Raw genomic sequence first — 72089 nt, forward strand, 5'->3', positions numbered from 1 at the left:
CATCATTTTTTCTTTATTTTTTAATATACGTATATATAGGTATTAGTATCCAGACTTGTCAACTATTGAATGGGTTAATTTTACTATACAAGTGGACTGACCAACTTCTCAACTATAGTTGACAAGTCATGGGTTAATTTTACTTATAGACACTGGACCTGCGTATAAGACAACCAACTGCAGGCCGAGGGGAACGGAAACGGTAAGGAAAATTTGAGTAACGCCAATTTATCCCGCTGGGTGATCTTGGCAGCGGGATAAATTGGCGTTACTCAGGTTTTTTTGCCAAGATGGCTGCCAGTTGGTTGTCTTATACGCAGGTCTAGTGTCTATAATTTTACTATACAATAAGTCAACTATGAGTTTTCAGAAACTTCCACTAGAGGTCGCATGGCTTAGAAATCAAGGCGCGAGGACGAACGCAGGGTCTACAGTTGATTTGTAGTGAGTAGAATGTGATGTGCTGGTGGAGATGTATGCAAATACATACATCGATCCTGAGTGTACATGACAACAAATTTGACTTGAAATTTTTCAGTATTTTATTGGCCCCAGGGGCGTAGGAAGCGGGGGGTTGGGGGGTATGGTACCCCCCCGGCAGGTTTGAAAAATTAAAATGTCGGCATTTTTGAGTTTACGAGGATGAAAATTCAAAAATGATAACTTTTCAATTAATCACCAGTTGAAAAGTTGGCGTTTTTAACTCGGAGTTCGATATTACAATTATGTTAATTTACCAACTGTTGAGGCATTCTTGATTTGCCAACTAAGAACTTCAGAACTCGTAATTGTCAACTTTATTTTCTACTTATTATCTAGTTGAAAAGTTGACAATTTGCAATTGTTAAAATTAAATTAAATTTGCCAACTACGCACAATTAATTTCAAATGTAATGTACCTATGTATATTGTAGGTACATTTTTGATTTGCCAACTGAGTACTTGAGAATTGGAAACTCAAAATTGCCAACTTTTCAAGGAAGTTATCCATTTTGTTCGAAAATCGACAATTCTCATTTATTTTGTTTACTTAAAAAGTTGGAATTTTTTAATTGAGTATAGAAGAGAACTAAAACCAACAGAATCAACGCCATAAATTTAAATTTAATTCGGCTATTCTTATTCTAAATTTGCCAACTGATGCGAGCATGATACAATATACCTGAGGATTCATGTTGGCAAATTGACCAATAATGTTGCACCTACTTAGTTGACAAATTTATACTTGACTCATTTTTTCAATTTGCTTATTCATTTTTCCAAATAATACAATTGTGATAGCTTTTTATGCTATTTTAGTTTTTAAAATGTACATTTCCAAAAGCTTTGGCCCAGCGAAGCGAGGGCCATTTGCATTTCACTTTCCCAATTCTAAATTTCTACAAAAATATTAGGTAGGTAGGTAAGTCTCGAATTTGAAAAATATCAAGATTGGAAAATACATATCATTTTTGACTTTGAAAAATGACGTTTTTTTGACTCCCAAGTTATAAAATTTTGCAAGCTTTTGCCCTCGCTTTGCTTAAGTCAATTCCACTTCGTTTGTTGTTTAAGCTCTTATAATGAAATTACTCCCCAATTATACATAAAAGTTTGAATAAAATTGTGTTGGGTAATTTTCAACTATTTTAAATTTCCAGTAATGTTAAATAAAAACATTGGGTCAAATACAAAAATTGGGAGTATTACCTCAAGTCACAATTAATAGCCCGAGCGAAAAAAGTACAAGCAAAGCTGTTTTATTTGAGCAAATTTTTAATCGATTTTGCAGTTGGCATTTTTAACATTTCATATTTGGAATTTTTTAGAATTTACCCCCCCCTTGTAAAATCACTTTGCTACGCCCCTGATTGGCCCATCTAAAAATTAGAAACATCAAAATTTTTTATGCTGTTTAAGCTTTCTTGTGGTGTCTCAACTTTCTCAAAATTCAAATTACTTTGACTCCATTTTAAACATTTTTCTTCAAAATTTAGCCTAAAAATCTGATTACTTTTTTCAACACATAGATTTTTTTAATATTAGATTGAATCTGCAAATAAAATTTTAATAAGTGATTTAGAACAGAAATTATAGCAATTTTAAAATTTTGTTCACTTTTCAGCATATATGCCAAGCAAAGTTGACATGTCTGGTCATAAGCAAATATACCTATATATTGTATAATATGTACTATCACATTTCAACAACATGAAGATTATTTTTTCCAAGTTCGTTTCTCAAGATATTATTCAAATAAGTAAATCTCGAAATGCAGGTAAAAAATACCTAAACGATGGAATATATATGTAGTTTAAAGATGGGTAAATTGACCCTTACTTCCAGCGTCGTTCGTTTAATTTGTACTCATGATAGGTTCTGGCTGAGATAGTGGTTCGGATTATAACAATGTCGTTAGGTTTATGTGTTGGAGACTGCCCAAGTTATTGTAGCGCGTGAATTTATAGTCGTAGGTAAGTTGTAATTTAAATATTTGTGATTATTTGTTCGCGTCCCAGTCCACCCATTTTGAAGAGCGACAGTAAGGAAGGTAAGGCATTGTCAATTGGTAAATCGGTTCAAATTGTTGAAAAAAAGGAAGAACATAAGTATATGTAGGTATAGGTAGGTAAGGTACCCATGTTGAGTAACTCTGTATAACACATTATACTAAACTTGACATTTTTCATTTAAAATTTCAAGCACATAAATTCCACATAAGCTCCATTATTTTTATAAATTCTGTACCTACTCTTTCTTTAAAATAAAATAAAATACGTAAAATATAAAACTCATGTAACTCATCATTTTATTACTTGAAACGTTTTTTTGATTCATAGTAGACCGTATCATGATTTCCCATGATGGATATCTGTACTTACTAGTGTACTCTTTCTTTAAAAATTATTATTAGATTTGTGAAGTTGTGAAGTACCTCACATGATGGCTAAGAAACGCATCAAAACATCCACAGAATGAACTACCTTTTTGAAATATCTTCTGAAATTCCCTGACTTTTCCAGGTTTTCCAGAAGTGCGGACACCCTGTATCGGCTTTAATTGAGTAGGTAACCGAATTCGATCTCGAAAAATTACAAAATTCATCCCTCGAGATACAAAAGGTCTTAAGTTACGGATATCAAATCGGAAGCCGTCGCATTCCATCTCGAATTTAATGATAACATCGCTCCGAATTTCAGGCATGAACAAATTTATAATTTTGACCAAAGCGGTATACATTACAAAAGTCATGAGGGAGAACTCTTTCATTTAGGGGGCAAAAAGATGCTCAAGCAATTGCAAATATAGTGAACACCGCAACTCATTCATAGACGGCTTCAAAATATCACACCTGTTCTTACGATGACTGGTAAATTTTTTTCGCCGCTTCTGGTACATTTGGTTCCGTCGTTTCGGCCAGGCTAGCCAGACCTAGTAATTCATTTGTAACTTGTTCATCTTCTGGAGAAATATCTAAAATACTCATGGCCAATTCCGTTACAAATTGTTTAGACAAAATGATCGAAGAAAAGACAATTGTATTACTCGTATCAAAGATGCGTGGAGTTGGCCAAAAAGATGAAAATATTCTTAGAATTGTGAATTGAGGGAAAAGAAATCGAACTATATGTTGTAAAAGAGAAGTTGCCCAGTGTTATTTATTATTTAGATACTTTAAAATGTGTAAATAAGATCTGAACTTTGTTTTAGTCACGCTTAAACCAGTTTTCAAAATAACTCAATGTTACCTGATTTTTCTTTAAAATGTTATATTTATGTATGTAGGTACCTATATAAGTATTTCACATTTGAACAATATGAAGATTATTTTTTTCAAGTTCGTTTTTCAAGATATTCGAATTAATCTTGAGATAAGCTTTTATACGAATAAAAATGGTAGGTACCTACTTGATTTTTTGACGATAAATCAGTTATAAGATTTCAAAAATATTTAATCAAAATCGTTCGTCAACTTGATTGATTATATGTAGTGAGGTAGATGCGGATTTTGACCCCACTGAAACGACATCGTATATACCTATCATTTTAGGAAAAGACAGAAAAAAGATTCCAATTTTATTAGATTGTGGCGCTGCTGTTTCTCTGATCAATCAGTCTTTCCTGAATTCTCTCAATTATGAAAACAATAAAAACATCACAATGCATAAATCAAAACCCAGTAAGTACCTATTTTATAATAGATATTAATAACGAACTAAGTGGTGGAGAAGAGAACGTCTTTGTTAATGTGTCTTTACGTAATTCAATGTACGAATTGGTAACATGAGTTTGAAATTTCTCGAAAATTCTGTTATTGTGACGTGTTATTTGAATAATCCGGAATCAACAATAATTTCTCTCGAAAAGTTTACTTTACACTTTGACTGTCAAGAAAATTCAGTATTTTTCGCGAAGAAGCTGAAGAAAACTTGGAGTCGATTATTAGGTATTACATTTTTTTCATAAAAATTGAAGACCCATCGTGCAAAAATCCACCGATTTGGCTTGGAATGGCCCTTAAATACTTTTGTGTATTAACATGTTATATTTTTCATTTCAGAAAACTGCAAAGAAAGGAAGCGAAGGAACTTTGGCTATCGAGGGCGTGGTTGAAAAATTATTCCAAAATGCAACAAGCAAGACGAAATCTGCCACTCTATGTTGCAGAGAGGTCCTTACGAACAGTAAGAATTATTCCCATTCCTAATCTTCCGGTACGTTAGGTAAGATCAAATCAATTTCAATTATAATACGAGGTACGACAATTTGAAAACGAGACTTTTGCCATTGTGCGAGTTGTAGTTACATTAGAACAACGGACGAGGTCTCATTTGAAAAAGGAGTGGATTTTCTATTACTGTACAAAATTTCAAGTTTGATTGGATGATTTTTGCGTGTTTTACAGCCTCTCAAAGTTGGCAACTTTTTTACCCTCGTCGTGAAAATGAGTGTTGCAAATTTTTTCTTAAGGAATTTTTGCCTCCTCAAGACATCTCAGTGCCTCCTCAGCATTTCTACTCCCCAAATTCAATTCCTAGTAACCTTTACTTCGTTCTCAGAAAGTTTTTACCTGAAAATCAAAATTCATTTCATTATTGAGTATGACTGAAGAGCCTCCACTCAAATTTTGAGGAAGTTGCCTCTGAATAAGGCCCTAAAGATTTTTGAAGGGCGTTTTGGAGAATTGTGGGGCATTCTGTTGAAGGATGACTACGCTGAAGATATTTGAGGTCAATCTCCTCCAAAAATTATTTTACACTCACCTCAGAGGGCGTTTCCTCACAACCATTAGGAAACGCTTTCCCCATGACCTACTTTTTGTGAGGTTTTGATTGAGTGAGCTTCCTTCAACAGTTCCCTATCTCTTTTAAACATCATTTTTGACTTTTTTGGACTTCCACCACTCCTCTAATTCACAGTCGCCTCTCCCTGAATATAAGGACCCTCCTCAAGACTTCCTCAAAGTTTCACGACCGACTCTAAGGAGGATGTTCACTTCAAGCAGCTGTAAAACACGCAAAAATCATCCAATGAACTTGAAATTATTTTAACAACCATTCATGACTACTCATCTAGTTCTTGGCGGAAGACCATTAACTGTAGGTAAGTTTTCTTATTTAAAAATATCGAACTTTAATCAATGTAAAAAGTCCAAAAAAAAAAAAAACAAAATTTGAGAACCAATTCCTAGATACCCAATGGAATTTTCGCAAAAGGCTGACTCTGAGAAAGGTCATTCCTAATCAATTCGACCAACGTTTTTGAGTCATGTCTTTCGATTCCGCTCAATTTTTTTTTACAATACTTACCCACCCAGGGGTCCAACCAAAAATTTGACGTCATATTCGTGTTCAGCGTCACCAACAACATACTTTTAGATGTTTCGCACGAAAAACCCATATTTTGAACTTTTACCCCATTTGGGGAGGTGCTAGGGGCCGTGGATGGGGTCGAATCAAAAATCTAACGTCATATTCGTGTTCAGCGTTACCAAAAACATACAATTCGATATATCACATGCCCCACATTTTTTTATCGAAAGTTTTGCCCCGAATTGGGGGTGGGGTGCTCCCCCTCCATTAAAAGATCCCACCTCGAAACTTGAATATTTCGAAAAAGCATCAAAAGGTTCATCTATGAAAATTTTTTCAGAATTTTAAATGGTAGCTCCCACTTAAGGCGCCATTTTGAAATTTAAAGTTTCAATTTGAAAGTTCAACTTTCAAATTTTGAAAATTTCAAAATACTTAAAAAGTTCAAAATTCAATACCCTTTCGAACTGTGAAATCGGTTTTGATCAAAGTATCATAGTTTAGGAGGAATGGGCTGCTGAAGTTGAGTACCTCGAGTCAATGTGAAAATAATGGAAGCCCCCCCCACACGCCCCTGAGCGAGCTGGGACCAAACTGATTGCGGGTTTTCTTATCCACTGGGTGGGTAGATATTGTAAAAAAATTTGAGCGAAATCGAAGGACATGACTTTCAAAATCGTATTTTTTTGATCGAATAGACATGGAATGACCCAGGATTCATTGACGATTTACAATTTTTTCTTCGCAATTTTCCGGAAAGTAAGGTACTTTCTTCTATATCTTAATCGTGTGCAAAATCTGATATAGTTTTTCAAAAAATCTACTAATGGCTACGATTGCCCAGCTTGTCGTGAAATGTCAATTTCTCCATTGTAAAAATGTTTGCACCTTTACTGAGGGGGAGGGGAGGGGGTTCAATTTTAGTTCCCCCCGCAAAAACGTCAAAAGAATGAGTTCTTCGCGATGAAAAAAATTTATTCGTCGAATATGTTCGAAAATAAGACTTCGAAAAAAAATTTCAAACTCCTACATTGGTACGTATCGCAGATCAAATTTGAGCAAATTGAATATTTTTGAAAAAAAGGTCCTCTCTCAAAGGGTTAAAATTGGGATTTAGAGCTGGAAAAAAATTCAAATCTGTTATAGTGAAGGTAAGAACTATCCGGAGAGATGGTGGATATAAGCATGATTATCCTGTGATGTTCGCTAAGAAATATTCCCTAGGCAGTGAATATTTTCTTCTTGTCCCTGACTAGCTCCGATATGAGACTACGACAATATCTTACTCACTATAATCACATTTTCAGTTCTTCATTAAATAAAAACATCGATATGATTTTATTAATGATATACCGAAAGAGATACACACAAAAATAATAAAGAATAACTAAAACTATTATTTTGTAATACAATAGGTACAAGCTCTCGCTCGGATCGCGTAAAGTTTAATACACAAGTAATCACTTGAGTTTCACCACAAATAATTACAAGCTGCGTTCGCTACTCTAATCTAATTAAAACATGGTGAAATTATGTCTTTCGTCTGAGATAAAATAAGTATCTCCTATACAGCCATACAAGGTGTATTATTACTCATTTTATCCACCTCAATTAATCATGATTTATTTATAATTAACTATCTTAAACTTACTTGGACACAACGCATATTTCCTACCTCTTTCTGATGCACACACTAATACCAGGTGCTTCGATAGGAATAGATGAGAAATACATTCGATGTCCGGAAAATCAAAGTGTATTCAAAAGAACCGAATTTAATAAACATAATTATCGAAACGTTCAGAGAAGCACTAATTACCACGCTAAAAGTGGACTAAACACGAAAAGAAGGACAAAAGGGGAGAACCACATTTGCACTTATACATTACTTGTGTCGAAATTAATAGCTAACACATCATCGTTTTGACGAGGAACAAGTTACCGCGGAGTTACAAGACCAAGTGAAGCTCGTGTCTCGCCAAAGCAACCTTGTGCTTAGAAAATATTCATCAAAAAATAGATCATTCGGCGGGAACGAATGATCTTATCGTATTATCATATGATGTCGGGGGGGGGGGGGGTCCTTCCAGTTATTTTGGGATCCTATGAGCGCACGTATAAGTTTAGAAAGAGTTTATCACGTTACCCTACTTTCAGTATTTATGGAGAAAAGCGCAGACTCTATTATAGAAACATATACACACGGAAAAAAAATAAGGTGTCTTGAATGCACCAGCAATTGTTCGGTAAAAAACGGATGTAATTTAGATTAAATCCATTAAAATAAATTAAAATCAAATCACTAATCAGTTACAAATGCTCGATTAATTTCATTTTGCTTTGAATGTTTTTTCAACTCTGGTCAACATTTTTTCAGCAATAAACGGCAAATCATGATAAATCTATGAAATTTGGTGTGATGAACAAGGACACCAAAAGGAAATTTTTGAGCCCGGGAGCCAATCGCCAAGTCCCATAGGAAGGGAAGGATGGTGATTTAGGGGGGGGGGGGTTCAACCACCACGTGAATTAGTTGAACTTTTATTTATTTTCTTGCTCGTTGACGTTTATTTCGTCGAGGAGCGATTGTAAAGAATAGATCGGATCAAATTATTGAAAAAAGAGAAATATATGGAGGTATATAATGGAAATATTACTAAAAAGCTACTAATTAATAATTGTGTATTAACATGTTATATTTTTTATCTCATAAAACTGCAAAGAAAGGAAGCATAGCTTCTTGGATTCAGCGCACATTTTTCCATCTAGGATTTATCTGGTAAATGTTGCCGAGATGTGAAAGTTAAAGGATGCGAATAAACAACGTCTTTCCTGTCAGAAAGTGGTAATCTTCAGAACATCATCAGATATATGTAATATCAATACTTATCCACGTTTTGTAGGAAAATAGTAAGTAATCCACTAGAATTCAACATGATGGCTGAGAAATACATCAAAACATCCACAAAATGAACTGCCTTTTTGAAATATTATTTCAAAGAACCACCACTGACTCATTCGAAAAACAAATTACATATTACAGAGCAACGTCCTAAGTGAAAGTGTTGTAAGAAATTTTATATATGTATAAAGAAAATTACGAACGAATTATTTAATTGGCTCAGATCATTCAATAAGAAAAAACTGTATCATTAATATCATCATGACACCTAATCCCCCTTTTTTCCCAATTAACCAAGTTTAAAATATATATATTTTGTAATGTTATTAATGATAGCTTCGGTGTGTATTTTTCATACCCTCGTCTGATCGTCATCGTTGTATTTCGACGAAAACGAAACCGAAATTATGAAATGAGTATAAATTTCATAACCATCTGGTAAGAAAAATTTCATTTTCCACTGTGTTTTACCATTTCTCTTTAGGCGACTGAGAGAAACAGGTTAATATTAATTGTGAGCAGACATACGACGAGTTAAATCCGACAATATATTCTGCTTCTTCAAATTCAACAATTCAGAACCATATTAGGTATATTTTCAGTTAAAATCTAGAGCATAATTATTAATTATGCAATATGCATGTACTAATAAATTATATCATGTATGATTATTCAGGTGATCAGCCTTGGATGGTGGCGTCAAGATGGAATTAAAATTGAAAAAATCGCAAAGAAAATTTGGCATATTGAGTTATGAGGAAATTTGTCGGAATAAAACATCCATAATTCGAGGCAGGAGTAAGAGCAGTGGCTCGGCAGAAAGATAAAGTTTCAGTTGAAATCTATCCAATAAGGACTGTTCAAATAGAATGTTGAAACCATAGATTTAGCAAATTCATTACGTCAAAAAATGCATGGCCCAGGCTCCAGGACCTCCACTGGGATGTTCAACACAAACCACGCTCGTGAGAGGTCCTGGACAAAAAAATCGAATTTTCAAGATATTCATAGCTTCCTGACATTCAACAATTCAAAACAATTGGTGAGTAGGAGTGCCTACTCTAGACGCTTGAATTCGTGTTGTATACAGCGAATGAAAACATGAATCTATCATATACACTCAAAATAAGGTTAATTTGGTTCATCTCGCAGTGATCAGCTTGGTGATCATGGAAGCACTGCAGATCACACGGTTAGTTATGAATAAAATGTGAAATATAGTCATGGGAGGAAATATTCTACACTAGGTACAATCATGAATCAGCTGATAATATTTGAACCATATCTTTTAGAATTTTCGCACCACACGAGGTAATCTATCAGGATATTGCCTCAATCAAAGAAACTATACACAATTCTTTATAAGCAATTGGGAAGAGTTCCACTCACATCAGAAATTGTCAGTTTTTTACAAAAATCTCGCTGTGGAGAAAGAAATTGATAAATCACCAAAAGTTTGTAGTAGTGATTCAGCTAATAAATAATAATCGATGAAATCTTGATTGCAGAACTTTCAAACAGTCGCCTCAAGGGCAAAAATTTCTTCAACTCTCAAACTCATTAACACAATCATAAATTCTTAAATGACCACTTTCACCATTTTAACTAGGTAAGTACAATTTCACTAATTCAGCATTTCAGCTAAAAAAAAATGACGAAATTTAATCAGTGTAAAACCAATCTACTTAGTATTGCAACTTGATTAATGTACATAATTGGTAAACGTTAATTGTACTATATGGAATGAAGGTATCAAGTTACAGCAGCACATGGATTGGGAATTCAAAATACAAACTCTAAACCAGTGATGAGCCTTGACACGTCAAATGGAATAGTTGGCATGTCAATTATGTCAACAATGTCAACTATGTCAAATAAACTGACCAATCAAAATTCATTTTTAAAAAATTGGATTTCCTCCAGCCACTCATCTCATGTTGATAACCATTTATATTTTAATTTTTCATTTCTGTTTTTGATTTCTTGTTTCATTTTCATGGTCATGTAGAAATTTCCATTCAGCATATCTGATGCATCTAGACCACGTAACCTAGAAAAGAATTTTTCAACTGATCATTTATTTAATATCTATTAATTGAAGGCAATCTGCTAATTTGGTTCCCAACTTTAAGGTCAAACTGCTCAATGAATTGCACTCCAAGGTCAATCTGCTATTAATTATCTGATGATCTAGAAGGGAATTTTTCAACTCATAATTTATTTAATATTAAGTAATTGAGTGCAATCTGCTCATTAGATAGAGCCATGGTGCTGCTACACGCCAAGAAGGTTGCTGCCCTCAAGAAACATACCAGAAAAATGAATATCTTGCAAGCTGTGATTTCTTTATATTTTTGTTATTGAAAGCTGCACATCGGTGAATTGTTTCAACATTTTAGAAGACGAATCGAGGATTCGCATCAGAATTTGTGAGCTTATAAATAAATAAATAAATAAGAATAAAGCAATAAATCACCAAAAGTTTGTTGTAGTGTTTCACTTTCAGTAGACTTACTCACAACTTCAGTCCATTTGCCAGAAACTCAACTCTAAAGTCAGTTCATGATTATGAAAGTACACTGAGTGAAGATGAGTAAAAGACATTTACAAAAACTCAGAGAACAGCAAGAATTCAAATTAGATGACCACAATGAATATTTTTATTCTGCAAGTAAGTAAATTAAATTCTGATGCAAATCACGAAAAGGCAACATTCAGCGTTCATATTCGAAGTGTGAATTCATCATTAGAAATTAGAACTTGTCAATTGTCATTCTCATTTTTGATTTTTTGTCAATTCGAATGTTTGCTTTCATTCGTCATTTTCAAATTTTTTGTTTTATACGGAACTCTTATAAACGACCTGATGTGGGGCAACGCCTCGCGATCTAATAAATGAACATGCGATGTCCAAACCAAAGCATGGAACGAATATCTAAATCCGAGTGGAAACCAGCCAAGAACCCTAATGTTCATTAGTTCTGATTTTTACTCCCCAAATTTTCCAGCTTCTGTTTTCAATAATGATGAAAATCAGTTCACTCTCTTCAGGAAACCTCCGAAGAAGAAGAATTATCCGCTGAGTGAAACATAAATTGTGAGCAGTATGATGGCGAACCATGGGGCTAATTCAGAGTCTATAGAGTGGTGGATTTCCTGTAACATCTGCAGTCAGTGATCCCATATCTTGGGTAGTTGGCATCCGACTACAACAACATTGTATTTTATGTTTGCGATGGTTGCCGACAGTTTTTTTTTTTGGGGGGGGGGGAGAGGCACCCAACAAAAATTAATCAACGATAATATGCTAAAAAATTTTGTAATTGCATGTTTTAATTTTTTAGACATTCAATGTCAAAATATATACAAATATGTAGAATGTTGAAACGATAGATTCAGCGTAGGTATTTTCTACGTAAAAAAATGCATGTCTAGAACCTCTTACTGTTATGTCCAACACAAATCTCACTCGTGGGAAGTTCTGGACGAAAAATGGAATTGTTAATTATTCATATAGCTTCGTGACTTTGTGAATATGAATGCAAAATTCATTTTGAATCCATCAAAACGTAGGGAAAAGTCAGCTCTACCAAATCCCAGTAATTTTTAAGCCTCTGAAAATGTAATGTGTTTCATAAATGAGAAAAAAGTGAAATTTGTGTGTACTGTAAACACACTTTATTGATGGCTGACGAGGTGTCTAACTGTCCAATAGTCACGAGAGTCGCGTAAAGGGTATCATTTTCATAATAAATCTCTAAAATTGTTATCGAGTCACGCAACGGTTTTATCATTCTCATTCAAAAACTGTGAATACTTGTCAATTTTTTCGAGTGGTTATATACAAGAAGAGCAAGTGCATTAGGTAAGGCATTGTCAATTGGTAGATCGGTTCAAATTGTTTGAAAAACGGGAAAACATATTAATAGGGATAGGTACCCATGTCGAGTAACTCTGTAATACACATTATTTTTCATTTAAAATTCAAGCACGTAAATTCCACATGTGCTCCATTACTGTTATAAATTATGTACCTAATCTTTCTTTAAAAGTATATAAATGAAACTAACATAACTCATTATTTTATCGTGTATTTAAGACTTTCATTAATTCACAGTATGGACCGTGGTTTCCTATCCTGATATAATTTATGTACTTTATGCAGAGTAAGGTTTTCAGCCACATGATCGAGACAGTGTTTTTATTCGACAATTCGAAACAATTGGTGAGTACTCTAGATGCTTGAATTCGTGTTGTATACAGCGAATGAAAACATGAATCTATCATACTCAAAATATGGCTAATTTGCTTCATCTCGCAGTGATCAGCTTGGTTATCATGGAAGTACTGCAGATCACACGGTTAGTCATTAAAAAAATACGAAATTAGGTCATGGGAGAAAATGTTTGACACTAGGACAAGATCAGCAGGTACATATACAATCAGCTGATCATCATTCGAACCATATATTTTAGAATTTTCGCACCACACTAGGTAATCAATCAGGATATCGCCTCAATCTAAGAAACAGTACACATCTTTATAAACGATTGGGAAGAGTTCCACTCTCATCAGAACTTGTCATTTCCTAACAAAAATCTCGCTGTGGAGAAGAAAGTGATAAATCACGAAAAGTTTGTAGTAGTGATTCCTATAATAATCCATGAAATATTGATAGCAAAACTTTCAAATAGTCGCCTCAACAAGGGCAAAGATTTCAACTTTGAGAAAAAAGTGCAAACTTTTCTAAAACCCAGCGGAAACTACGACGTTTTTCCGAAAAACCAATTCGATTACAATTACATATCAATAACGATAACTTTTACCATTTCAACTAGGTAAGTAGTAAGTACAATTTCACTAATTCAGCATTTCAGCTAAAAAAAAAAAAATGATGAAATTTAATTTGGGTAAAACCAATCTATACTCGCTATTGCAACTTGATTCATGTACATATGTGATAGTAATATTATTATTTTTATCGATATAGCGCGATCTATGTTGTCGTAGGCGCAACTTATTATTTTTATTTCATCATCTTTTTAGTTTGGTACCTTTATACTTACGTGTGTTTTATTATTATAAAGTTTAATACGTTTTGTAATGGTTTCTTCTTTTATTTCTCGTGTTAAGACATTACAACTGGCGACGAGGATGTTTTTAAATATGTTCGTATGTGCGAATTGTTATGGTCGACGATGTAAGTGATAGTATTTACGATTCCGATAGTTCCTCCGAGTCCGGTGCGTCGTTTTCGTCGTGCGAGATGGCGGCTAATATTCCTCCTCCGTTTGGTCGCTTCGCTGCTACAAAAGAAGATTTCGAATCATGGTTGGAGCAATTCACCAGTCATCTCAATTGCTACAAAGTTCTCGATGCCGACAAAGTTAATTTTCTAATTGCGTCGGTTGGACCTGAAACTTATGCTATTATGAAGAAAATTTCACTACCGAAAAAGCCGAAGGATGTGAATTTTAAAACGTTGACTGAAGCCTTAATCGAACATTACAACCCAACACCGCTCTCAGCAGTTTGCCGATACAAATTTCGCAACCATGTTCAACAAGAAAATGAAGATTTCAATTCGTTTCATGCTGCTTTAAAAGAACTTACAATCGGATGCGAATTTGATACCGATGCACGTTTAGACGAGGAGATTCGAGATCGCATTATTGCGGGAGTACGTGATACGAGTTTGCAAAGTTATTACTTCTCTACCCCGAATCTTGCGTTGAAAGATGTTATTGCGCGTGCGAAAGCTGCTGAACAAGCAGGTAAAGGTGTTACTCAGTTACAATCTGCTCCGACTGGCAAAACTGCTACCAATTCGTCAAGGTCGAATAGTGATAACTCGATGAACAAAATCAACGAGTCAGTGCGTAAGAAGAAAAAACCCCAATCTGCCGCTGCATCGAATACGTCTTCTTCGAAGAGTGAAAAATCCAAATCTAATGCCTCATCGAATTCGTCATCTCAAGTCATCGTATGCTACCGTTGCGGACGAAAAGATCATAAGGCAACAGAGTGCAGGAATTGCAGTAAAAATACGAAATGCAAAAAGTGTAGTAAAACGGGTCATCTTCCTAGCGTTTGCGGTATGTCTAGATCTGAAATGATACGTGCGTTAAACGAATCTCAGTCAGCTAGATCCGTTAAAGTGGTTGATATCGCTAGTATTTCCGCCTTAAGCAGTGCTCCAACTCCGAAGATAAAACTTACTTTATCAGTAAATGGTCGTGATGTACGTTTCGAAGCGGATAGCGGTTCTGCTTACACTTTATTATCGAAGAGTGAAGCACGTCAGCTTGGTTTGTTATCAAATATGCGAGCTGAAAATATCCCACTTACTTCCTACACTGGTGGTGAACTTACTATCATCGGTATTGTACCTGTTACGGTTTCCTACAAACAAAAATCTCTCGATCTCAAACTGCAAATCGTCGATGGTGATTATTCAAGTGTTGTTGGTCTCGATTGGTTGCTACCTTTAAATATCAATATTCGAGATCATTGCTACAAACCTGCTGATTCCGAGAACGTTATCAATCAGACTGTTTCTGAACATGTCGAGTTGAAAAACGGTATTTTACGTTTAACCGAAGAGTTCGCGGATATTTTTGCCAGCGGTATTGGACGAATTCCAGATGTCGAGGCTGAAATTTATTTGAAACCTGAGACTGTTCCGATATACTGTCATGCTAGACCAGTTCCCTATGCGCTTCAAGCTGCTGTTAATGCTGAAATTGATCGTTTGGTTGCTGAAGGAGTTTATACGCCTGTCACTTCTTCAGAATGGGCTACTCCGGTTGTGCCAGTGATTAAATCAGACGGTCGTGTACGTTTAGTAGGCGATTATAGCGTAACTGTTAATCGACATATCGTCCCTGAAGATTACCCAATTCCCAATGTGGAAGAAACGTTTCATGGATCTGGTAATTGTCGTTATTTTTCGAAGTTCGATATCAGCGAAGCATATATGCATATGTGTACAACGTTAAACGCTTCGAAAATATTAACGGTGAATACTCCAAAGGGTTTACACAATGTGAATCGTATGAATTACGGTGTTCAATGTGCTGCAGCGAAGTGGCAAAGATTTATGGAATCTATGCTGAAAGATCTTCCAGGATCATGCGTTTTCTACGATGACGTTAAAATCGCTTCTGCTACTGCTAAAGAACATTTAATGCGAGTTCGTAAATTTTTCGAATTATGCCGTAAGTTCAACATTCGTTTAAATAAGAAAAAGTGCGATTTTCTTACTGATCGTTTAACCTACCTTGGTTACGAAATTGATTCCAATGGAGTTCATAAAACGCAAGAGAAAATTGAGGCAGTTTTAAATGCTAAACAACCTCGTACTGCTGCTGAGCTGAAATCGTTTCAAGGCTTAGTGAATTACTACGCGCGTTTTGTTCCTAATATGAGTCAATTATTTGCTCCTTTGGGTAAACTTTTACAGAAAAATGCCAGATTTAAATGGAATAAAGCTTGCAGTGCTGCGTTCGAGAATATTAAAAAGGAGATAGCTAGTGATCGCGTTTTGACTCATTTCGATCCGAGCAAAAAATTGATTCTAGCAACCGATGCATCTCCGGAAGCGATTGGCGCCATTTTGAGTCACGAAGATGAAAATGGTGAGCGCCCAACTGCGTTTGTTTCTCATAAGCTTACTCCTACTGAGCAGCGTTATAGCCAGATTGATAAGGAGGCACTTTCCATCTACTGGGGAACGCGTAAGTTTTTCAATTACTTGTTTGGAAGAAAATTTACGTTAATTACCGACTGCCGTCCTCTTCAATCGATTTTCGCCGCTCATGCTGCTAAACCTTCTCTCAGTGCTACCAGACTTTTGCATTACGCCATTTTTCTTCAAGGTTTTGACTACGAAATCAAGTACCGCCGTTCTGAACAGAACGCCAATGCCGATTTTGTCAGTCGTTTTCCTTACAACGAAGTCGATGTTAACCAAATCGATACACCTACGTTTCTACAGAAAGAGTTGTTGCAGAAAATTCCAGTTACTGCTGCTCAAATTGCCGAGGAAACTTTGAAAGATCCTATCACAGCTTCTCTACTTCATCAGCTGTCAGGGGAAGAGCAATGTTCGTTAAAGCCCAAGGAGTTGTGCGAATACTCTTTGTATAATGGCTGTATTTTTCGTAACGAACGTGTTTACATTCCTGCCAAATTTCGCGATGCAGTTCTACGCGAAATTCATTCTGGTCATCTGGGAATTGTAAAATGTAAACAACTCGCTCGGAGCTACATTTATTGGCCGAAAATCGACCAGTGCATCGAAAAAATGGTCGCGCAGTGTGAAATTTGCGGTAAAAACGCTCGAAACGCCGATAAACTTCCGCCTCATCAGTGGGAGAATCCTAAAGCTCCGTGGCAACGTGTACATTTCGATATTGGTACACTCGATGGTACAAATTTACTCATTTTGGTCGATGCTTACTCGAAATGGGTAGAAGTTTATCCTATGCAGTCAATTACTACTGAAAAGGTCATCGAATGTTTTGTCGAATGTTTTAGTCGTTTTGGTAATCCGACTGTGCTCGTTTCGGACAATGCTCCTCAGTTTGTTTCATCGGAAATGAGTACCTACCTGCGAAGTATTGGCGTAAAGCATGTTACTTCCCCTCCGTTCCACCCTCAATCCAACGGACAAGTAGAACGTTACGTACAGACGGTGAAAAATGGTTTAAAATGCGACACCAATGGCACTTTAACTCAATGATTGGCTCGTTTTCTGCAGTCCTATCGTCGTGCGCCTAATTCTACTACAAATAAATCACCGTTCGAATTAATGTTCAGTCGTTCAATGAACACAACGCTCGATCTACTGCTACCGAAGGATTCTGAGACCAAGGAGATTGCGGACGAACCTAGACGATCATTTTGTCCTAATCAAAAGGTTCAATATCGCGTTTATAATAAAAGCGAAAAATGGGCCTATGGTTTTATTCATAGTCGTCTTGGTAAAGTGCTGTATTTGATCAACGATAATGGTTCCATCGCGAAGCGTCATGCCAATCAAATTTGAAGTCGTTCATTCGATGTTGCGGGAGGTGTTTCCTCTACTCCTTATTCGTTTGCGGATCAATTCGAAGATCAAGAGCTTCATGATCACGATGTTCATGAGCAATCCTATCAAGAGGCTCCTGCTTCGCCTCCTCCGGTTCTTCGTCGTTCTACTCGTGACAGGAGATCCCCGAAACGTTTTTCCCCTTAGTGGGGGAGGTTGATACGGATTACTTCCGTAATATTATTATTTTTATCGATATAGCGCGATCTATGTTGTCGTAGGCGCAACTTATTATTTTTATTTCATCATCTTTTTAGTTTGGTACCTTTATACTTACGTGTGTTTTATTATTATAAAGTTTAATACGTTTTGTAATGGTTTCTTCTTTTATTTCTCGTGTTAAGACATTACAATATGTACTTGGTAAACGTGAATTGTATTATATGGAATGAAGGTATCAAGTTACAGTAGCATATGGACTGAGAATTCAAAATACAAATAACTTTATAAAAGACAAACAGTTTTCGAATCTAGATGTTGATGAACTTAGAACTTGGATTGTTTGATGACAACTCATGATAGGTATGTTTAAAAAACGGAGAAACTTTCTTTAATTGAATTACTCTTGTATCTGGAAGGGAATTTTTCAACTGATCATTTATTTAATATTATTTAATTGAGTGCAATCTGCTCATTAGATAGAGCCATGGCGTTGCTACACGCCAAGGAGGTGCTGCCCTCAAGAAACATATCAGAAAAAAATTAGACCAGTCAAAAATTGGTGAACTTCAATTAGTTGAATCTATGTACAAGTCAACAATGTATCAATATTGCAACAATTGAAGATATTCTGATAGGTGTGAGGAGGAGGATGGTGAGAACAATGAGAAAGAAAGGGAACACATTGACAGAAAATTCTTCTCAAGTATTCCACTATGTACCTAGAGATGTCAAAAATCGTATCAAAAAAGTAAAACCAGACCCAGAATATCAACTCGTATCATTTGATGTGGTGTCTATGTACACATCCATTACCTCTGCAATACATCTATCAAATAATCATCGAAAAATGGACTACCATGCAGAACTTCTTCAGAAATAATTTCAATCTATATTGCGAGGTCAGTAAGTTTGTTTTATTTAATGGTTATTTCGTATTTAATGATATATTTTACAAACAGACTACTGGTGTAGCAATGGGTGATAGTTACTCACCAGTTGCATGTGATTCAATCATGGACCATATATTTAAGAAAATCATTGATAATTTTAATGACAATATAAAAAGACAACAACCTGTTAAATTGAGGAACTTTTTAATTTTGCTAATTCCCTTCATAATAATATAAAATTTACCATTGAAAATGAAAATTCTGGTGTTATTTCATTTCATGTGTATACCAATTACAACTACTGATGACCTTTTTTTGACCAAACAGGTTGGTAAATTTTCATTCGTTTCAACCTGCTAAACAAAAAATTAATGTTTTAAAAAATCTCATAGACAGGGTACTTTGGTAGGTAAGTAAATGTTGGTCTTTCCGATGCTTGTTTTTATGGTGAAAAAATTGATGAAATTTATAATGTAGCCTTAGCTAATGATTATCCATTTAAGATGATAGAATCTCAAATAAAAACTTTTTTTCAGCAAAAAAACAACTCTATCATTTCCTCTGGAAATGAACCAAAAAAGTTTCAAATTATCAGTTACGCTGGAAAAACTTCTAAAAAAATTGAAAATTTATGCCAGCAGGAAGATCCTACCATCGCTTTTGCTTACAAAAATTCAAATACCCTTTTCAAACGAATTTTTTCGAAAATTGAAAACAAAATTCCTACCATGTCCCAGAGTACAACGTAGTGTATAAAGTAACATGCAACAACTGTAATTCTGATTACATCGGAAAGACGAAAAAACATCTTCGCGATAGAATGTATAGGCATAATTTGGATGTTAGAAATGGAAAAACTAATACTGCTCTATCCGAACATTCTGTGAAATACAACCATAAATTTAATTTTGATCAGGTTAAAATTTTGCACAAGGGGTGTGGGAATTTACAAAAAAGAACAACTGCAGAGGTTCTACATATTTTGAGTAATCTCAATTCTTATCAATAGAAAAACTGACAAGTAAGTACATAACTATTTGTCTATTTCATTATTTGGATGAAAATCCTTAATTGGTGAGGTGAGATGATTTTACAGTTTCCAGCTTAATTCACCGATTTTTTGGTAATTTTCATTTCAATGACTTTGGACGCTGTGCTGCCTATGTTCATAAGATTCAAAATAACATACCTATTGTATTTTTAGCATAGACATCGATCAAATTACTGCAATTTTATGAATTTAACAAACAGCCCTCTTTCTTGAGTGAAGTTGAGTACACTGGGGCCTGGGGGCCACTATCCACACCAGTTTCACATTCACGGGTTCACTATAGTTTTTACATATTTTCTCTCTGTGTGTATATATTTTTATATGTTTTATTTTGTTTTTTTCCATTTTGCACTTATATGTGTGTATTATATTTTTTCCATTTTGTATCTTACTTTTCATAATTTGAAGGTCAACTGGTCAATGAAATTGGTAGAAAAATTTAAAGGGTGACGAATACTGACGAATACTAGTCCAGTTTTTGTGGACTATGTGACGATAGTCTGAAATAGCGAGTCATCCTTCGCATTAGCGCACTCTAGGTGCATTCAACCATTATGGAATCTGATTCTAATAAAAAGATTACAAATTTTATTTTAATTACAATACTTATATCTCATTATAAATTGTTTTGATTTTCATTAGGTATTTACATGATATTCAAGTGATGCCTGCTGCAAATCAAGTGACTATTATATTCCTGTATTTCTGTACATTCATGGCTTATATAGTTAATATTTTACTCAATCAAGTAAAGTAATGCATTCTTGGCACAATTTTTGTTTTATTAAATGAGGAGTTGCGATAAGGCCATGTTTTGACACCAGCTATAGTTATGTACTCCACCACTCTTAAAATGTTGTAATAAATGTACAAAATACAAATCCGTGGTTAGTTAACCCAAAATGACCATTTTTTGGGTTCCAGGGGCTCCCAAAGTTGTGAATAAAAAAATAATATGTTATGTGAAAAAATTTAATCTCTGATGATAATTTCAGTTCTGGCGACAGTATAGTATTAGTCAATCAAAAGTATCAAGCATAGACCTTTCACCCAAAATTTCAGCTGCTCAAGTTCTGGGCTACGCTCCCTGGCAGCGAAACCCCCATCCCCCTCCACTGTCCCGTTTCGCTCACAGAAGCAGAACTCGTTTTTTCAAGTTTTCAAGGTTTGCCTCCAGGTCCCTTTCCTTACAACTGATTACTAAGCAAAATGAGTAATGAAGCCAAACCTAAAGTAAGATCATTTTTACCTAAGTACTTGAACTTGTACTATTTTTTTGCAACAAATTTTTTTACCTTTATCGAGAATTCATTTGTAAATTTTTTCAAATACAGTATCCTTTTTTCTATTTATAAATAATATTTATGTATTATGCCCTTATAGCATACATATGGTGGAAGAAGCATGGTGGAGACAATGCAAAAAGCAATAACTGTCTATTCGCACTCCAATGCAGACTACAAATGTATGAAAATGAAGATGCCTCGACCTCAAATACGGAAGTAATTATTATTTTCATTCCAGATTATCTATCTGGTTTTTTGCTTGTTTGTTTGTTGTTGTTGTTGTTTTTTTTTCAATCCATTTAATTATAATCGTATTTGTGCTCTTAAAGGTTGTTAGTGAAATGAAAGGTGGCCGCACAAGTGACTTGGCATTGACCATTGAACAAGAGGCTGTTGTCGAGTCGGATGCAGTCAATGGAGAATTCAAAAACAAAATTGAAACAGAACTGCGGGTATAAGAAATGAAGCCAAACCTAAAGTAAGATCATTTTTTTCTGTGTATCTGTAAGTAGGTATATACCTATAGGTACTTAATTTTAATCATGTTTGCCAATTTTATTTTACAGAGGCGTAGTCAGGGTAACACAAACAACCACAATAGAATTACAGGCATTATACGGGAACCCGAATTACATAGTTTTATGGTGAGTTTTTTTTTCTATTCAAGTAGTGCCATTTAGCCAACTAAACTGAAAATTCTCCCTTTATTTTAACTTGAAGGAGCGAGTACCAGTGTGACCATTCTGCCAGAGAAAATTTTCTCTTTTTTTTTTAAATGATCTTATTTATCCAATAGTTTATTTATATTATATATATAGTGTTACAAACTTACATCTATATTTCTTATTTTTTACACATATATGAAGATTTTTTTTTTTTACTTATACCCAAAGATTTTCTTTGTTTTTGACAATTTTCTTTAATTTTCTAATATTAAGCAAAATTTCTATCGCGTTGGACCAGAGGAGGTTTCCTCTCTGATTTTGATCTTGTTCTTGAGATTTATTGTTTATTTTTGACCAAGATACATTTATGCCTTATTATTTTTGACTATATATTATGACGAGTTTTGTGCTCTTCATTATGCATTATTTTGACTATTTTTTCTCTTAATTTATTAATATGTTCTTTCTAATGTCCAGCGCCCTTCTTTCCAGTTTTGATGCAATTATAACCTGATTATGTGTCAATATGGATACACATGTGTCCATATTTGCCTATTTGTGTCAAAATCTTGAATTTTTTTTCAAAGTTGCTGCCAACTATTCAATACCCACTTACAAGTACCTTCAAACCAAATAGACTGTGCTCCTTGGTGTCTGCTTGTGTCCAGTGGTGTTGTGCGGTTGTCAGGGTGAATCAATGTCAAGGTGTTGGTTTGCTTTTGGTGGCATGCATGATGCCACTGGTGAGAATGGATGCTGAGGCTGTTTCAGGATCTTTCTTCATTTTTTCTACTCTCTCTGCTTGTACATAACATTCTCATGTGAGAAAGTGCGGGGAGCAAAATGAATAGTGTCACGTGGTCTACACACGTGTACAGTTCAGGGCAATATTTATCACTCATGTGTTTCCAAACTTTCTCCCATTTGAATATTTCATAGTATGGATTAAAGATCAGAAGGGCATATGAGAAATATCATATTAGCTTGCACTGTATACGTGATACATACAGTAATAGTTAGCTGGTAAACTTCAAGTTCAGCTTTGTAAACAGTACACTTGCATTGTTTGCAACGCTGAGCTCATTATGTTTTTGAGCTGGCAACTGAATACAGTAGAACCTCAATTAACCGATCTAATCCGAGCAGAGAGACATCGGTTACGCAAAAAAGTCGGATAATCGATTTTTTTTCAATGAAATGTACTTTTTTCGGCGTTTTTTGGTTAATTACTTTACGTTTAGATTTTACTTTCGGATTCATTTGGAGAGTAAGCAACTTCATCTACAGTAGAGGGAATTATATTCTCGTTTTACCCAAAGTAATTACTGTACTTGTGTACTAGTGAAAGATTATTCAGATAAATATATCATCCCTTACATCATAAAGACATTCAAAAACTTAATTTTTTGTTTTGAATCGAACAGTTCTTCTTTATAATTTATTCCTTCATTTATGGCATGCAACCTATCAGCCTGTGTTTTAATACGTTTCTTTGAATCTGTTTTCGCGTGTGAAGGGCGCATTTAATTATTTTGAGAACAACAGGACACATTTATAGGATCACTCAATCACTCCTACTGTTCCAGTTGAAGATGGACAAAAATAAAACAAAACAAAACACCATTCGTTTTTGGGAGATGATAAAGAAGAGAAATATTTTTTTTTTCAAGGAAGGGTGGAGGTGTGAGCACATTATTTTAAATGGAGTTTCTGCCGAATGTTGAGAGCAGGGTGTGTTGATGAAGTTTAATATAGGTATTGCATAATATCTTCACATGTGAGGAGAAGACATGCTACACCAAAATAAATGTACGAGAAAAATAATGTACGAGTAAAATGTAATTCACTGTGTGAATTGCTCTGTTGAACCCGTTTACTAGTGTGGAGTGGATTTGCTATTTGCCATTAAAAATGCTATAGAGAGATAGTCCTTAAAAAGTCTCTGGCGAAAACGCCCTCATATTTTGTCAGTAGGGCGATACAGAAGTAAGAATGAGAACGAGAAAAGTTTTTGGTTTTGAATTTATACTATATTGCAAGAGTGTGAAAAATGTAGATTTGTAGAATTCCGTAAATATTATGAACCTTACTCACTACAAGATGAATTCATGTACAGGTATACTATTTTGTTGAACATCATATCAACAGATGATATTAAAAAGCTACCCTTACTAACCAGAGACGCATTTTTAAAAGATTTGAGCGAAATTTTGGTTAATCCTCACCTGCGTCTGGCACCTTAGCAGAATGTTACCAATGGAGATATCCCTTTGCTTGGGAAAAGAATTTAGCCCAATTGGCCCTACACCTCACCCCAATCAACGACCTGGCTGCTGCAATTTTTGTGCACGATCTCGAAATCGCTGTGGTGTAAACCATTGTGCAGCTTTGTTACAGAAGGGTCTGCGCAGAGCACCGATCATCTCTCTGTGGAACCTGTCTGCAACTTTAGCCAAGTGCCCTATATACTACTGAGGACTAATCTTTTGTGGGCATCTTGTATGATGAAATTGCATTATTCATTGGTTAGTTATTTGTTTTAGAAGGTAATGTATTATATTTTTATATATTTTCTCTACATGTGTATATTTTTTTTATATGTTTTATTTTGTCAATAACGTTGTGCGCATCTATTATATTTTTACCACTTTGTATAAGACCTGTAAGTATATCTTTCTTTTCATAATTCTAAGGTCAGTGAAATTGACCAAAAAAATTGAAAGTTGACGAATACTAGTCCAATTTTTCTGAACTATGTGATGATAGACTTGATTAGCGAGTCATCATTCACATTAGCGCACTCTAGGTGCTTTCAAGTATTATGGATTCTGATTCTAAAAAGATCACAAATTTATTTTAATTACAATACCTACCTATCTCATTATATTGTTTTGATTTTCATTATGTATTTATCTGTATATGACTAAGCTAACATTTTACTTCACCAGGAAATACATTCCTCACATAATTTTTGATTTTATTAAATTTTCATATGTACAGTAAGAATTTTTACTCAAATTCACAGTGATTTGGTTACTTTTCTAAAAATATAATTCGTTGTAATATTTGTTCAATTCCCCAGTATGGAGTCTATTCCACCAAAGAACGAAAGAACCATGTTATCATAACACATTCTTTGTACTGTAGCAAGTATTGTTGTGGTTCTACAATAACACAGGGTTCAAAAAATTACCAACATCAATGTTAACCTCTTTAATAAGAGATTTGTGCCTTCGCCTATCTCACTGCCCCTCCCTTCAAACAGCATGGAAGAATTTTTCTTTGCCATACTCCCCCACTGCACCGTCCAGCCATATTGGGGTATCTGGAATAGAATTCCAAAGTAAAATGGCAGTTGGGCGATTACTGCCCAGTAGAGAAGCGGACTGATACTTTAGTCTAGAGCATATTTTTCAAATTTTTGAACTTGTACCATTTTTTTGCACGGAATTTTTTGTACCTTTATTGAGAATTCATTTGTAATTTTTTAAAAATACAGTATCCTTTTCATTGATAAATATTCAAACGTTTGACTGTACGCGTTCGCCTGCTCTTCTATTTCGACTACATATAGGTATAAGGTACCATATGTTTGTGATTTTCTGATTTTCGCATTTCATCATTTTATACAATAGAAAAAAATAATCAATATGAATATCTTGCAATGAAGAAGAAAGCAATAAAACAGCAAAAGTTAGTTGTAGTGTTTCAACTTCAGTAGACTTGAAGAAACTCTAAACAACACGTAAAAATAGAAATTGAAAACAGAATAATGTTGGAGAAGCATATAACAGAATACTCATACAATTTGAAAACAAGATAAATCCAGTAAGTAATTTTTTCAATCCAGTTCTCCATCATTTCTTACAGCACAAATTTTCAATTACATCGTAGGTATTTAAATTAAACACAAAACAACAAAACTTCGTATCGTCATTCAGCTACACTGTTTTCAAAATTCATTCTCACCACAACCCTACATAGAAAAGTTGAAATAAAACTACAGCGGGGAAAACACACCCTCATCCAGCTCTCGTTAACAAAACATTATAATACTCCTCCATTTGTAAAATATGCGGAAAATTATTCGACGACAACGAGTTCCAACTATTTACTTCCATAAGGTACTCTGTATATAAAGTCCACTTTGCCAAGTTGAAAAACAAAAACCTTCGCTTTTAATTTAACATCCAAGGTAAAAAAAAAAAAAAGGAAAGAGGGAAAATATAAAAAGAAATTCGTTTTAACGAACGAGTTATAATTAAATAGAGCAGCTCTCGTTATTATTTTTGGTGTCTTTTCAAGTAGCTATAGAGTAAGTAAGATGTCCTTTCATTAAAGTACAATCAACAAACAAAAAAAAAAGGCAAAAAGTTAGGTACATAATAAATGAAAAATATAAAAAGCAAAATTTCTCTTTGGAAAACTCCATTGATATGTCTCTCCGTCGAATGTAAACATCCACAGCTCGAATTTCCTTATTAATTTCGTAATTAAAACCTCGCCTCGCGTTTCTAGTAAACAAAAAAAAAGCGCACGCAGTTGTATAGTATTTCGTATCTGTTCGCGTGATATAATTTATAAAAAGCTACAAAAAGGGAAAAAAATCTGGAAATTTGCAAAATTACGTTCAATGTAAACATTATAAATCGTTTCCATCAAGGTCGCCTCTCTATATTCGTGCTTTTTCTCCACGTTTGAAAAAAAAGCAAGCAAGCAAGCTTCGCAATTAAAACCAAAGAACGTCGCTGAGCACAAAAAAAAACTATCTATCGTTAAAAGGTCTTACACCAGCACTCGACGATACACTCTTCAAGAAGGGGAAAAAACATGCTACGAGACGAGAGATTTTTTCCAAAGATAAGACGACAATAAAGACGATGTGAAAAAAACTACGCAAGGGTGTTAATTATTGACGAGTATTTGTACTGGTAGCTCGAGAAAAAAAAAGTTTTTTAATGGAAAGTCAGCTCGGCGGCGATACGGCGCACTTTAAGCTCATTAGCTCGCCGGCTTATTGTTTGGAAATTAGCAATTTAAGAAGCTATTCGAACGAAATTAGTCGCAAGATTGTGAAAAATCATAATGCCTCCGCAAGCTGTGTACCGAGAGGAAACACTCGAAATTGCGGTTTTACCAAAATTAAGGGTTTCGTTCAATTTATGACGCGAGCTAATGCTGAAAAATTGCCATCTTCGTTAAGGCGAGCGACGAGTTAAAAAAGACGATGTCGTATCTGAGCCTTTTGCTCTATTTTTTTTCTTCTCCTCTAATGAAATCTCAGAAAATGGCGAGATATCCCGAGAGAGAGAGGGTTTGAAAAAATATCAACGTAGCGAAGAATACGTCACCGAATGTCTCTAAAGATGAATTGATTGGTATTTTTAATTGCACCAATTAACGAAACAGGGTGAGGGGTGAGAGGAGGGAAAAATGAAATATTTTCAATTTTTCAGTCCCATGTGGGGCAAAAAAAAACGAAACTGACGACTTTCTGGAAGATTTCCTGGAGAAAATGAGATGGTATATAATCACAATCACATCGTTCACACGGAACACAAGTGAACGACTGACTAAATCATATTTCCGATTTCGGATTTGTGATTATTCTGCGCGACAAAAACGTGATATGAATTTTTAAAATCGGTTCATCAATTTGCAACCAGTCAACAAAAAATACCCAAAAATTGTAGATGGAGAAAAAATCTGGAAACAAAAGTTGTCGAGCGTGAAAAATTGAACCATTTTTGCTAATCGGATTTTCAAACCGGTTCATTAATTAGCAACCAGTTATCAAAAATTATCTAAAAATTGGAGATTGAGGAAAAAAGCTTGAAACAAAAGTTGTGGGCGTGAAAAATTACACAATTTTGTTCAATCACATTTTGAAACCGGTTCGTTGATTCACATTTAGCAACCAGGTTTCGAAAATCACTTAAAAATCGAAAATACAGAAAAAAGTTTGAAACAAAAGTTGTAGAATCAATTTGCAACCAGATAACTTTCGATCGATTGCTGCGAATTGATGAACAGGTTTCAAAATCTGATCAGTGAAAAATACATATAGTTCAATTTCTCACACTCTACAACTTTTGTTTCAAGCTTTTTTCTCTATCTCCAGTTTTTGAATAATTTTCGATAACTGGCTGCGAATCAATGAACCAGTTTCGAAATCCAGTCCGCAAAAACACATAGTTCAATTTTTCACACTCAACAACTTTTGTTTCAAGTTTTTTTCTGTATTCTCAATTTTTAGGTGATTGTCGAAACCTGGCTCCTAAATGCAAACCAATGAACCGGTTTCAAAATGTGATTGAGCAAAATTGTGCAATGTTTCACGCTCTACAACTTTTGTTCCAAGCTTTTTTCTCAATCTTCAATCTTTAAATAATGTTTGATAACTGGTTGCTAATTAATGAACTGGTTTTGAAATCCGATAAGCAAAAATGGTTCAATTTTTCACGCTCGACAACTTTTGTTTCAAGCTTTTTTCTCGATCTCCAATTTTTATGTGATTGTCAAAAACTGGTTGCTAAATGCGAACCAATGAACCGGTTTCAAAATGAGATTAGACAGAATAGTGTAATTTTTCACGCTCTACAACTTTTGTTTCAAGCTTTTTTCTCTATCTACAATTTTTGGGTATATTTTGTCAACCGGTTGCAAATTAATGAACCGGTTTCAAAAAATTCGCATCATGTTTTTGTCGCCTTAGTGTGTAGAATGCATTGCGCCAATAAAAACCAGTTTGAACTTTTTGACCAAACGGACAACCTGTGCAGTGTGCATGGGCCTGAAATTTTCAAGGTCGCTTTTGAAAGCCCTTATTTTTCCCTACTCAACGCCACTTCATTCATCTCGCTAGCTCTTTCGGCTATCCACATAGAAATAAAAGCCTCCGGGTACTACTTTTGTGTAATACGTACAGTACAATTCTATTAGTCCGGCATATGACAATAGGAGTAATTGCACCCCCCCCCCTCGATCCACCGGGACAACTTTTTTCTTGAAGGGGACATCCCAAGGAACATTTTAAAGCAAAGTTGCCAAAAAAAAAGTTGGCCTTACTTACAAAATGGCGGCCATTTTGATTGACAGGTCAGCCGAAATCGCAGATTTTGCGTTTTAACATAGGACTTGCACGAACTTTTTCAAACTTTACAAAGGTAGATCGAAAGATCATGCAAACATTTATCACCTGTCAAAATTTCAAGTGCTAAAGTGCGTTTTTCGATTTTTGGTGAATTTTTAAAAATCGAATTTAGGCCAAAAATGAGGGAAAAAATCAAAATTTTACCAAATTGACTTAGAAAGCTAAAATTTGGGATATACCCTATTTTCGACATGCCAAATCGATTGGAAACGGTTTCAACCCGTTTTGAGCAGTTCTGGGGCCTCCAGCAAATTTTTGAAACTCGAAATTATCACAAAATTCCATAAACTTGGAGTTGTAAAGCTAAAATTTATTCTAAAAACTAATTTCAATACGCTACGAAGTACTGCAGATGAATTTCAAGTCGTTTTGGAGCCTCCAGCGACTTTTCGAAAATTCCTAAAACCTCCAGCAGATTTTTGAAACTTTAAATTTTCACAAAATTTCATCAAATGGAGATGGTAAGCTGAAATTTACTCTACACTCCAATTTTAACACCCTCTGAAGACGACTTCAAGTGGGTTCAAGTCATTTTAGGGTCTCCAGCGACTTTTTTTGAAAATTACTGCAGCCTCGAGAGATTTTTGAAACTTTAAATTTTCACAAAATTTCATCAAATGGAGATGGAAAGCTAAAATTTACTGTACAGTCCATTTTTAACACCCTCTGAAGACGACTTCAGGTGGGTTCAAGTCATTTTAGGGCCTCCAGCGACTTTTTTTGAAAATTACTGGAGCCTCCAGTAGATTTTTTAAACTTGAAATTTCCCGCAACATTAATTTATCAAATGGAGTTGTTAAGCTGAAACTTACTTCGCAGACTACATGGTGGTTTCAAATGGTTTTGAAACTTCCAGCTACTTTTAGGAAATTTCAATTTTCCAAAAAAACGTCATACAACCTTTCAAAAAGTTGCTGGAGGCTCCAAAACGACTTGAAATTCACCAGCAGTCAACTACCGTAGCGTATTGAAATTAGTTTGCAGAATAAATTTCGACTTTCCATCTTGGTTTGATAAAATTTTGGGGAAATTTCAAGTTTCAAAAATCTACTGGAGGCTCCAGTAATTTTCAAAAAAAGTCGCTGGAGGCCCTAAAAAGTCAAATTTGTATTTTCAAAAATTTGACAAAAATCATCTTTGGCAACTTTCACGCCTTCTGGAGCAAATTCAAAATTCTGGAGAAATTGAAAATCGCGCTGGAGGCTCCAGAATGGATGAAAATGGTGAAATTTGGATTCGGGTAATCGATATCAGTTTGGGATTCATTTTGACTTTGACCATTTTTACTGATCAAGTACCTACTAACTTTTTTTAAAAATGCATAAATCGCCCAAAACAGTCAATTTTGAATTTTCAAACGTTCGCCAAAAATCAAAAAATGAACGTGGGCAGCTGAAAACTTCGGTTTAGGGGTTTTAGACTATGCTCTTTCCAAAAATCGCGGTCCCGATCGAATCGGAGTGTGACACCTCAAGAGGTTCCCTTGCGAGTTAGGATCCATTAGTCGCGAAATTTTATCAATTTTCCTAATCAAAAAATATGAAATTCAAAGTTAAATAATGGATGAAAATGAAAAAAAAAAAAAAAACGTGGACCGGTGCTTTTTGGATAAATCAGGAAAATATGACAGTGTTGCCCTGTCGAATGACTCTTCTGGACTACGCAGCTGCAGTAGAGTAAGAATTTTTATATGAATAGTAATGAAAACTTCGCGGAATTCTTCAAAAACCTGAAAAGAGAGCGTTATAAATCCTGAGTAAGCAATTTTTGAAATGCATTGATTTTTCAATCATAACCGACTTTTGGGTAAGTAAAGGGCACCACTAGATCATTAGGACAGGCGTCCACGTTCCTGGTTATTACCCATTAGCTTCCTTAATTATTTGACGTTCTTAAATTAAACCCTCTAAATCCCAATTAGACTGTTTCCAGCCATATTGAAGCCATTTCAAAATTTTTGAGAAACCGAAAATCACCCAAAGGCTCTAGATCGGCTCGAAAGTGTGAAATTCTGATTCGGAGGGATTGATACGAGTACATATTAGTTTAACGTAAGTGAAAAACATATTAATCGTCTGAATTAATCAAATTTGTATTTTCAAAAATTTGCCAAAAATCATCTTTAGCAACTGAAAGTTGAAGTAAATTACATCGACAACGTAGTCATGTTTGTAAGCTATCCATTCTTCGCTAAATCGACAAATAAAAGGAAAACTGAAGTAAGTACACCATAATCAAAAAAGAAATGTAAGTAGGTATACCATTGCTAATGCACTGAAATAACTCGAGATGTGGACATACCCGCTTTATCTCACTCAAATGGCCAAACTTCAAAGTAATTTTTTGCATGAGTATTTCCATTTTTTCTAGTGGTAGAATTCTTCATGTGTTTTCCTACCTAATCAAACCGTTAGGGGTTTAACGGCCCAGTTTTTTTTTACCCCCCCCCCAATAATTTTTTGAAAAATAAGTAAGCCACCAAAGTCATGAATCGATTTGAAAACCATATTAACATGTTTTGTGCTTCTTTTGGAACACAATGCACTTGAAAATCTCCCATTTTCCATTTAATGTTCATGGTTCAGGAGACTTTGAAAAATGTGATGTGTATTTTTGTCGATTTTCTCAACAAAATTTTCAAAACGTGTGATTTGATTTCAAGTATTGGACGCACTAATTTCCATCAAAATGAGTTCGTGAGTACATCGCTGAAGTCTACACGCTCTGGTCTATTGTCTATTAGATGAGCTAGTTGTTTTTCATCAAAATTATTTGCAAACAATTTTTAGAGAGGGTAAAAAAAATAGAAAATCCATATTAATTTTTGTTCTCTAATTTTTTTTACCCCCTCCCCTTTTTCAGAATTTTAGCTCGCTCACCACTGTTCGAAGGCGTGGTATGACTTTTATTCATTTTTGGAGAAGTGTTTGAACGTACGGCTCTGAATTTTTAAAGTAATATTGCCCAAAAAACACTTCCCGGGAAAAAATGGGACAGATCTAATTGTATCTGATCATACGAGTATCTAATGTGATCAAATTAGATCTAAAAATTGATCAACATAGATCAGATTTGATAAAATTATATCTGAATGTTGATCAATCTTACAAGGAAGCTACCCAAGGTCTGACACGCGGATCGAAAAACTTTTTTCACAGGCGGATAGAGCATCAAAAAATATGTTATGAGCCAAAATTTTAGCTGGTGAAGTTGACAGGGGGAGAAACCACGGGAGTTTGAATATCGAAAAATCACAAAAATAGGCAAAAATATGCTGAAAAAAGTATAAAAATTGAAATCATTCGGCACCCTGTTCGCTTCAGCAGCTAATTTTTTTGACCACGATCTACCATCGATATATGACGACTTATGGTGGACAAGTCGCCGCGATCTGCGTGTCAGACCTTGGGGGTGAATTTTCCCCCACCCCCTAATTTTGGCCGAAACTTTCGAAAGAAAATCTGGGGCATGTGATATATCAAATTGTATGTTTTTGGTGACGCTGAATACGAATATGACGTCAGATTTTTGATTGGACCCCATCCACGGCCCCCAGCACCTCCCCAAAGCGGGTAAAAGTTCGAAAAAGTGTTTTGTTCGTGCGACACATGAAGTAGTATGTTTTCTGTGACGCTGAATACGAATATGACGTCAATGGTCAAACTTCGAAGTAATTTTTTTGCTATGTACCCTATGTGTTTTAACCTGAAATACGAGGTAAAATATGTAAAATGAAATTGGGCTCATTTTACAGGAAATTTTCTGATTCGTAAAGATATTATCAATATGTGTCATGTATCTCCTTACAAACAGGAAAATATGTAAAACATAAGAGTCCGAGCTCTAATCATTATTCTTATTAACAAAGCAATTTCCTCGCATTTTGTAGATTCAGTTCAAACTGAAACAAATGCTTTAGATGTGAAGATACAGTATTTCGAACATTTCTTCACGAAGATACATACAAACATTGTATCATTATCTGGTAAGCTGATGCGTACGTACATATACACACACGAATAGATCCAAAACGTTATATTTTGCGGAATTAGAATAGTCCGAGTAAGCAATTTTCGTAATGGTTTGAATTTTAAATCATAACCGACTTTTGGGTAAGGAAAGGGCACCGCTAAATCATTAGGACAGGCATCCACGTTCCTGGTTATTACCCATTAGTTCTCTTAATTATTTGACGTTCCTAAATTAAACCCTCTGAATCCCAATTTCACTGTTTCTAGCCATTTTGACGCCATTTCAACATTTTTGAGAAACCGAAAATCCCCCTAAGGCTGTAGATTGGCTCGAAAGTGTGAAATTCTGATTCGGAGGCATTGATACACGAGTAGGTACATATTAGTTTAACGTAAGTAAAAAACATAGGTATTAACCGTCAGAATTAATTTTATTTGTATTTTCAAAAATTTGCCAAAAATCATCTTTGGCAACTAAAACTCGAAGTAAATGAAATCAACCTAAGTATGTATAACAAGTCAAAAAATACGAGTACACCATCAAACAGAAATGTAAGTATACCATTGCTAATGCACTGAAATAACTCGAGATGTGGACATCGACATACCAGGTTTATCTCACTCAAATGGCCAAACTTCGAAGTAATTTTTCGCATGAGTATATTTCTATTTCTTCGAGTGGTAAAGTTTTTCTTTTTTTTGGAGGGAGGGGGAATAGAAAGACTCTGAAATGGTCTCTTTTCTCACAATACTATAGAGAAAAGTACGAGTTTATTTTAAAACGTGAATGTAAACTTAGCAAGGTTCAATCAGAACTATACCTAATCAAACAGTACAATAAGTTGATGAATGATCATTTTTCAATCGGTGTTGAAAATTGTCGTCATGTTTGGAAATTTCAAAGGACTAGGTAAAAAATTGAGCAAATTTATGAATTTTTTCAAGAGAACATTTCTGCCAGTTATTGCCGCAGACGAGTTCTTTGATGCCTCCCGCGTATTTTTCTCCAATTCTTTTACAACATCCCCCTTTCAAATATGGTTATTGCGAGGATGCAGTTCGCTTCCTCATTTATTTGAGTATGAATACATGGAAAGCTAGAAATGCAGGTTCCTTGGAGGTGTCTGCAGAGCGCGCTCGATTGGCGAGGTTTCAACATTTATAGCTGTTGGTTTATTAAAATACATTCTTATGTGTTGGCATGACGTAGGTAGGTAAGTACTTAGGTAGATAAAAATCTGTTCATAAAAACGAACATTATTTGAATCAACGTTTTTTGGAGTAGCAACATTCACGGACTCTTTCAAATAATATTATTCAAAATAATCCCATTATAAATAAAACTAAGTATTAATAAATTGTGTATATCAATAATAATAATTAATTTAATAAATATGTAATTGCAAATTTATTTCATATTTCTGCTAATATTATTTTTACTTTTGATTTTTATTTTTGATTCATTAATGAGTTTGATTTATTCATATTTATGCAACTTGCATAAGTAAAAAACACCCCCTCTCTCAATTCAAAAAAATAGTACTGATATGTTCAACCTGATATGTACTACATAGTACATACTATAGTACTACTCAATACTTTAAATGGCTGGGCAACAAATCACTTGTGCTAAAGCAGCTAAAGAATTGGAGAACAAGAACAAAACGCTATAATGTATAAATTCCTTTACCAGAAATACAACCAGTACATCTAATCATCGAGAGAAATCTAATTTATTGAAAGGTAATGCAAATTTTTGTTTCAAATTTTGAAAAAAAAAAATAATTCCAGAAATTTCGTGTATATTGAGATCCCTGATGACCTTAACTACGATCGAAAAAAGAAAGTTTTGAAGATGAAAAAATCAATATATATGGATTGCCAACCTCATCTAGAACTTGGTTTAATGAGTTACGTGAAAAAAACAAGCAGATGGGGTATTCAATGTTTGAGCCAGATCAATGTGTTTTCTGCAAAAGAGTAGGAGATAAGATCACTGTTCTCGCCATTCATGTTGATGATTTATAATTTTCATGTCAAACTAAGTGAGTGGATTGAAGAAACGTTAAATTCACTAAAACAACATTTCAAAATTAAAATTAAAATAAATGAGCCGGATGTTTTTCTCGGAATTCAAATCAATCGAGAAAGAGAAAATGGAAAAATTTTCTTGAACCAGTCTCGATACATCAAGAAAATGATTGATTGTTTTAATAATTATGAGCAATGCTCGTGAACAAAACATACCGATGGAAACAAGCCTGAAAATCCAGAAATCAAAAGAAAAAACCGAAATTCCTGAGCTGAGGAGCATTATCAGTGCTTTGAACTTTGTGGCAAGAAATACAAGGCCGGATATCAACTATTGCCACAAGTTACATTAGTCGATTCCAGAATGTTGCTACTCCGGAATGATCGATTTTTTTTATTCAAGTTCAAGTTCGAAATGTGTAATCAAACGTAATTATCGTATAATTAATTCGAATATCAAATGAAGCAGTTAGCTCAAAAATATCTATACTGGAAAAACATCGATAAATATATCGAGTGTATGGTGAGAGACTGTGAAAAATGCGCCGCAGCTCAGAAAAGTCCTGCAAAAGCTCCATTACATTCTTGGGATGAGCCTAGCAGCAATTGGCAGCGCATTCATATCATTTTCTACTTTCTAGTCGTTGTTGATGCGAAATCAAAATGGATGGAGGTTGGCTTCCAGAGAAATGCACCCTCTTCAGAATTAACTATGGAAATGCTGAATCAAATTTTTGCTCAAACTGGATTTCCTGAAATAATCGTTTCAGACAATGCTACTATTTTCACCAGCGAAACCTTTTCAAACTATTGTAAAAATCGAAGTATTTCACAGAAATTCATCGCTCCTGGTCATCCTGCTACCAATGGGCTAGCAGAGAGAACCATTCAAACTCTGAAGAAACGTTTATCTTCAGCAGACAACTTGCAGCCGATGAAGGAGAGATTACAACAAATTCTAATGCGCTATCCAGCAACACCATTGAGAAATGGAAAATCTCCAGCCAAACTATACCTGAATTGAAAATTACGCATTCAATTAGACGCAATTTTTCTAGTTAAACCAGAACCAAGTACCAAATCGATCTTTAAAGGTATGCGTCATTTTCAACCTGGAGATTGTGTTCAAGCGCGATATTATTCGAATAATAAACCTCAATGGCATCCAGGAGAGATTGTCCAGAAAATGGGAAATCTCCATTATCTAGTCGAGTTTGATAGCTGTTATAAAATCAAGCGACACATCAATCAACTTTGACTAGGTTTGCGGAAAGTAGTGTTCGCAGATGAAGCAATACCTGAAGTAGTTGAGCCTCATCGAACGCGGAAAACGCCGTTGACTCCTTTACGAGGAATTTTATCTTCGAATACTTCAACGACAGCAGATGCTGTACAAGAACGATCAAATCAAAGTCAACAGAGATGACATCCGCCAGTTATGCGTCAACTATCTTCAAGTTCAATAATTTGTACATACTTTTTTTTCGAATATTTTTCTATTCATTTTCTACTATTATTCGATTATTTTTTCTATGTATTTAATTATTCTATTGTGTTTATTCTATTTTATATTCTATTTTCTACTTAATTATCAATTTTTGAAATTTTTGCGCAAGGGGAGACTGTAGTATCTGTCAATACCCCCACCTATTTGATTGTTATCTACATACGTAGCTAAGAGGATAGTTACCAATTATATGTAGTGAAGCGTAACGAGAAGGTTGTATGTTTCACGCGTTCTAGTGCAATTTGTAGTGTATTATCTCCGACCGGTTGTACTTTGAAGAAGATCTTATCTAAGTTTCCGTCCGTTATCTACGATATTACCTATTTGTGTGCTGTATATCGTTTATACACTGAAATTTACGAAGCATGTCGGCTCAAGATATTGCTAAAGTTCTCACCAAGTTGGATGCGATCGAAAAAAAGGTAACAAATACAAATTCGAAAATGGATAACTTGGCTAAAAAATTCAACGAGTTGAATAACCAGGTAAAAAAGAATAAAGAAGAATTACAAGAACAGATTGACGATCTGAACCAGATTAATATCAAGCTTCAGCGTTCAGTGAATGCATTAGAGGTGTATAGTCGTAAAAACAACTTGATTATCAATGGTATCCCTTTCTCAGAGGAAGAAGATGTCCGTAAGACATAAGTCTCCGACAGATAAAATAGAGCTATCCTTGGTGTGCAAATTAATAAAGCAGAGATTGTGTCAGGTAAAGGCCAATAGAGAAAATGACTTTATTCAGAATATTCTAGATACGTCAAGAAGTACAAAAAAAAAATCAATATGAACAGATTAGTGGGCAGAGACTGGTCTAGCTACCTCATAAACAAAGAGGGTGAAAAAATTTACTCTAGGAAGGGAATTAATGATCATGCTTCCTCCTTTTACAAAGCATTGTACTCTGCAAGGATGGATCTAAGCTGCCCCCAGTCAAATACTCTTCTCAGGGTGTCTATTTTGCCTGACAACACCCCTGACATAGAGCTAAATGAGCCTAGTTTTTTGATTGATGAAATAGAATGGGTAATAAAAGGTTTAAAAAATAACAAAGCAGTTGGCACAGATGGGTTATGTAATGAGCAATTGAAAAAAGGAGGGTATCAGATGTTTAAGGTACTAACCATACTATTTAATAAATGCTTGATGGAAAGGGGAGTCCCCTTAGATTGGAAATCTTCAAATATTTTACTATTATTTAAAAAGGGAGATCGCCACAAAATTGAAAACTACCGACCCATAAGTCTGTCTTCAACATTGTATATAGTTTGTGAATAAACGTCGTATGAAACAAGCGTGTTCGAGTTCCTACAAACAGTATCCGTCAATGCATCCTTTGCCAATGTGAAGGATGATGAAATGAAATCAACAACGGGTTATTTAATTTACCAGTATGACGATTTAATTGCTTGATCTTCGAAAAAGCAGAATCGTATGACAATGCCAATGGCAGATGCGGAATATTCGGCATTGAACAATGCGGCGAAAGAAATCAGTTCTATTTGATCTCTCAACAAAGTGATTCTTGTAATTAATGAAACAGCGATTATCTAGTAGGATAATACATCGGCGAGGCAGATAGCAAAAGGGACGGAATCCACTGAGAGCAGGTTTTTATTGACTAAAGAATACCTGATACACCAGATGGTACAAGAAAAGGAGATCAAAATCGAAAAGATATCCGGTGATTTTCAATTATCAGACTTGCTAACCAAATCTACAGAGGTCACAATGTTCAACAAATTAGTTGATTTTCTTATTTATCAAAATGCACAATTTTTTTGCGGTCAGTGTTTCACCTTCTCCTGCCTGATGTGGGATGCTGTAGGCATGGTACTTAAGGCAGTACTCGTTCTCTTCTCTTTTCTTTTCCTTTGTTTTATATCCTTCATTTTTCATTGTTCATGCTCACACTTTTTGTTCCTTTGTTTAGCCTTAAATATTTAATTGTTTATTTACAAACAATATACTTTCACTTTTTGGTATCTTTCATGATATTCACGACTAATTTATTTTCCTTTTGTTTATCCAGTCCTTAAAGCTTGACTTCAAGTGAACTAGGAAAACTAATAATTTCATTGTAATAAATTCGGATACGTGTTAAAATTAACTTATAGCCTTTTGTGCTTGAAGTACAACTATCCAGAAACGAAAATTCCCACGATTATTGGCATAGGTAGGTAAGTAATTTTACACACATGTACCTATATCTGTCTCATTTTGCAGTGTACGCAGTTTTGAGGTGTCTTGACTCACTTTTTTTGTTTCATTACTAAGCATTATAAAGAACGAATTAATTGAGAACAGATTACTCAGGTGACATTTCGTGAATCTTAAAATCAATGATTCATGAATATATACTACAGTACCATGGGATATGTACCTATGTATTTCAGATGTGTTGTTCTGAATAAATAATCTTGTGATTTGGACATCATTTTGATTATACATACTCCCATTTCAACAGTATTTTGAGCTTTTCACCAAAAACGAGTGATTATTTGGAAGATAAGTATGCAAAAGAAATAACCTATCTGCTTTTTAATTTTCTTTTGGATTAAAAAACGTAAGACAGAATTTCCCCATAATTCGACGATCAATTTCGATTTTCTCATCGAATTGTCCAAAAGAACCCATTTACATCTATATAATATACTTACTGGGGTAAGTTTTGGTGAAAAGAGTCAACCAAAAAACCAAAATTATGCAAACTGTAGTTTTTTCTATTCAGATAATGTTCTCATATAAGGCTATAACGAACTCGCGCACTTGCATTGTAATAGGATTACTAATCTTAGGGATTAAAATGGAGTATAGACCTCTGTGTAATGCTTTAGCATATAGGTTGGGGTCCGAATAGGATTTATCTAAGCGTTTATAGGGCCCCTGTTAGACTTGCAAGCTAACTGGGGACCTTTGTGCCTTATCCCAAATCGTATACACTCTTCGGGGAAGCTAACTTCTATCCCTTCATAAGTACTCATCCACCAATAATCAGAAAAATATAATAATGTAATCTCATTATGGTTTTGTGAAATTCAAAGAAAAGCTCATTTCCATCACTTTTTCCATCACTTATTAAACACTATGGGGGTGGGATGATTACCTATGTCTCGACCAAAAAAAGGAATTTGTACGAAGTGAAGATTTGTGGCGTTCAAGTTCAGTTTTCAAGGTCTACAATCTACATAAGTATATGATATATTATATTTTTTCAATTGATCATTCTTCATTCAGTTTCGTTTCGATAAGTTTTCATTTTTTTTTTTCTTTTACGATTCGTCATATCTTTTCAAAAAGATATTTAATTTTTTAATTTTCCATTACTCCAACTCACTACACTGTTTTTTCAACAACCAGGAATTTTTTCCCCAATAATTGCTAATTATAATTGATATTTTATATTTCTCATATTAATGTTATTATCAGTATAATTTTGTTTTCTTTATGAAATATTTTCAGAGTCCAATAAATTTATTATTTTCCTAATTTTTAATTCAGTCTTTCAAGATAATTTGTTTAATGTGCCAGACCAGTAATTCAACTTTGATTAAAATGAAATACTCGGTAACAGGAATGAAAATATCCATCAGTTGTAATGATTGGAACACAATTGACATGGAAATACCCGGACAGTTTCCAAAATTTTCATACATTGGACTATCCGGCTGGCAGGGAAAATCATAATTCAATTAAAATGAAATACATACTTGGCAACAGGAATGAAAACGCCCATCAGTTGTAATTGATTGGAACACAATTGATATGGAAATACTGGGAAAGTTTCCAAAAGTTTCATACTTGTGCAAATTTATTTTATATTTCTGCTAATATTATTTTTACTTTAAATTTTTCTTTTTGATTCATTACTTTTAGAGTTTAATTTATTCATATTTGAGCAGCTTATATTCGTAAAAATCACCCCCCCCCCTCAACTGCAAAAAAAGTACTACTATGTTTAAATTGATACTACTATAGCACTGCTAATGCTTTAAATGTTCAATTAATACGAGTATGTGAACAATTTCTATAAAATTGATCATAAAAATACTGGCGTGTGTCAATGGCTCCAAAAAACAAGATTCAGGGGTAGCCAACCAACAAAGCAGTCGTCTCATTGCTTTGAGAAAGTAAGTACCCTTCCACCAATCCGAAAAATATAATAATGTAATCTCATTACGGTTTTGTGAAATGCCAAGAAAAATGCTCATTTCTATCACTTATTGAAAACTTCTACTAGCAAATCGAACTATTTTTTAAATCAATGTCCACACTATGGGAATGGGATGATTACCTATGTCTCGACCAAAAAAAGTAATTTGTGACATCCAGGTTCAGTTTTCAAGGTCTACAATCTACATACCTATATAAATTTTTTTTTTTTTCAATTGACCATTCATCATTCAGTTTCTGAAGCAGGGACATAAAATTGATCACTTAATCTTCCAGTTGTACACTTGATTTTTTCATCGTTTCGACAAGTTTTCAATTGTTTTTACAATTCTTCATCATTTCAAAAATATTCTACAATTCATACATTTTTTTTTTTTTTAAATCAGGAATTCATCTCCAATTACTAACTAATGTTTTATATTTCTCATTTTAATGTTATTGCCAGCATAATTTGTTTTCTTATTGAAATATGTCCCGCGTCCAATAAATTTAATATTTTCCTAATTTTTAATTTAATCTTTCAAAGTACTTACATAATTTGTTTAATGTGCCAGACTGGTTTGAAACACGGTGACATCATTAAGAAGACTAAGATACTCAATGGCTTGGAGGGCCATCGTTTTAAATTTGAGCCCGGCTATACCAGCGACGGCGTTGTTGGCGCGGATATAATCAAGATGAGGACCGATTCATCATTGACGAAAGAATTTATCCTCCATTCCATCCAATTGATTCAGCCCCTATAGACGTATGTTATACGGTGGAAGGCGACTACGTTACAGCAGATACTCGCGGCATTCCGTGATATGAATCAAACGCAGAGAGACCAACCCGTGAACCAATGAAGTTTCAATTTTACGAAAATCAATGGGTAAGAAAAAATACTATTTTTACATAGGTAATTTAACACACACGCTGTATTATTATTAGTAGGTAGTATTATCAAATAATTAGTTTCGTTGTTTTTTTTTTTCATATTTATTATTATTTTTTTTATGTGTTCTGAGCTTTGTTTTTTTTCAATTAAAATACCAACATGGATTTTTTCATCATTTTTTTTTATATTTTCAAATTGGAGAAAATACTTATATAAAACAAGCGATCTGCGGATCGAAGATCTGAAGATAGTTTCTCTACATTAAGGTCAAATTGGTTGCAGACCGCGCCTTATTTGACCCTGGCGTAGAAAGTTAGACCTTATATTCAAATTATAAATTTAGAAAGTATTTCAGTTAATTTTTAAATCAGCATTTCGCTCGAGTCGATTTCATACATTGAGAAAAAAAACCGTGGAGATGAGCCCCCCCCTTTTTTTGCACATGACCCTATCACATTTTTGGATAGAAAACCGGGTGAAAAATAGCTCTAATGAATTTAATGGGTCAATTTAAACCATTTTCCTCAAGTATTTTAAATGTTAGTCCTTCTAAGTAATTTGTTTATTATATGAGACTGAATCTCTATAATTAAAATCGCATGGGGTCACGGTCTCTTTGAGGGAGGGGGAAATTTGTAACGACTCCATTCTCCCTATCTAAATTGTCCAGAAAACATACAAAATAACGCGAAAGTCGTGGGTTCGATCCTCCAATGAGCCATATTTTTGGTCTCCGATACTACTTATGTTGGTACTTTTTTATGGCCTTTTAATGTCTGTAATTGAGTTAATTTTCAATTTTTTTTTTTTTTTTTAAATTGCAATCAATCCCATCAAAATTTACAATTTGGAAAGATACTGGTTGAAAAAAAGAAACAGAAATGTAATCAGATTCGAATAGGTACCCGGGGAAAAAAGTTCAAACTTGGCCATACATGATCATGTATGACGACTTCATACATGATCATACTAAAAAATTGTCCCCCACATGCTCATGTATGGATCATTTATATGAAATTGCATGTTTTATATCATACATTTTATTCTATAATCTAGAAAAGTATCTATAATCTGGAAAAATGTCTGAAATTCATTTATCCACATTTGTCTTGCATTCTTAGCACATCTTATGTACTTTTACCATTCAGCAAATCATCCCATATATTTTATACTAACAATATTTTTATTATAAAAATTCATACATTCTCGAATTTTAAGTATGATCATACATGTTCATGTTAAAAAAAAATCCCCGAATTTTCACATGATCATGGTTACACTAAATCATACTTGATCATACATGATCATATATGACATGTATGATCATGTGGGGGACAATTTTGTAATATGAGCATGTATGGAAACTTCGGTTTATGTATGATCATGTATGCTCGAGTTCATCCACCATACATGATCATGTATGGCCAAGTTTGAACTTTTTTCCCCGGGTATACTTAAGTACGAAATCAGAATAATAGAAGAAGCAACAGAACTTCGACCATGATGAGTGAACACATGAACAACGATGATTTCTCTCTCATTTCAATATGTTAATACGAAGTAAGTAAATTTTATTATCCGGCAAAAATTCACTTTAGATAATAAATTTGGAATATTCCCAATCAAAGATAGGTAAATTTTAATTTCTGAATTTCAAATTCGAACATTAGGTACTTTGCACATTATTACCGATGCGTCGAGTTTCTCAAAAATTATATCGCGAATTTACTTATCGCGAATTTACTTATCGCGACTGTTTGAAAATTTTATTTAAATTTTGGTTTATTTTGTTTCGAAAAACCTATATAACTACCTACACGTAAAATACAACAATACTTCCGCTATTTGCAACTGTCATCAAAGTAGTCGCCATCTGGTGGCAAATCTTCTCCTTCTGCTGGCGGAAGAAACGCTCTTCACGACAACGACGTCCAAAAAGTAAAACCAATCCTGAACTTATGTTAACAATAGTCATGAAAATTGCTCCGTACCTCAATGCAGCAGCAAGTATGAAGTTGATTCGTGATTTCATTTCAAATACGAGTATATGTACCAAAATAATTCGCGAATAATTCCTTCTTGGTGAATTTTTTATACTTGAAAGCCGTTGATGGAATTTCCTTATTCTCATTCCCCTCAGAGAAGAAGTTGCTCAAACAATGGATTCCTTGTACTCAAAATGGGCAAAGTATGTACTGAATTGAACATGGAAAACATTACAGCAAGAAGTAATTATTTCAACCTCGATAAGATTTTGGTAAAAATTGAAGAAACTAACCAAACGATGAACTATACTGAGGATTGAATGACAAGAGATCACAATGTCATCACATGCTTTGCCTGCCTGTTTGTACTGGACAGTCAATAAACAAAATCCAGCAGAGAAAAGTAAGTCATCAAAATATTTTCTCAATAAATCGCTTGGTTTGTGTGATTTCATATCGTTGGTTTTGGATTAAACGAAGAAGGGAGGTACCCGACAAATCTGATCAGTACATATTTACCATACATCAGTAGAGCAAAATGCTTGGAAATGATTTCTCCAGATTACTGATCAGCTATTACATTGGATAAGTTTTGTGCCGGATCGAAGACGGGTAAAGATATTGAATGCCTATCAATAGAAAGACACAGTTTACACATTGAAACATGCTTCCGAAGGTAATGAAGTGATATCGATTTCCGACGACGAAGACGAAGACATTATATCCATTTCATCAACAGATTTGATAGAAATTTCTTCTTCAGATGAAGAACCTATAGTCGCGTAAGTTTGACTGATTTTTTTATTTATTTATTTCTTATTATTTCGTTCATTTACATACGTATATAGTATGTAGGTATCTAATCGTAAGTATTTTTTTTTTTTTTCAGAAATTAAGAGATTCCCAAGATCAACAATGATTTTTTAAGTTTTTCATTTCTTTTTTAACGTTTTTTTTTTTTTCATATCCATAATTTTTTTTTGAATCTATATCATGCTTTATTTTATTTTTCCCTACAGTCCAACAGGTGGGAGGAGGGAAGATAATAAGGTACTTTTTGATTTTTTTTTTTGTAAGTGAGGTTAAAAACACCTCCCCCAATTCGACCCAGTTGAGTTACGTTTACAATTGAAAATCTTGGACACTTTGGAACCGAGCAGGGTTGAAACATTCGCCATAGTTAGGTTGGTCTGGAAATTGTCTTCCAACGTTAGGTTAAAAACATCGCCTCGAATTCACCTGCGTTAGGTTAGGGCATCGTCTATAAAGTGGGCGCTTTGGACCGAGGTCCGAGCCGTCTGGATTCCCCACGGTCCCAGCGTGGAAAATCCGGGCACGCCCCTCAAGTGGACCAAAGTGACCCACATACTACTTATTTTCATAATGTTGGTGTCGTTTCCATATGAATCGCGAACACCCCGAACACGAATATGGAGTCCAATTTTATGCTAATCTCATCCACACTCCTACAGTGTCTCCGCGCCCCCCCCCCCCCCCAATGCACCTAAACAATGAATGTTTTTACCAACTTCGATCATCTTCTACCAATAATTACTTGGGTTGTTATTAATTTTAAAAGTACGTTTCGCGAAGGTTGAAAACTCAACGACATACAAAAAACTGCTAAAAATAAGTAAAAAAATGACCATCGCAAGGTTCAAACTTCAACATTATGAAAATAGGTTTACGCAAAATTGCAATTTTTTATAATTTTTGTAAGGGTAGGTATTTGTTAAGATTTTTTCAAAATTTGTCGCGAATAAAGTTTGATTTATTTCTGGCTGCGTCAATCTAAAACTCAGCAATTTTAAATTGAAAGAAAAATTGCTGGTTCTGTATATTTTTTCAAGGGATTTTTGTTCTTCAAAACCTTAGTTTTTATCTCGACGCGATTATATTGATTTCATACTTCGACTTACACGTTGCGTCTTAGATACTTACGTTTGTTAATTCCGAGTTGAATGAACTCATTTGTAAAATTTTTATTTACGTTTTTCTTCTTTATTGAATAAATGAAAAACGATTAATTATTACGAATTTGTTTTTCTTCGATATTCCTACGTTATCCTTTTGTTATCCTTACAGTATTCTTTTATATTCATAGTAAGTAACTTTTTCAATTTAGTTCTTAATCATTTCCTACAGCACAAATTTTCAATTACATAATAATAAACAAAGTTGTAAGAAACGTTAAAACTGAAACAAAAAAAAAAAATGGAAGAACTGAGCTTATAAATTACTGCATGGTGAAAATATGGGGTAATGCAACATTTGCAGGGTCAGGAATTAAAACCTATACCAAAGCCTTATTTATCTAAGTATTTTATTTTTTTCAATTCAGTTCTCAATGATTTTATTATAGCATAAATTTTCAAATTACTCAGTTTTTTCAAAATTCACCTCGAGTACCTCACAATTTTTTTATACCATACTAAAGAAATTTTTATCCTCTTTCCAGCGACATAATTTTTTTCAACATCCTCGAACACAAACAAGTCCTAAAAAGCGAGCTTGGAGCAGAAAACTGCTAAGGAGAAATATGTCGCCATTCAGGTGGACCGCGAGGTAGACTGAGAAATGAATTCCAGTTTTTCGCGAAAACCATCTCGAGGGGCCCACAATTTGAATTTTGCAATATCAACTAATTTTGTTTATGATAGCTCATATTATTACTTATCAAAGAGATAATCTTACTAGAACTTTCAATTTTATTTTATTTTTTCTGAAATTATTCAGAGCTTCCAAATGTCAATAAACAACTTCAAACAATTCAGGAACTCAGCTCTCTGATCATCAGAAACATGAAGAAGATTGGAGTGTTTCTAAAGTTGCCATCCGTTCTTCTCCAAAGGACCTTCCTCACTTCAGATATTTTGAACCCCATTACTATTTCATATATTCCCAAAGATACTCCTTCTTCGGGTATTTTTAATGTCACCTTCCTTGCCAGCTGACACAGACAATTTCCAGGATGCTCATGCCATGCCAGTGTAGCTCATTCATCTGAAACTTCGCCGACTCATGCAAATGTTAGAAATGTTGCGAAGAGCTCGTATGCGGATCACAGTCACGGATATGACTTCTCAAAATGCCATCATTCAAAGGAACTGAGCTTATAAATTACTGCATGGTGATAATATGAGGTAATTCAACATTGGCACAGTGTACTAGGACAGGGTCAGGAATTAAAACCTACGCTGGTATCCAAGGAAAACAGAAATAAATTTTGAAAGGTACGCGCTGTTTCCTACGCCATGTTACAGGTACCTATTTTACTTAATGTATGTGTTGTCGTTTCAGATTACGTTTATTCGGTGGTTCCAAATCCAAACACACCAATAGATACCTTCAACAACATTGTCTCCATTAAATGCTGCAATGAGGCGAAACATATTAGAACAAATACTACACTCGAAGTTCGAACTAAATTTTAATCCAGCAAGTAAGTAGGTAGTTTTTTCAATTCAGTTCTCAATCATTTCCTATAGCACAAATTTTCAATTACACAATAATTAAACACAAAACAACAAAACTTCGCAGTGTCATTCAGCTATACTGTTTTCAAAAGTGCATCTAAGAGACACTTTGCATGCAAGTAAGGCCAGTGATGTACTCGAAGTAAGTAACTTTCAATTCAGTTCACAATCATTTCCTGCAGCACGAATTTACCAACGGGTAATTATTTAGTTTAAAAATAATCAAAAATAAAGAAGATCCAGAATCGGATAATTAAGATCATAACAGACCATTTCAAAAATTAAATAATAAAAAATAGAGCATAAATATTCAAATAAGGGAAAAATTCAAGTCAAGATAAACCCACATCGAAAATAGATAGGTAAAATTCAGACTATAGGATGAATTTATATCAATAAATACGAGATCGATTTCTCGATGAGAACGTTACAATTAAAAGTCATGCTCAATTATTATGTATTCAATGGGGAATTAACACTGTTACCTGGAGTATTTCATAAGTCATAATTCGACAGCGCGATACGACGACAGTATCACAATCCAATCAAATTACCTTTCCTCGAATTCGCGAAATTTCTGCTTCAAGTCATCAACTTGACCAAAGCCACAAGTCACAATAATATCGAATGAATGGAGCACATTCGTTCGACACAATGATACCAAAAGAAGATAAGCTTCCCTTCAATTTCATAGACTTTTCTACTTACATGGAAGGGAAAATCTTATTTTAGAATTTATTTCTGAAGCTTCTTCTATGTACAAGTATGTTCATTCCATTTTGGATAAGTATTTGCAACATACTTCGTCTAACAATAAACTGACACAAAAAGGAATCGTAATGCTGTGAAGTTCATTGTAGTGCAAGTGTAAAAATTTATATGATTTGTTGTGATTTAATGTAAATTGAACATGGAAAATATTATATCAAGAAGCATATCAGCCTCTGTGTGAATCTTACAAGGGAACCCTCCCACATGATAATCTCCGATTTGAATGAAACTTGGACTGGTGGAAAGAGGACCTCAAAAAACCCCCATCCCCCAATTTTCAGCTGCTGAAGTTGATTTTTCGATTTTTGACGAGCGTTTGAAGTTTTGTGTACACAGGTAAAGTTGTTCTGTAAATTCGAAAAATGACCGCTTCTCCCCACCGCATGAACTTCAGCAGCTGAAATTTTTGTCAAAGGGTCTATGCTTGATACCTAATTGACTAATACTTACCGCCGGCCGGATCTGGAATTATCATCAGAAATCGAATTTTTTGCCCAATTGCTGGTTTTTAAATGCCATTGAAAAATTTGAAAAATGAGTCAATTAAGCTCTTCTAATGAACTTCAAGGGCTCAAATTTTGGTCAAACAGTCTCTGCCGAATACCAAATCGACTCATGCCATCATTGGCCGGATCCGGCCATCCGTTCAGGAAACATGATTTTTTACTGTTTTTTCCCATGTTATGAATGAATTCAAAAAATGACCGTCTCTCCCCACCACATGAACTTCAGCAGCTGAAATTTTGCCCAAAGGGTCTCTGCTTGATACCTAATCGATAAGTACTACCGTCGGTCAAATCTGGAATTATCATCAGAAATCGAATTTTTTGACGTGTACATAACATGAGAAAAAGTATAAAAAATACACAAAACTTCACACGCTCGCCAAAAATAGAAAAATCAACTTCAGCAGCTGAAAATTTAGGGATGGGGGTTTTTTGAGGTCCTCTTTCCACCTGTCCAAGTTTCATTCAAATCGGAGATTATCATGTGGGAGGGTTCCCTTGTTAGGTTGATTTCTCGAGAAAAATGCTTCGAGAATTTTTTTTGAAAATTGATTATGTAGTAGAATAATCTCAACTGTGTTCCTAATCGTGTTGTATTTCATCCTCATTTTCATCACCATTCTATGAAAAGCTTCACCGATGAAATGTCGGCTGTCTATAATTCCTACCTGAATGAGAACCTACGAGACCTTGAGAAACAAAATACCATTCCATTATCATGTTTTACTGAATAGGTAAATATGTAAGTGTTTAAAGAAAGGGTGTGGGAATTAAAAATGAATAAATAAAGGGCGACTCCTCGGTTACTCACGACAACGAATGTATTTTATACAATATTTACAACAGAGAGAAATTACAAACCATTACAATTTAATTCATAATAGCTCAACTCTCAGCATCTCAGCTCAGCTCTGCAGCTCAGCTAATATAAAATAAAAAAAACGCCATTAAAGGCACAACGAATATTACGATAATACAACATAAGAGGTAAAAATATACTGATGAGAAATACACGAGACTGAATAAAAAGGTGCGAGAAAACGCTACATTTAGTTGGCTTCGTGTCAACCAGTTTTAATCAATGTTATTTACAGATAGGTAACTCTACACACAAATAGGTACAATGTTTACCTAAACAGTAAGTATTCTTTTTCTTTTCGGAAAGAAGCTTAAATTGCTGAGAATTGTCGATTTAAATATTTTCAAAAATTCGCCAAAAATCAAAAGATCAGTTTGGGCAGTTGAAATGTTGATCATGGGAGTGTCAGATTCTACTCTTGACAAAAATTATGTCCCCTCTAAAGATCAACACGAGAACGTCAGCTGACCAATCTCAAGTAGCAGCTAGTCCAGCAGTGGTATTCGAAGTTACCAAAGAAGAATGATTCAGATGTCCATGCTGAAATGCCCAAATCTGAGATGCATAATATTCCCGATGAAAAAGAGACTAAAGTTGAAAGCATTTCACAACATGCCAAGTTCAGTGACGAGCCTGCGGAATGCGATGATAGCGACGATGTCGATGATGATGAACAAATGTTCGGAAAAAATTGGCCAGAGGAGAAGGTTTGCAATTTCAAAGTTTCCTATAGGTGTTCATTTTCAATTCTAAAACTTTTGTTATTCGTTTTATCGTTTTTCGAAGTTTATAAAAAAAAACTAGTGCTAGAAATATCGCGTGTAATGGCTCAAAGAGTCAAAGAAGCCAGCTCATCTCTTCAGACGTCTGCTGGAGAGAGTTTCAAAAACAGAATCGTTGATAAATTGTGCAATGTGCATTGACGGGCAAGTCTCCGAGAGCTCAGGGAAAGTCCCGCCAATCAGAGACGAACCATTGTTTGAATGCCAAAGGCAAGCTCGCAATAAAGTGATTTGTTCTTCAAAAATGCATAGAACGGAAACGGACTGCGCCGGATGACAAAGAAATTGATGGAATTCTCACTCAAAGAATTGGATAGCTTAAAAAGAATTCAAATCACGCGCTCAGTAATTTTAATGCTTGGAAAAAAATACGGGTAAGAAATACCTTTAATGAAGTAAGTAAATTTAAACTATTTTCCCAATTTTAAACTTTAGTAATTCAATTAATTTGTTTATTATGTCAGACTGGATCTCTAATTATTAAAATCGCATGGGGTCACGGTTCCTTTGAGGAACGAGACCAAAATAATTAATAAAAATGAAGTTGATAACTGAATTAGGTAAAAAAGTAATTACAAATCTGAGATACAAAAATATTAACACGCCATCAGTGACTCTGATATTGGAGAACATAACCAAATTGGCCTGAAGGAAGCAAGGGCAAACGCTGTGGAAAATTTACACTTTCAAAAGTAAAACTCAGTCACAGCACCGCATCAAATTTTCAAAATTTTTGAAGCAGGTAACTTAACCCAGGCGTCAACAGTGACCCTGGCGTAGAAAGTTTGACCTTGGCATAGAGTGACATTCTTACTACTCGTACATTACCAGGATATCGATGCCCCCAGTCTCATCGATCATTTGAATTTCTCGCTATCTACATTGTCCAAACTCAACAAAAAACATACAAATAACGCGAAGATCGTGGGTTCAATCATTAACCAAATTTGTTGGTCCTTGATACTATGTTGGTATGTACTTTATGGCCTTTTAATGTCTGTAATTGAGTTAATACTTAATTTTCAATTTTTTTTTCAAATCACAAAATTTGATAGGATTGTTTGCAATTAAAAAAAAAAATTGCAAAATCGACTTCAAAGTGGCTACACTGACGCTCCACTTGAAAATTACCGAATCTAGAAACGGTAAATTACGTGGTAATTACCCGTAATTTCTCCACCTTGATTTCAGAAGGATAGTGATCTCTTTGGAAGGTTGACTCGCCCTATGAGTTGGTCAACTATTAAAATGGCCATTAAAAATCCTCTTTGGAATGACTCAGTCCCCCGCAATGAACAACTATATTCCTCTTTGAAACTCTGTCATTTGGCCTTTGCATTTTATACTAGTAACATAGTGCTCTTTATAAAGTTGACTTTTTTGGTAATTAAAATTATTCAAAATTTCATCAAATAAGATGCCTGAGACTGCAGGAGATGCGGATATGGAGCAGGATACGCCAACAACACCAACAGTGAATTATTAGTGTTGTATTTTCAGTAAATTTGACAGACTTGTTAGTTGTGCACATGGTGCAATCAAATTCACCAGAGGTCTTTTCCGGCTCCCTGGATTGAGATTCCCCTTCTGACACATTTAGAAACTGCTGCAGGACTCAAAAACGCTTCCAACTAAATTCCTCTGCCTTTTTAGTGTAAATTTTACTCACTTAGTTTCGATGAAACTAATTGGGCCCTGTGTTCTTTTTCTGCCTGCCCCCCTTTCAAGTTCCGGACATCGTAGTAATTAATTCGTTAATTACTCCACTTTATTAGAAGAAAATAATAATTATTTTAGAAGAATTACTTATTATTTGACTCACCAGAAAAAATTTAATTCGATCCAGAGAATTTCGTTTAGTTATATTACCTACCAGGTAAATACTGAAATATTATGCTCATAGTAGGACTCAAAATTCCCTTACTTAAAACTGCTAAAATTTCCCACACTTCCGAAGGTAATGAAGTAATATCGATTTCAGTTGACGAAGAGGAAGACATTATATCCATTTCGTAAACAGATGTGATAGAAATTTCTTCTTCAGATGAAGAACCTATAGTCGCATAAGTTTTAGTTTGACTGATTTTTTTATTTATTTATTTATTATTAATTTGTTCATTTAGGTACGTACTTATATATAGGTACCTAATCGTATTTTTTTTTTTTTTTTTTTTTTCAGAAATGAAGTGATTCCCGAGATCAAAAACAAAAGTAATGATTATGTACTTAATACCGATTTCGTCAGATGAAGAACCTACGGTTGAGTAAGACTGATTTTATTTTTCGGGTCTATGAAGACACCAATGATGAATCGGCGGCGGCAGCGGGCGGTGGTGGGCGGGACCTTCGGCTGGACCATCATCATCTCCTAAAATGTATCAGGAAAACTTGTATCGAGTGCCCATGGTGACGTCGACGCCGTTAATGTCCACGTTAGTAGTGTTTCATATTCAATTTTTTTCACTCATGACGTTTCCACAAGACAGATTCGCTAAATTTGTAGAGAAGACGCCGAGCATGGAGTCAAAGACGACGTCCTCCGCGAACATTAATGATGAACACCGGTGATGCTGACGATGAAGGGGGGAGTCGTCCGATGATGATGATTCGAGTCATCCGAGTCGTCGCTAGTATTGGTATTGTTTTCGTTTTTTTTTTTTTTTTTGTAGGTAGTATTCTAAGTTAGGTACAAAGTGTGTTCCGCTTCAATTTAGGTACTCGTATGATTTTCGTATCTAAATTGAAGCAGAACACACTCTGTTGAGGTGCAGATCGTTCTGAGAGTCGTTCCACGTACGATTTTTTTTTCAATTTTTTCGTTGTTTTTTTTTCAACAGGACGTATTTGGCGTCAATTTTTGTTCAATTATTCTGTTCACAGAAAAATTGAGCAAAAAATTGACGTCAAATACGTCCTGTTCGAGGTACTATCAATTGATCAATCATTCGACGTGAATATGAACGACTGATCAACTGATAGTACCTATTTGTTTTCGTGATTTATTTTTAGTTATTTGTTTTTTCTCGTTTTTAAAATTTTAATCAAATAATTTACGTTCCTTTTGGCGATCGCGACCAATCGTTTTCGTAATGTTTTTCAAGTTTTTTATTTTTTTGTGAGTAATGTTTTTTTTTTCATATCGATAAATTTTTTTTTGAATTTATAGCCTATCATGTTTTATTTTCTTTTTCCCTACTAGACTACAGTCCGGCAGGTAGGAGGAGGGAGGATAAGGGACTTTTTGATTATTATTTTTTTGGAAATGAGGTAAAAAACACCTCTTCCAATTCTACTCAGTTCGGTTACGTTTACAATTGAAAATCTAGGGCACTTTGGAACCGGGAAGGGTTGAAACATTTGCGATAGAGTTGGGTTGGTCTGGACATTTTTTTGTGGGGATACCTCTTATGGATGTTTACAACATATAAAATTAAAAAAATCGGTTCACATGGTGCTGAGAAAAAAATGTCTATTGTAATTTCAGATTAGGGGGAGGGAGGTTCTGAAAAACGGGGGGTCTGAAACTTTCCTGACGGAAGGTGCTCAAGGGTACCCACATTCCATGCAAATATCAAACCTGAAGCTCCCGGGGGCAGATTCACCATACTCATCCACTTATAGCCTTTCTTGAATTGTTTTCATTCTTTAGATTTTATATATACAGACTGGTATTTCAAATTAGGTAACTACTCATGTCAGTGATTTTTTATTAATAGAGCACAGTTTAGAAGAATCAGAATGCAGTAACCTGTAGAGATAACAACGTATCGAGGTTCGGATACTTACGTTGCTGTTTTATTATTTTTGTTAGGGTATTCCTTTATATTCATATGACTAAAAAATATCTTCCCTTTCAAGATCTACAGCGTGTGGGAAACTACCAATAAACGGTATGGGATGGCAACAATGCTGTGTAGACAGTAAGTAACTTTTTCAGTTTAGTTCTTAATCTTTTCCTACAGCACAAATTTTCAATTACATAATAATAAGATAATAACAAGGTTGTAAGGAACTTTGAAACTGAACCAAAAAAAAAAAAAAAAATGGAAAAAACCATGAAACCTTAATTTTATATTTGTACTTGGAAAAAATGAAAATGAGCAGAGACCAAAACCAAAAAATTTGAAAACTTGAAAGAAAACAGAAACTGGAAACCAAAACAACAATGAAAAGTAGAAATCAAAAAACCAAAACGAGGACAAAAACTAATAACAGAAAAAAAACTAAAACAATGTTGAAAAACTCATAAAGAAATGAATGTTTTGAAGTAAAATAATGGAAAATTAAAGGAATAAAATTGCAATTACGTTTGAATTTGAATGGTGACATCAATATTATCCATCTCAATTTATCATTATGAGCTCAGAATTTTACAGAAATGCTGAAAAACTTTCGTTACTAGTACATATATTTGAATTTTTCAATATCAACTCATTTTGTTTTTGATAGCTCATATTTTTACTTATCAAAGGGATAATTTAACCAGAAGTTTTAAATTTTATTTTATTTTTTCTGTAATTATTCAGAGCTTTTAAATGTCAATAAGCAACTTTAAACAATTCAGGAACTCAGCTCTCTGATCCTCAGAAACATGAAGAAGATTGAAAGTGTTTCTAAAGTTACCATCCCTTCTTCTCCAAAGGACCATCCTCACTTCAAATATTTTAAACCCCATTACTACTTCAGATATTCCCAAAGATACTCCTTCTTCGGGCATTTCTAATGTCACCTTTCCTTGCCAGCTGACACAGACAATTTCCAAGATGTTCATGCCAGTGTAGCTCATTCATCTGAAACTTCGCCGACTCATGCAAATGTTAGAAATGTTGCGAATAGCTCGTATACGGATCACAGTCACGGATATGACTTCTCAAAATGCCATCATTCAAAGGAACTGAGCTTATAAATTACTGCATGGTGAAAATATGGGGTAATGCAACATTTGCAGGGTCAGGAATTATAACCTATGCCGGAATCCAAGGAAACCTAGGTCAGTGGTGTACTCACCTATTTTACGTACCGTTAAATGAAACGCTTACAGTAAAACGTTGCCAAGTTAATAATTCAATATTCAAGTATTTTAATCCAGCAAGTAAGTAGTGTCGTTTTTTTATTTCAATATGGTAGCAGAGCGTGGTTTTTTATGTTTTTTAAAATCTGAAGCAAAAAGTCACTGAAAATGCGGTTTTTTAAAAATAGAGACTTCAAACAGCAAGACCATGCAGCTTTCCAGGCCACTACCACATCCGATAATCGAAGGAATGATAATTGTTATCGTGGTTCTGGAAAAGGGTATCGTGGTGATAATAATGGTAGAGGTTTTCATCGTAGTAATAGTAATTCAGTTCAGCATAATCGTGAGAATTCTTATTCTGTGCAGCACAATCGTAATCCTGGACAATATAATCGCGATCAGAGTAACAATAATAATGGTCAAAGACAAAACGAGTTGAAATGTTTTGAATGTTAAGGAATAGGTCACAGTGCTCGAGATTGTGCTAATAATAGGCGGAGAAATTATCATTCTAATGGTTCAGAGTACAACTATACTCAAAATCGTCGTGAGGAAAATTCCAGGAGTAATTATCAGTCATCCGCACCAGCAAATACTCAAAGTAACTTCAATCGAGTTGATACCAATAGAGAAGCAGTACAACATGAAAATAATTCGCGTTCTGGTTCAAATAATGCATCTTCGAGTTGGTCATCTTCGAATATGTAGTGCGGCCACTGCAGGTAATAATAGAAGAATTCCATTTGCTTTTACATGCATAAGTGATTATTTACCTGATAAAAATGAAGATAATGCGTTAACCATGTAAATAATCGTGAAGAAAGAAGTATTTTAATCCAGCAAGTAAGTAGTTTTTTTCAATTCAGTTCTCAATCATTTCGTATAGCATAAATTTTCAAATTACTCAAGTTTTCTCAAAATTCACCTCGAGTGCCTCACAATTTTTTTATACCATAATAAAGCAATTTTTATCCTTTTTCCAGCGATATAATTTTTTCAGCATCCTCGAACACGAACAAGCCTTAAAAAACGAACTTGGAGCAGAAAACTGCTAAGGAGAAAAATGTCGCCTGTCCGGTGGACCGCGAGGTAGACTGAGAAATAAATTCCAGTTTTTCACGAAAACGATCTCGAGGAGTCCACAATTTGAATTTTTCAATATCAACTCATTTTGTTTATGATAGCTCATATTATTACTTATCAAAGGGATAATTTTACCAGAACTTTTTGACTTTTTTTTCTGTAATTATTCAGAGCTTCCAAATGTCAAAAGCAACTTCAAACAATTTAGGAACTCAGCTCTCTGATCCTCAGAAACATGAAGAAGATTGGGGTGTTTCTAATGTTGCCATCCCTTTTTCTGCAAAGGACCTTCCTCACTTCAGATATTTTGAACCCCATTACTATTTCTTACATTCTCAAAGATACTCCTTCTTCGGGTATTTCTAATGTCACCTTCCTTGCCAGCTGACACAGACAATTCCCAGGATGGTCACGGCAGTGTAGCTCATTCATCTGAAACTTTGCCGACTCATGCAAATGTTAAAAATGTTGCGAAGAGCTCGTCTGCGGATCAAAGTCACGGAATATGACTTCTCAAGTTGTCATCATTCAAAAGCAACCACGTTTATAAATGACTACATGGTGAAAATATGGGGTAATGCAACATTGGCACAGTCCACTAGGACAGGACCATGGATTAAAACCTATGCCGGTGTCCAAGTACTCGTATTGTCAGGAAAACAGAAATGGGACGAAGAAAAATTGAACATTTTGAAAGGTATGCAGTATGCACATTTGCACAGTTCCATGTACCATGTTACAGGTACCTCTACCTATATCACTAATTATTAACGTACCTAATTCTAATTTTGTTTATGTTGTCGTTTCAGATTACGTTTATTCGGTGTTTCCAAATACACCAATAGATACCTTCAAAAACACTGAGTCCATTAAATGCTGCAATGAGGCAAAAAAGAGGAATACAGCTGACTAGGGAAGGGTCAGAACTGTTGATCACCGATCAGAACGATACTTCATCTACGTGTTGTGCAAGCAAAAGCAACTTGTAGCTGATATTTGGTTTTTCTGAAACGAGTCTCTGGAAATAGAAGGGGCAGCAGATTGCTCATTTTGGAAAACCCAGTTTCTCGACAATGGTTTTCGGTACAACTTTTCAAGGCAAATAAAAAAGGTTGTCTTACAAAACAGCCTATCTCTGAAATTGAAGGCTCTACAGGCGAATCAATTTTCAAATGGGTATCCCAAAATTTCTATAAACTACTCTTTTCAGCTGTTTATTCGATTTCAAAGTTGGACAATATCACAAAAGAACGTGTTCTGTTCGTCTTGAAATGATACACAAGAATTTATGTTCAAAATTGACAAAAAATTCAATTTTGAAAATCTTACAAGACAAATTTACTCTATTCGCGAAATATGGTCGTCTGTAGTGCCTTCAGTTTCAGAGATAGGCAATTTTATCAGAGAACCTTGCTCGTTCGTCTTGAAAAATGATGTCAGAATCCATGGTCAAAAATTGGATTTCCAAAAATCCACAGACCTCTGCCCCTTTAATTTTCTGATTGACTCATTTCAGAAAAACCGAATATCAGCTGCGAGTTGCTTTTCTATGAACCCTAGGAGAAGCATCGTTCTGATCAGCGACCAGCAGTCCCCTAGTAAGAGACAGTGTTTATACAAAAGTAGGTAGACCTATTTATAATATGTTGAAATTCCACAATAAAATACAATACACATATTATTCGCAAGTAAGTAACTTTTTCAATTCAGTTCTCAATAATTTCTCACAGCACAAATTTACCACCGGGTAATTTTAGTTTGAAAATAATAAAAAGAGAAACATAACATATTCAAATAAGGGAAAAATTCATGTCTAGATAAACCCACATCGAAAATAGATAGATAACATTCAAACTAGGATGAATAACTTATATCAATAAATACGAGATCGATTTCTCGTTGAGAAACTTACAATTAAGTCATGCTAAATTATTATGTAAGTATTCAATGGGGAATTAACACGGTTACCTAGAGTATCTCATAAGTCATAATTAGACAGCCCGATACGACGACGGTATCACAATCCAATCAAATTACCTTTCCTCGAATTCGCGAAATTTCTTCTTCAAGTCATCAACTTGACCAAAGCCACAAAAGTCACAATAATATCGAATGAATGGAGCACATTCGTTCGACACAATGCTACCAAAAGAAGACAAGCTTCCCTTCAATTTCATAGACCTTTCTACATGGAAGGAAAATCTTACTTAAAAATTAATTGCTGAAGCTTCTAACGTACATACCTACATTCCATTTTGGATACGTACATATTTACAACATACTTCGTCTAACAATAAACTGACACAAAATGGAATCACAATGCTGTGACGTTCTTTGCAGTGAAGTGTAAAAATTTATATGATTTGTTGTGATTTAATGTAAATTTAACATGGAAAATATTATATCAAGAAGCATATCAGCCTCTGTGTGAATCTTAGGTCGATTTCTCGAGAAAAATGCTTCCAGAATTTTTTTGAAAATTAATTACGTGGTAGAGTAATTTTAGATGTGTTCCTAATCGTTTTGTATTTCATCATCATCTTCATCACCATTCTATGAAAAGCTTCACCGACGAAATGTCGGCTGTCTGTAATTCCAACCTGAATGAGAACCTACGATCGAGACATTGAGAAACAAAATGCCATTCCATTATTATGTTTTACTGAATAGGTAAATATGTAAGTATTCTTTTTCTTTTCGGAAAGAAGTCTAAATTGCTGAGAATTGTCAATTTGAATATTTTCAAACATTCGCAAAACATCAGTTTAGGCAGTTGAAATGTTGATTATGGGAGTTTCAGATCCTACTCTTGACAAAAATTATGTCCCCTCTAAAGATCAACAGGATCGAACGTCAGCTGACCAATCTCAAGTAGCAGCTAGTCCAGCAGTGGTATCCGAAGTTACCAAAGAGAGTGATTCAGATGTCCATGCTGAAATGCACAAATCTGAGATGCATAATATTCCCGATGAAAAAGAGACTAAAGTTGAAAGCATTTCACAACATGCCAAGTTCAGTGACGAGCCTGCGGAATGCGATGATAGCGACGATGTCGATGATGATGAGCAACTGTTTGGAAAAAATTGGCCAGAGGAAAAGGTTTGCAATTTCAAAGTTTTCTACATATATAGGTGTTCATTTACAATTCTACAACTTTTGTGACTCATTTTTTGAATTTCATAAAAAAAAACTAGTGCTAGATTATCGCGTGTAATGGCTCGAAGAAGCCAGCTCGATCTCTTCAGACGTCTGCTGGAAGAAGTATTTAAAGCAGGATCGTTAGTAAATTGTGCATTGACAGGCCAGTCTCTGAGGGCCCAGGGAAAGTCCCGCCAATCAGAGACGAACCATTGTTTGAATGCCAAAGGCAAGCTTGCAATAAAATCATTTGTACTTCAAAAATGCATAGAACGGAAATGGACTGCGCCGGATGACAAAGAAATCGATCGCATTCTCATCCAAAGAATTGGATAGCTTCAGAGAGAAATTCAAATCACGCGCTCAATAATTTTTATGCTTGAAAATTGTTAGCCCTATAACGAGATGGATGAAAGCTTCTATTAGTGCAATCAGTGCTCTCATCAAATAGCCGAACTAAAAAATTTTATTCGTGTTTTTTTGACATGACGTTGCGGCTGTTGGGCCTTATTTCGTTCGAGTCGATTTCATACGTCGAAAAAAAAAACGTGACAATAAGCCCTATTTTGTGTTTTGCACATGGCCTGTCACACTTTTGGATAGAAAAACGTGTGAAAAATACCTTTAATAAATTTAATGAGTAAAGGGCCTCCTCCTATAAGATGGGTGAAACGGCCTCTGATCCAAAATGGATGGAAAGTGGTCCAAAAAGTCACCCTTGATGTAAAAACTCTCCATAGAAATTTTTGACCTCCCACCCCCTCCCCTTTTGGAGAAACTGCCCCCTAAACATCAAAAATTCAAAGATTCGTTTCTCGGAGGGGGGTTGATGAAAAATTTTGAAATTTTCACAGATTGTGTATATCATGTAAGGGTACACACAGTAATTTTTTGACAATTTCCCCCCACTATTTTCTTAGTTTTTCAGGGGGTTGAAAACTTTGAAGGGGGCAGAAAAAATTTTTGGGGGGGGCTACATCGCTGAATTTTTTCTCAAAACTTGCTCACACCCTAAGGTATAACATATAATTTTCCCAAGGTCCCAAAGGGGGGTGCAACATGGTCAAAAAAAATAAAGTTTGAAAAAAAAAACATGTATCTCCCGAACTACCGCGCGTTTTGTCAACACTGTTCCACGGCGCCACCGTGAGAAAACTTCACCTATCGCGCGCTCTCAAACTTGGATTTTTTTTAGAACCCTACGGAAATACCATAATTGCATTCAAAACTTTTTTTGATGAATATTGTATAGGGTGGTGTGGTGAACAACAGAGGTATACCTACAAGAATTTTCACCCCCCCCCCCCCTCCCATCATATTTACCCCTCAAAATTGCGTTTTTAAACCAATTTTATGCTATTTTACTATCAATGAAAATTGCGAGGTACAATTTTTGGATGTATTTTTGACCCCTAAGCATCGCAGGGTTATATGTTTTTCGAAATTTTTGCTTTGGTGCGTCGTGGGAAAAAACTGAAAAAAATGTCGTAGAGGGGGTAAAATGAGAATTTTGGGAGAATTAAGTGTTAATGAGTAGGTACATATTTTTGAAATGAAGTTACTTTGATGATATTGTTATCGTTTGCAAGTGATCTAAACGCAAATACAGACGTCAGATTTTAGCACCCTTCGAAGAGGCTGGGTGTGACTAAAATGAAATCAGACGTCTGTATATATGTAGTAAAAATTGAGGGAGGGGGCTGAAGGCTCTGGAGGGGTTAGATTAGAGTAGCAGAAAATCTGACTTCTTATTCGTTCTCAGTGGTATCAAACCATGCGAAAACGACACCCCATTCATTAACATTTAATTCTCCCAAAATTCTCATTTTACCCCCTCTACGACATTTTTTTTTCAGTTTTTTCCCACGACGCACCAAAACAAAAATTACGAAAAACATATAACCCTGCGATGCTTAGGGGTCAAAAATACATCCAAAAATTGTACCTCGCAATTTTCATTGATAGTAAAATAGCATAAAATTAGTTTAAAAACGCAATTTTGAGGGGTAAATATGATGGGAGGGGGGGGGGTGAAAATTCTTGTAGGTATACCTCTGTTGTTCACCACACCACCCTATAGAATATTCATCAAAAAAAGTTTTGAATGCAATTATGGTATTTCCGTAGGGTTCTAAAAAAAATCCAAGTTTGAGAGCGCGCGATAGGTGAAGTTTTCTCACGGTGGCGCCGTGGAACAGTGTTGACAAAACGCGCGGTAGTTTGGGAGATACATGTTTTTTTTTCAAACTTTATTTTTTTGACCATGTTGCACCCCCCTTTGGGACCTTGGGAAAATTATATGTTATACCTTAGGGTATGAGCAAGTTTTGAGAAAAAATTCAGCGATGTACCCCCCCCCAAATTTTTTTCTGCCCCCTTCAAAGTTTTCAACCCCCTGAAAAACTAAGAAAATAGTGGGGGAAAATTGTCAAAAAATTACTGTGTGTACCCTTACATGATATACACAATCTGTGAAAATTTCAAAATTTTTCATCAACCCCCCTCCGAGAAACGAATCTTTGAATTTTTGATGTTTAGGGGGCAGTCTATCCAAAAGGGGAGGGGGTGGGAGGTCAAAAATTTTTATGGAGAGTTTTTACATCAAGGGTGACTTTTTGGACCACTTTCCATCCATTTTGGATCAAAGGCCGTTTCACCCATCTTATTGGAGGAGGCCCTTTGAACCATTTTCCTTGTTTTAAATTACAGTCTTTTAAGTAATTTATTTATTATGCCATCGCATGGGGTCGCGCTTCCTTTGAGTGAGAGGGAAATTCGTACCGACTCGATTCTCGCTTTCTACATAAAACATGTTATTCGAACACCAACAATTACTTAAATACAACATACTAAAAAAACGGGTAAAAAATACCTTTAATGAAAAGTAAGTAAATTTAAACCATTTTCCTAATTTTAAATTTTAGTCTTTTAATTGATTTGTTTACTATACCAGACTAGATCCTCTGATTATTAACCCTTGGATGCGCAAAATTTCTTTTCAACGAAATTTTTTTTTTTGGCATTGTCCTGGATATGAATAGTATTTTAGGAAAAATTACTAAAAAAATCGGTGGGGGGGAGAGTTGAAATTTCCATTTTAGGGGATGAATTAATTAGGTGTCATATACTATGACACTTCGCGTACCAACGTCGTTATCATGCATGTACGATTTTTTTTTATTTACCTGTAGGTAAGATGATTTTCAATTATTGGACAATTCAGAGGGAGGGGATGTTAATGAGAAGGCATTTTATTTTTGAACATACAAAATACTTGTTTAATTTCAGTAACCATAAGTTGAAAAAGTGAGTCTTTTATAATCAGGGAAAATGCATTATAAATTAGTATTGAGAACAAAAATACATAAGAAGAAATCAACAACGTGAGGAAAAATAAAAATACGGTTGACATGACAAATTTTCGGCTTCGTTATCGGAAATCAGATTAATTTCGAGCCAGAACTGTGGAGTAGGTACTTTAGCATAACTAAATGCAGTCTGTGCAGCCAAATTCGTCTTCATATAGTGGTACTTTCCGTCATAGAACTGTACTACGGAACTACTTATTACATAAATAACTCTATTTCCCGCAAATCGAGAATCCATTCAAGGGTAATTTACGACGACGTAGATTCTTCCATTTGCCTCAAAGTAGAACTTGTGTGGCTTTTGATATAATCTGTAAGTTCTTCCTGTACTAGGCTGCGTGTTGATGCAGGTTTAATCCTCAACCAGTCCGGTGCAGGTTTAGCTTTTATCGTTGGTTGAATTGCATTTGAAATTGTGGTAGGGGCTCATAGGGTTAGATGAGTATCTAAAGAAATATTGATAAATTTCATCATGAACTCTTAAAAAATGCCAAATTACCTGTAGGTAAGTTGGTTTAGAATTTTTGGGCAATTAAGAGGATGGCCGGGGAAGGGGGGGGGGGTTAATAAGAAGGCGATTGGTTTTCAAGCATACAAAATACTTGTTTAATTTCAGTAACCGCGTAAGTTGAAAAATCGCCAAAAAATCATGCTTTTTTGAATTTTTCATGTTTTCAAAAATCGAAAAGTTAGACGTGAACGCAACTTCGACATTCTGAATAGATTACAGCAGCTGTGACGCAAATTTCGAGGTTGTTTTCCTCCCAATAATTTCACATTACATTAGAAATGAACTTTAAAATTGAAAATCAAATCAAAAATTGAAATGATGAAATTACTATCCTGGACATCTGCTTCCTTGAAATTTTTTTAGGATATTGGAAGACAGAAACGCGAGAAATTTGATGAAATTATCATTCTAATGGTCCAGAGTACAACTATACTCCAAATCGTCGTGAGGAAAATTCCAGGAGTATAAATAATTATCAGTCATACGCACAAGCAAATACTCGAAGTAACTTCAATCGAGGTGATACCAATAGAGAAGCAGTACAATATCAAAATAATTCGCGTTCTGGTTCAAATAATGCATCTTCGAGTTCGTCATCTTCGAATAGTGCGGCCACTGCAGGTAATAATAGAATAATTCCATTTGCTTTTACCTGCAGAAGTGATTATTTACCTGATAAAAATGAAGATAGTGCGTTAATCGTGCGTAGTGAATCGCGAAGTGTAAATGAAAATGGTAATTCGTTGTTCGTTAATCGTGAAGAAAATAGTGATGGAAAAAATGATTCGATTGATTTGTTCAAGTCGTTCGAGACCGAATTCATATCAGACAGTATGGTGCCACGGATCATTTTATCAATGACCATAGGGGCTTATTAAACATCACTGAAGATATTCATAAAAACATCCGATGTGCTGGTAATATTTTGTGGAATGTTAAGAAAAAGGGGGATTTAAATATTATTGTGAATAATACGGACGGTAATCATAATGTTGTCCTAATGTCGCCAGTCAGGTGTACCGCGAGGTAGACTGAGAAATAAATTCCAGATTTTTCGCGAAAACCATCTCGAGGGCCCACAATTTGAATTTTTCAATATCAACTCATTTTGTTTATGATACCTCTTATTATTACTTATCAAAGGGATCATTTTACCAGTACTATCAGTTTTATTTTATTTTTTCTGTAATTATTCAGAGCATCCAAATGTCAATAAGCAACTTTAAACTATTCAGAAACTCAGCTCTCTGATCCTCAGAAACAGGAAGAAGATTGAAAGTGTTCCTAAAGTTGCCATCCCTTCTTCGGATATTTCCAAAGGACCTTCCTCTTCAGATATTTTAAACCGCCATTACTATTTCAGATACTCCCAAAGATACTCCTTCTTCGGAAATTTCTGATGTCAATTTTCTTGCCAGCTGACACAGACAATTCCCAGGATGCTCATGGCAGTGTAGATCATTCATCTGGAACTTCGCCGACTCATGCAAATGTTAGAAATGTTGCGAAGAGCTCGTATGCGGATCAAAGTCACGGATATGACTTCTCAAGTTGCCATCATTCAAAGGAACTGAGCTTATAAATTACTGCATGGTGAAAATCTGGGGTAATGCAACATTCGCAGGGTCAGGAATTGAAACCTATGCCAGACTCCAAAGAAACCTAGGTCAGTGGTTTACTCACCTATTTTACGTACCGTTGAATAATGAAACGCTTACAGTAAACGTTGCCACGTTAATAATTTAATATTCAAGTATTTTAATCCAGCAAGTAAGTAGTGTCGTTTTTTATTTCAATATGGTAGCAGAGCGTGGTTTTTTATGTTTTTTAAAATCTGAAGCAAAAAGTCACTGAAAATGCGGTTTTTTTAAATAGAGACTTCAAAACAGCAAGACCATACAGCTTTCCAGGCCACTACCACATTCGGTAATCGAAGGAATGATAATTTTTATCGTGGTTCTGGAAAAGGGTATCGTGGTGATAACAATGGTAGAGGTTTTCATCGTAGTAATAGTAATTCAGTTCAGCATAATCGTGAGAATTCTTATTCTGTGCAGCACAATCGTAATCCTGGACAATATAATCGCGATCACAGTAACAATAATAATGGTCAAAGTCAAACTGAGTTGAAATGTTTTGAATGTCAAGGAATAGGTCACATTGTTCGAGATTGTGCTAATAATAGGCGGAGAAATTATCATTCTAATGGTTCAGAGTACAACTATACTCCAAATCGTCGTGAGGAAAATTCCAGGAGTAATTATCAGTCATCCGCACCAGCAATTACTCGAAGTGACTTCAATCGAGGTGATACCAATAGAGAAGCAGCACAACATCAAAATAATTCGCGTTCTGGTTCAAATAATGCATCTTCGAGTTGGTCATCTTCGAATAGTGCGGCCACTGCAGGTAATAATAGAAGAATTCCATTTGCTTTTACATGCATAAGTGATTATTTACCTGATAAAAATGAAGATACTGGGTTAACCATGTAAATAATCGTGAAGAAAGAAGTATTTTAATCCAGCAAGTAAGTAGTTTTTTTCAATTCAGTTCTCAATCATTTCGTATAGCATACATTTTCAAATTACTCAAGTTTTCTCAAAATTCACCTCGAGTACCTCACAATTTTTTTATACCATAATAAAGCAATTTTTATCCTTTTTCCAGCGATATAATTTTTTCAGCATCCTCGAACACGAACAAGCCTTAAAAAGCGAACTTGGAGCAGAAAACTGCTAAGGAGAAAAATGTCGCCAGTCCGGTGGACCGCGAGGTAGACTAAGAAATACGTAAATTCCAGTTTTTCGCGAAAACTATCTCCATGAGCCCACAATTTGAATTTTTCAATATCAACTCGATCATTTTGTTTATCCTGTAATTGGCCTACGCTGTTGGAGAGACCTAAATTGTAAAATAAATAAATAAATAAATAAATAAATAAATAAATATCATTACTTATCAAAGGGATAATTTTATCAGTACTGTAAGTTTTATTTTATTTTTTCTGTAAGTATTCAGAGCTTCCAAATGTCAATAAGCAACTTCAAACAATTCAGGAACTCAGCTCTTTGATCCTCAGAAACATGAAGAAGATTGGAGTGTTTCTAAAGTTGCCATCCCTTCTTCTCCAAAGGACCTTAGTCTTCAGATATTTTAAACCCCATTACTATTTCATATATTCCCAAAGATACTCCTTTCTTCGGGTATTTCTAATGTCACCTTCCTTGCCAGCTGACAAAGACAATTCCCAGGATGCTCATGCCAGTGTAGCTCATTCATCTGAAACTCCGCCGACTCATGCAAATGTTAGCTATGTTGCGAAGAGCTCGTCAGCGGATCACAGTCACGGATATGACTTTTCAAGTTGCAAGCATACAAAAGCAACTAAGATTATAAATGATTACATGTAATGGTGAAAATATGGGGTAATGCAACATTGGCACAGTCTACTAGGACAGGACCACGGATTAAAACCTATGCCGGTGTCCAAGTACTCGTATTGTCAGGAAAACAGAAATGGGATGAAGAAAAATTGAACATTTTGAAAGGTATGCAGTATACACAGTTCCATATACCATGTTACAGGTACCTCTACCTATATCATTAATTATTAACGTACCTAATTCTAATTTTGTTTATGTTGTCGTTTCAGATTACGTTTATTCGGTGTTTCCAAATACACCAATAGATACCTTCAACAACACTGTGTCCATTAAATGCTGCAATGAGGCAAAAAAGAGGAACACAGCTGACTAGGGAAGGGTCAGAGCTGTTGATCACCGATCAGAACGATACTTCACCTATACGTGTTGTACTTACATGGAAAAGCAACTTCAGCTGATATTTGGTTTTTCTGAAACGAATCTCTGGAAATTGAAGGGGCAACGGTTTGCTCAATTTGGAAAACCCAGTTTCTCGACAATGGTTATTGGTACAACTTTTCAAGGCAAATAAAAAAGGTTGTCTTACAAAACAGCCTATCTCTGAAATTGAAGGCTCTACAGGCGAATCAATTTTCAAATGAGTATCCCAAAATTTCTGTAAACTACTGTTTTCAGCTTTTTATTCAATTTCAAAGTTGGACAATATCACAGAAGAACGTGTTCTGCTCGTCTTGAAATGATACACAAGAATTTATGTTCAAAATTGACAAAAAATTCAATTTTGAAAATCTTACAAGAAAAATTTACTCTATTCGCGAAATATGGTCGTCTGTAGTGCCTTCAGTTTCAGAGATAGGCAATTTTATCAGAGAACCTTGCTCGTTCGTCTTGAAAAATGATGTCAGAATCCATGGTCAAAAATTGGATTTCCAAAAATCTACAGACCTCTGCCCCTTTAATTTTCTGATTGACTCATTTCAGAAAAACCGAATATCAGCTGCAAGTTGCTTTTCTATGAACCTTAGGCGAAGTATCGTTCTGATCAGCGATCAGCAGTCCCCTAGTAAGAGACACTGTTCATACAAAAGTAGGTATTAGACCTATTTATGAAATGTAAAACGTTGCCAAGTTTTACATTGAAACTCAACAATGAATTCGAACTGTATTCAAACTAAATATTTTTTATCCAGCAAGTAAGTAACTTTTTCAATTCAGTTCTCAATAATTTCTTACAGCATAAATTTACCACCAGGTAATTTAGTTTGAAAATTATGAAAAATAAAACATAACATATTCAAATAAGGGAAAAATTCAAGTCAAAATAAACCCACATCGAAAACAGATACCTAGGTAAAATTCAAACTACATAGAATGAATTTATACCAATAAATATGTACAAGATCGATTTCTCGATGAGAAACTTACAATCAAGTCTGTCATGCTAGATTATTATGTATTTAATGAGGAATTAATACTGTTACCTGGAGTATCTCATAAGTCATAATTCGACAGCCCGATACGACGGTATCACAATCCAATCAATTACCTTTTCTCGAATTCGCGAAATTTCTGTTTCAAGTCATCAACTTGACCAAGGCCACAAAAGTAACAATTAATAGCGAATGAATGGAATGCTTCCCTTCAATTTCACAGGCCTTTCTATACGGAAGGGAAAATCTTACTTTAGAATTTATTGCTGAAGCTTCTAAGGTAAGTACCTACATTCCATTTTGGAGTACGTATTTACAACATAATTTATGTACTTCGTCTAACAATAAACTGACACAAAATGGAATCACAATGCTATGAATGACGTTCTTTGCAGTGCAGTGTAAAAATTTATATGATTTGTTGTGGTTTAATGTAAATTTAACATGGAAAATATTATATCAAGAAGCATATCAGACTCTGTGTGAATCTTAGGTTGATTTCTCGAGAAAAATGCTTCCAGAATTTTCTTAAAAATTGATTAGGTGGTAGAGTAATCTTAACTGAGTTCCTATAATCGTTTTGTATTTCATCCTCATCTTCATCACCATTCTATGATAAGCTTCACAAACGAAATGTCAGCTATCTGTAATTCCTACCTAAATGCGAACCTACCAGACTTAACGAATACAATGTCTTCAATATTATGTTTTACTAAATATTATGTAAGTATTCTTTTTCTTTTCGGAATGAAGCTTAAATTGCTGAGAATTGTCAATTTAAATATTTTCAAAAAATCAGTTTGGACAGATGAAATGCTGATCATGGGGGTTTCAGATCCTACCCTTAACAAAAATCATTTCCTCTTTAAAGATCAACACGAGAACGTCAGCTGGCCAATCTCAAGTAGCAGCTAGACAAGCAGTGGTATCCGCAGTTACCAAGGAGAATGATTCAGATATCCATGCTAGTGGTGTTGATTAATCGATATAGATATCGATTAATCGATATAAAGTCATATCGATATCATATCTATATAAATTTCCATATCGATATACTCAAATTATTTCGAGGTCAATGCTCAAAACACACATAAATTGAACTTTTGAATGGAAATTTTTCAAAATTTTGAGTGAGCACATCAGATTTTTGAAAATTATTCATGTTTTACACTCTATAATTTGGTTTTTTCTTGAAATCTCTATAATAGATTGTATTACGACGAAACTTCGAACTGAGTTAGTTAATTTTTAAGGTAATAAAGTATAGAAAATCCAGCATTGAAAAATATCGATATATATCGATATGTATCGATATCTCGAGGCAAATATCGATATGATATCGATATAAAAAATTTTAAAATATCAACACCACTAATCCATGCTGAAATGCCTAAATCTGAGACGCATAATATTCCTGATGAGAAAGAAACTGAAGTTGAAAGCATTTCACAACATGCCAAGCTTAGAGACGAGCCTGTGGAAAGCAAAGATCGAGACGATGTCGATGAAGATGAGCAAATGTTTGGAAAAAATTGGCCACAGGAAAAGGGTTTGCAATTTCAAAGTTTTCTATATAGGTGTTCATTTTCAATTCTACAACTTTTGTGATTCATTTTTTGAATTTTATAAAAAAAAACTACTTAGTGCTAGATTATCGTGTGTAATGGCTCGAAGAAGCCACCTGTCAAAATTCAGGCGACAGACGTAATTTTAGCTGAGAAATGGCTTATTCGAATAGTTCAGCAGGAGGCGTATGCTGATGATATAGTGCGATTAAAATCCAATAAGGCAGTTAAGAGACGAAGTTGGCTAAGGAGATACACTCCATTTATAGAAGAAGAAGGGATTGTTAGAGCTAAGAGTCGCCTTCAAAATGCTCCAATTCCTGAAGGCGCTAAAAACTCAATTATTTTGCCAGCTAATCATCACTTGGTGAAGCTTTATGTTCGCCACTTACACAAGAAGTTTTTTCATGCAGGTCGTTCTTGGTTGATGACGAATGTATCTGCAAACTACATGTTTAGGTGGAATCAGTCTTTTGATCAAGACGACTATTTATAATTGCAGGGAGTGTATTGAGCGGTTTGTACAGATGAAACCTCAGCCAATAGCTGACCTCCCAGCTGATCGTGTAACACCACGACCACCATTTCAAGTCATAGGTATTGATTTTACAGGAGCTTTTCATTTGAAATGCTCATACCATCGAACCACGAAATACATGAAGGTGTATGCATGTGTTTTCATTTGTTTCGTCACCTGAGCCGTGCATATTGAACTTGCGCCATTGTTGTCTACTGAGGACTTTTTGAATCCCCTAAAATGCTTTATAGCGAGACAAGATGTACCAATCACTATCTATTCTGATAATGGTACAAATTTCCGAGGCGGTAAACGTTATTTAAATTTCGAGAACGATGACATTCAAAAATATTCGAGACGTAATACCATTTCATGGAAATTTAACCCCCCCCCCATACTCCACACAGAGGGGGTATTTGGGAGTCGGCGGTTAAAAGCGCCAAACGATATTTACCCAAAATTACAGACGAGCAGAGGTTCAACAAGAACGAGCTAAGAACTTTGCTTACTCAAGTTGAGTGCATTCTCAATTCACGCCCTCTTGCATACCTATTGTCAAACATCCGGATCCGCTGGAGGAAGTTTTAACTCCTAGTCACTTTCTAGTTAGTAGAAACCTGAGTGTTCTTCCCAAGCCAAGTGAGCCGCCAGCTGGTATAAAATTATCAGCTCAATATGAGGCGAATTGTAGTCGAGTAAGAGACTTTTGGAAAGGTTGGTCTCAAGATTACTTGAACCAGCTTAAAGTTCGAGTATAATGGACAGATGAAAGGCCAAATCTCGAAGTTGGTCAGATTGTCCTACTGAGAAGGATGACAAATGAGCCGGGTCGTTGGCCTTTGGCTAGAATTACTAAGACATTTCCTGATAGAGACGATTTAGTGCGTACAGCTGAGGTGTGCACTCCCAAACATGTCCGAGTTGTACCTACAATTCACGTAGTGCCATTGCCTACTACGTAGTGTAGTGCTGGAGCAGCCTACTGGATGTATATACTTAAGAGTAGCATTAAGATGTAATTATTTTCAGTTAATGTGCTATTTTCTAATTTTGTAATTAGTTTTAATTTTGTAAATTTTGTTGTAAATTCAGACATAAAATATTCCGTCAGCGCGCGGGAGTTATGTTAGTGTAAAATATGTACTTTATTGTTCATGTAGAGTCACGTATGTTTTGATACCTGTTTTCACAGCTATCGAGTAGGTAGGTTGTTTGAGTAGGTATTACCCTACCAGATCGAGTAGTTTCTGGCTTTCATGGCCACGCCCCTTGTAGATAGAGTAGTTACCAGGCAAGAATGATTTCTTCTAGTTCTAGTATCATTATGTATTTTTTCTTCCACTTGGGAACATTGTATTTTTTCTCTCTCTCTGCGTATGGCTTACTATCAAGCTATTTTTATGTACAGATTTTTTCTTGTATTTTTGTGTAAATATATGTGTTTTTTCAATTCGAGGAGTCGCCTATTTTTTGATCACTCACCCTTACGTTTTGCGTATTCGCGAGAAAAAATTATATAGTTTTTTTTTATTTACCTGTAGGTAAGATGATTTTGAATTATTGGACAATTCAGAGTGAGGGGATGTTGATAAGAAGGCAATTTGTTTTGGAACATACAAAATACTTGTTTAAATTCAGTAACCATAAGTTGAAAAATTGTATAGATCGGTTTACATTTGGTAAAAATGAGTCATTTATAATCGGGGAAAATGCATTATAAATTGGTATTGAGAACAAAAATACATCGAAAAAACAAGAAATCAACAACGTGAGGAAAAATAAAAATACGGTTGACATGACAAATTTTTGGCATCGTTATCGGACATCAGATTAATTTCGAGTCAGAACTGTGAAGTAGTTACTTTAGCATAATTAAATGCAGTCTGTGCAGCCACATTCATCTTCATAGTGGTACTTTCCGTCATAGAACTGTACAACGGAACTACTTATTACATTTAAATAACTCCATTTCTCGAAAATCGAGAATCCATTCAAGGGTAATTTACGACGACGTAGATCTTTCCATTTGCCTCAAAGTAGAACTTGTGTGGCTTTTGATATAACCTGTAAGTTCATCCTGGACTAGACTGCGTGTTGATGCAGGTTTTAATCCTCAACCAGTCCGGTGCAGGTTTAGCTTTTATC

General features: G+C 34.9%; 2 protein-coding genes across 2 annotated transcripts; both read left to right on the forward strand.

The window, feature by feature from the left end:
• The first annotated feature begins 13882 nt into the window (after positions 1-13882).
• On the forward strand, positions 13883-17437 carry LOC135834194 (uncharacterized protein K02A2.6-like). Its single transcript, XM_065348032.1, has one exon. It carries the CDS (start codon positions 13883-13885, stop codon positions 17435-17437), a length of 3555 nt encoding a protein of 1184 aa, XP_065204104.1.
• Positions 17438-21351: 3914 nt separating this feature from the next.
• On the forward strand, positions 21352-36018 carry LOC135834195 (uncharacterized protein K02A2.6-like). The gene is made up of 4 exons (XM_065348033.1): positions 21352-21390; positions 21504-21626; positions 21741-21818; positions 35464-36018. Exons 1-4 carry the CDS (start codon positions 21352-21354, stop codon positions 36016-36018), a joined length of 795 nt encoding a protein of 264 aa, XP_065204105.1.
• Positions 36019-72089: the final 36071 nt, after the last annotated feature.

Source organism: Planococcus citri, chromosome 2, assembly GCF_950023065.1.
Source record: "Planococcus citri chromosome 2, ihPlaCitr1.1, whole genome shotgun sequence".
Lineage (NCBI taxonomy): Eukaryota > Metazoa > Arthropoda > Insecta > Hemiptera > Pseudococcidae > Planococcus > Planococcus citri.

Coding starts and splice junctions, on each gene's coding strand:
- LOC135834194 (XM_065348032.1), top strand. CDS start 13,883: ATGGTCGACGATGTAAGTGATAGTATTTACGATTCCGATAGTTCCTCC.
- LOC135834195 (XM_065348033.1), top strand. CDS start 21,352: ATGTATGAAAATGAAGATGCCTCGACCTCAAATACGGAA. Junction 21,391..21,503: donor CCTCGACCTCAAATACGGAA/GTAATTATTATT, acceptor GTGCTCTTAAAG/GTTGTTAGTGAAATGAAAGG. Junction 21,819..35,463: donor CCGAATTACATAGTTTTATG/GTGAGTTTTTTT, acceptor CAAATGAAGCAG/TTAGCTCAAAAATATCTATA.